The 72089-nt window shown below is 36.3% G+C and overlaps 5 non-coding genes across 5 annotated transcripts; 4 read left to right on the forward strand and 1 right to left on the reverse strand.

Annotated features, from left to right (window-relative positions):
• Positions 1-30397: 30397 nt before the first annotated feature.
• Positions 30398-30469, forward strand: Trnam-cau (transfer RNA methionine (anticodon CAU)). The gene has a single exon. It is a non-coding gene; the product is annotated as a tRNA-Met (tRNA).
• Positions 30470-31127: 658 nt separating this feature from the next.
• Positions 31128-31199, forward strand: Trnam-cau (transfer RNA methionine (anticodon CAU)). The gene has a single exon. It is a non-coding gene; the product is annotated as a tRNA-Met (tRNA).
• A 638-nt stretch (positions 31200-31837) lies between these two features.
• On the forward strand, positions 31838-31909 carry Trnam-cau (transfer RNA methionine (anticodon CAU)). Its single transcript has one exon. It is a non-coding gene; the product is annotated as a tRNA-Met (tRNA).
• A 917-nt stretch (positions 31910-32826) lies between these two features.
• Positions 32827-32898, forward strand: Trnam-cau (transfer RNA methionine (anticodon CAU)). The gene has a single exon. It is a non-coding gene; the product is annotated as a tRNA-Met (tRNA).
• Positions 32899-37193: 4295 nt separating this feature from the next.
• On the reverse strand, positions 37194-37267 carry Trnai-aau (transfer RNA isoleucine (anticodon AAU)). The gene has a single exon. It is a non-coding gene; the product is annotated as a tRNA-Ile (tRNA).
• Positions 37268-72089: the final 34822 nt, after the last annotated feature.

Genomic DNA, 72089 nt, shown 5'->3' on the forward strand with positions numbered 1-72089 from the left:
CTGCAATTCAATGTAGATTTTAAATATTACATTATAGCGCATCATACCACATTATATTACATTGTCTATTATATTAGTTTATACTATATTGTTTTGTATTGCATTGCATTGCTGCATTATTGTATTGTATTACACTGTATTGTATTGTACTGTATTGATATAGTGTTGAGTTCTTGAATCAAGTTGCTGAATGTCTGTCTACTCTGAATTGTATTGTACGTATTGTATTGTATTGTATTGTATTGTATTGTATTGATATAATGTTAAGTTCTTGAATCAAGTTGTTGAATGTCTGTCTACTGTGAATTGTATTGTACGTATTGTATTGTACGTATTGTATTGTATTGTATTGTATTGTATTGTATTGTACGGTATTGTATTGTGTTGTGTTGTATTGTATTGTATTGTATTGTATTGTTTTGTATTGTATTGTATTGTACGGTATTGTATTGTGTTGTATTGTATTGTATTGTATTGTATTGTATTGTATTGCATTGCATTGTATTGTATTGTATTGTATTGTATTGTATTGTATTGTATTGTATTGTATTGTACTGTATTGATATAGTGTTGAGTTCTTGAATCAAGTTGCTGAATGTCTGTCTACTCAGTACAAAGTACAAAACAAATGTTATCATTTTTATTGTCAACAGTCACATAATGGTGTACAAGAAAGTTTCTATGAGCTCGCAACACGAACCTTAGCTGTGCCTGTGTTTGGCAGATATATACGTCTATATATACTTGATTATATCAATAGACCTTGTGCACGATGGGAAATTCACGGATATCGGATACAAGGTAAGAATACATGACGGGAAATTCACGGATATCGAATACTAGTAAAAGGTAGGAATGCAGATAGAACGTAACTATGGGAATGTGTATTATTACATGTATAAGTTGATATTAAGTAAACCCCCAAAGTATACCCCCTAGTGGTTTACCACAAATTATTCTCAGCGCATTGGGGTTGAAAACCTTGAATTAGTTCGAAAAGGGTCAATTTTTTGAAATGTTTACTATTTCCTACGTGTGAAAATTTGTTAATATAGAAACGTCACGCGTTTCGTCGTGGTCGGTCTCTCGGTTATACAAAGCCAAGGTCCCGTATATAGACGGTATAGTTAGGATTTGTAGGCTATGAAACTGCAGTCAGTAAATTATGACAATATTCAAGCGGATATTCCGATATATGCCACTCAGACAGACAGACATACAGACAGACAAAAAGTAAACACTTCCCAGAAAGATACTTTGTCTTGCAATGGTAGAAAATTAGTTTCATTACAAGTATGACATCCTCCCCCACCCCTCCCCACCCCAAAAAATAACGATTTTGAAATATAACAAAGGTTGGTTTATATATGATCGTAAAAGTCTTATCAGCAGTCTCATTAACCTTATCTTTCACCCTTGTTGTAAATATTCCCGTCCAGAGAGACGGCAGATAACATCTCACCATAAATTCGATAGAGATTTATAAGTAAACATATTGTAAATTAAATAATTCATACAACGAAGATTATTTCATATAGTGATTAACATGTATTTACATAGTGCTCTGATCCTAATGTCTCTATTTGTAATCCTATATATGGTGCAACAGTCGCTAACTGAGGCCATGGATTGGGGGGGGGGTTAGTGTATTAAATAAACATACATAACACATACTCAACTTGGTTAGAAAGCAAATGAACTGACGAACCGTGGTAGGGCTATTTTTGCAACAAAGAGTCTCACAAGCCACCGGTACTAATATTTTCAACCAGAAAAAAACGATTGTGGCAAATCTCTTTCATTTCCAAAAGGAATAAATGAACAGTATAGATGCAGCTATGATTTCGAAAGTGTTTTCATTCGAGGGGAAAATGGGTTGGTCGAGCGGATTTGAACTGATGTCGACAATGCGTTGGTGAAACAGTCATGCTGTGTTGAAAGTGAATACATAAATATAGAAGAATTGTCTTATAGATGGTATATATGGGATACATGTACGAAAATCGTCACTTGTTTTAACTGATTATTGATGACGTTATTTATTTATTGCTGCATTAACTACATTTAACACGTGGCTGTACAACAGCACCTCATAAGGTGTAAATAGTCATGAGTTCACTCGTTCACACTATCGACTACCGAAAATCGTCACTTGTTTCAACTGATCGTTGACGTTCAATTTATAGCTTACACGTTGACGTCTACTTTAGAGTTCCGTCGTTGGCGTTCAATTTACGGGTATTTTTATATTGCTGCTTTAACTACATTTAAACACGTGGCTGTACAACAGCACCTCTTAAGGTGCTATCGTTCGCACTATCGACTACCGTATTTTAAATAGATTCTCTTGATTTCTCACAACGAAAGAAACGAGTTGGCAATATTTGAGGTTGTATAATGAACAGAAAATCATGTTGTAGTGCATTTACACTTTGATTGCTGTACTGGCGCCTTCGACAAACAACGGGTGCTCTCCAGAGACAAACGAGACCACACTAGAATTTCACCAGGGCGCCTCTATTCAGTCGAAATACAACAATGGCAGCACGTTCCCATTGAAATCCTGTATGATGTATCCAAACTTGATTTGTGTATTTATTTATTTATTTATTTATTTATTTATTTATTTATTTATTTATTTATTCATTTACTTATTTATTTATTTATGTATTTATGTATTTATTTACTTATTTATTTATTTATGTATTTATTTATTTATTTATTTATTTATTTATTTATTATAAATAAAAAATAAAGCAAATAATTGAAGATCACCATTTTAATACCTCAAGGAACCTGCGACTATAACATTAATATTAAATTCAGTACTGTGCTAACATACTCCATGCTTTCTTAAATTTAATATTAGCAACAAGCAAGGGATTTGATTTACCTGGTGGTGGAAAACAATATATTATTGATCATTTGTTTAATTTTGTACTTTAAAACACGAAGTCAATCACATCGGACAACACTTTCACGTGAAATAATGAATGCCTAAATTGCCAAAGTTTTACTTTTACTTCGACAGTATTTCCTACCCACAGTTCATTAGGAAAGCAGTTTATATATTTTATACACGTACTATTCATACCTATCTAATTTAATACAGGCCAATCGTTAGCTTTAATATCTGTGAACATCTCTCAAATATCTACTGTATCAAATGAAGCTTTGAAACGTGACCTTTATTCTGTGAGTAAAGGTCAAAGTAAAGCAATTTTCTATTTTCAAGATTTGGTCAACTCATCGGCGTCCTTTTATTGTATTGCAGTAACAGCAACGGAAAGATAATTGCAAATGCAGCGACCATTAAAACGATCTTGTGAAATAACAAACACAGTCATCCCAACTCTTATTATATGATTCCCTCTGTATTCATCACCAACCCCTTTAAAGAACAAATCAAGATACATTCTTTCATATTCAAAGGGATTTTTTTTAGATATTGCATAATTGATTAGACAGCACCATTCAATCAAACCAATATGTCTCATAATTCATACCTGTACGGAAAATAATTGAATGTAAAATAGATATGTGAGATCTTCTATAAAATGTGATTTTGTAGAGCATATCATTTTTGATCATTAGTGATACTACAAACTCTTTGACATACTGTATTACAGGCGTTAACGCTATAAATGATAGCGGTAATACTATAAGTCTCCCATGTATCAAACTTCTCTTTGTTAGAGAAAATATGGAAAGTCTTCAAGGATCTACGCCTGCCTAATACAAGAGGGGATTAGAAACAGCTTAACAGAATTAACATACACTTTAAGTATGTATTTGATACGCCTACGGGGTCATATATCCAGAACATTGAATAGAATCCCTTAGTATTCATTCCTACTTTTAGAAAATGGTACATTTGTAAAGATTGTTCACTTTAAAGTTTTGGATCGGTTGTAGTGTCATGTTGCACTCAATTTTGCTGAGATTGACACAAACAGATATCATATATAGAGAGAGAGGATTATATAACGGTGTTATGACACACTTGACAGAGATAAAACTGTTTTGTTTTATGAGGTGTCATGAACAAGAAGAAAATTTGATTCATGGCAGGATTCTGTGGATTCGTCACTAAGTTTATTGTCTTCTTTGGAGGATAAATCATTTTAAGATGATAATTAAGAGATCTTAGTCGTTTTCCTTTTCCATATCCCCCCCCCCCCCATGTCCGGTATGCATTCATTGAAATCTATTTCTTACCTCAAATGTATATATTTATATATATATATATATATATATATGGTGGCAGAGCGCAATAGTTTTGTATATATATATATATATATATATATATATATATATATATATATATATATATATATATATATATATATATATATATATATATATATATATATATATATATATATATATATATATATATAACTCGGTGAGTATCAATCTGCTAAGACAGTGCTCTATACCACAGTGGCAGAGCGTAATAGTTTTGGTTGTACTGGAACTCTTTCTTGGTTGTAACTCGGAGTTTCACGCATGGCGCGATCATCAGACAACTCAAATGTATATATCTATTGCGCTCTGCCACCATATATATATATCACGTAACGGTTTTTTATTCTTTTGTCGTAATCAATTTCAAAAAATCCTGAATAAATATCCGTCCCTTCTGTAGTTTTTCATGGTGTATTAAAAAAATACCAAAAAACAAGAGTGAAATCTATTAAAACCCGTCTGATCTCTGCTAACATTATTATTTTTAAGATATTGGAAATCCTCTTGGAGTGGAGGATAATAGCATAACAGATACCCAACTAACATCATCCAGTAGTCTGGTGACCCGTGGTCCCGAGCGAGCTCGGCTAAACTACGCCAATGTTGACGGAGTGTCAGGATGGTGTGCTGATGTGAATGATGACAACCAATGGCTTCAGATTGACCTGCTTCAACCAACAAGAGTGACAGGAATTAGTGTTCAGGGTCGAGGTGATGCTGGTGTTGACGAGTTTGTGACAAGCTTCACTGTATCTTACAGCCACAACGATTATAGTTGGTTTGACTACAAAGATGACAGTGGTACTACACTGGTAAATATTCATGTCATTCATATTAATGGTCTCCCGTTTTATTTCGTCGGCGATGAATAATGAACGTTACTGTACTTCAGTTGAGGAACAATTGATACAATTATATTGAAATCTGTAACGTTTATATAAACATGTATAATAAACTTGAAGTCAACTTAGAAAATGATATGAAGCCCCTCCAATTTAAGTTGGAAAGTGTACGTGACACATAATAGGATTTATTGGCTAAATGCTGATACCAACTAAGTTACCCTCAGGTTGGTTTATGGGATGGGATGTAAGGAGTTATTGTTATACATTAACATCAACTTTTAATTTCAATATTCAATAACAAACGTCAAAGTTACTTCCCTTTTACAAGTTTACTACCTATTAATAACACTTACGGGAGAGTCATTACTTGGTTTTGCATGTCCTCATATCATGGACTTACATGTACATCTACACCCCAGGACAAAACTCATTCATTAAGCATACAGTTTAATAAAGTATAAACGTTTAAGGAATATTGTCGGTAAATTATTTTGTCTCAAGGGTCATTTAACACCAAATTTTGATAAGAAATGATGTTATTAAAACTACTCATAAAAGTTTATTCGCCTACAGCTGAAAAAATAATATAAATGAACGAGAAGAAATTTATTTAAAACGCCTACCGACAGGATAGATTCTATAGCATTTTATCATGATTGCTCCTATTTATATTTTACGTGTCAGTCATATCGTATAATTCTACACTTTTACGAGAATAATATCACCTTGGGTTCTGTTCAGGATTTGAGGGCTGACATCAATGGACAATACATTTTGTATCTTCAAGGGTTGAAAGTAACCTGGAACTATTCTGTTAATTAACAATCGCGTGAATTAATCCATTACTTATATTGGCAATAGGCGTTAAAATGAAGATCATTAGGTCGATTTATACACCTATAAACGACTGTTTTATATTTCAAGTAGTTTCTTAAGTAAGAATTTAATATTACTTTGTGAGACATATTTGATTGAAATGAACCACAATACAGGAAGATGTTATTTTTAAGACCAATATCAAGTCTTTATTTACTACTGTTAAACTTTTTTGTCATATCGTCGGCATATTTGCTGAAAGAAACATCCAAGAATACCGTCTGACATTTTGCTATTTCCCCAAGCTTACTTAAACTCTTGTCCTTTTCTAAAAAGTTCTTCCAGGGTAGTTACGATGGAGCTAATCCAGTTACGAGCCCATTTCTATTCTCGTCATTGGCTGCTCGCTACATACGCCTTCATCCCGTTGCCTGGGTAACAGCAATCTGTATGAGAATCGAAATACTGGGACACCTGAACCAGGGTTAGTATGTTGATGGATGGCGTCACCCTGTCTTGTCATTACATCCTAAATCCTCTAAAAGTATGGCAGCGAACATGTCCTTCAGTTAAGAGATTACTAATTGTATGAAAGCAAATACAATCAGCATCTTACGTCTTTCTGTGTAGAAGCGTCTTAACACCATTTCAGGTAGAATTTTCATTTCTGAAATGTGAACACCCCATTGTCTTACAAATCATATAGCTTTAGGTTTTTCATTTTTGAAAGCTTACATGAACACATTTGGTTTGGGATTAAAGAAATAACATGTTTCCTCGTCTTTACGTTTTAAAGTGGTACATGAATTATGCAGTTAAGCTGAGGTGATTGTCAAAGAATACTCTTTTGGTGTTTTCAATGTGCAGTAGAAATAGGAGATGACGTACTTTCCGACCATTGAGCATTTCAAACATGTTGCTGATTAAGAATTACTTTAAATTCAATTAGTGATTTTATTTGTATAATAACAGTTGTCAAATGTATATAGTTTTGTAATCTAAACCTCTGGCAAATTGTAAATGGAAGTCTCGGAATCAGTGACTGTATAAAATGTTTGGGTCACCTGTCTCGTTTACAAGTGGTGCAAACATTTCATTTGACTCTGGTTGAATAATTAGAATAACAATTAAATGAAATATGTATTTATCAAAAGATATACAATATTTAGTGTAAAATCCCGTTTTAACAGTATTCGTTTAATGACCAATGTAACTGTCACGTGACTTATGTTTTGTTTCATAGCAGAGGGGAATATAGAGTTCATATGGAAGGGAGGAAGAGAAGCAACACAAATACATGCATGACAGGTTGTTTAAGAACACAACATCAAGAAATAATCAAATTTATATTAAGTTGTTTTTTCACAAAGGCATCATAATTCTTCTAGTATTTCAAAAGAGTTTTACTGAAATTAATATTCTGTCTTTGATTATACAATCACATATCATCTAGGTCTCACCGTGGCCAATTACGATGACGTGGGGGTCAAATTTGATGGCGATCCGTCTTTTAGTTCGGCCCTCCAATCGTCAAGTGACTTGGACGTTTCCCACACTGCTGACCAGGGACGGCTTTCAAATCCAACAAATGGGTGGAGACCAGCAGATACTGATTTGTTACCATGGTTACAGGTTGATTTGGGAGAAGTAACTATGGTGACGGGAATCGTAACCCAGGGGCATCCAGTACAAGCCGAGTGGATGACGGGATATAATGTCAAATACAGTGAAGATGACGTCACGTGGATTATCTACAATACACCAATGGTAAGATATAAAATCAAATTCAAATATTGACTGAATTGTGATCGTTTTGTAGCTAGGGTAATCAGTTTATAATATAAACCTTTCGTTCGTGAGCAGGAAACTAATTTGAAAAAATGTCTTTATTTCGTTTGAAATAATTGTGTATTTCCCTGCAAAAAAAATAATATTGTGTTGAGTGCAAATTTAGCATTCTTTTTTTCTTCGTCAAGTAAGGGAAACTGCGTTGCTGCTCTTTAGCAGATGTAGACACGTTATGACATAAACCTTGTACCACAGACATTCTTTAGCAAAAAACTAAGAATTTAGGAATCAAAGACAAATGGGGAATGTGTCATTCATGTTTAATCGAACAAAACAGACATAATTGCTACTTAATGCGATTTAATCCAAGGGATAAATATTAAGTCTCATTAAAGAGGGGTTTGATAGTACCTAGATGAATCCATTTATATAGAAATATAACTTACAAAGGAATCTACGAATGTGTTAACTTATAACCTAATTATTAATAGCACCAAATATGATATTAGGCAGACATTTTACAAAATTGTTTGAAGGAAAAAATCCCTTTATGTTAAGTTGTATGCTATTTTGTTGAATTGCCATAAAACACCATAAAACTAATAAAAAAAGAAAAAGAAATTCGTACGAATTGAAATGGCATAGTGAGTTCTATTGTACTAGATTCTCAAACCCACATGCAAGAGATGACCTATGACATGACCTATGTTGTGACCTATGACATGACCTATGTTGTGACCTATGACATGACCATGACAATATTACATTCTAACCCTTGGACGGATTACAATATGACAGTCTTTCATTAGTGTCATAGCATTCACCTGAAAGAGGATAAAGACTTTGGAATACCAATTGTTTGAGATTTTCAACAGACCACTTCATTTATCCAGAGACTGCAATATCTAAAACCTTTCTCCATCACTTCGGTCTTAATAATACATTACTGATATAATTCATATTTTATCCAATTCTGAAGATGAGCTCATAACAACTTTGTTGAAACCCAGTCATGCGTGAAATCAGTTTGCCGGCGATGGCGTCACAACCGTTTATTGTAATTCAGTTTTGATGTGTGCCATAGATCTCAACTAACTGTGCATAATATCTAATTTACGTAATGTAATTGGTATTCCATACTCTTTAAAAAAATAACATTATTACTAAGATTGAATTGTGAACCACTAGAACACCTGACACTCTGGGAAGTTGTCTCTTTCTATAGTTTACGTTTAATATGTTTCTTGACTTGATAGTGGAAATAGAGTTGAGTATGTTGAAGTCATTTTGAGAGCTATATTGCACTTGTCTGCATCCTCCATATATCAAAAGTCATTATTCTACATGACTTTTCACTACGGTACTTTGGCCACTCGACGTATTCATTACGATGTTAGCGAGAAATGACTTTACGTTCTTTTTATGAACACTGTGCTTTGGTTATCCAAATAGTATCAAAAAATATTACAACAACTGTTTGTACAAGCTCACACAACCAAGGCGAGATACAACCAAATATTACAAGAAATCCCTATTAACGACGCCTTTTTCATAAGCATCATCATCATCATCACCACTACATCACCACCACCAGCATCATCATCACCACCAGCATCAACACCACCGCCACCACCACCTCCACCACCTCCACCACCACCACCGCCACCATCATCATCATCATCATCATCATCATCATCATCATCATCATCATCATGAAGTAAACAATCACGATCATCGTCATACCCTTTACCGTCGCCATACTAAAACTTTCAGTTGTCACATTTGAGTTTTTGCATGCATTATTCCTTTCAGAATTTGACAGCGAATTATGACCAAGACACGCAGATTTCAGTTATATTCGCTCAACCAATTAGATCACGGTACTTGAAGATTCGTCCAATCAGTGATAAGGGTGCCACGTCACTCCGAATGGAAATTGTCGGCTATCCAGGTGAAATGATTTTTTTTTCATTAAAATAGCAGTAAAAAGAAAATCGAGTTCAGAAAGAAGAAGAATTTTCAAAAGACAGCTGTCGCTATTACATTGAATTCTTCATTGTCATATTTGTATGCGCACGCATTGTCATAAAATGGAGATTGTAGATGCATGTTTCGTTCCTTGCCGAATACTTCGAACCACATCTGGGTCACTCTATCCCTCCATTACATCTTTTTATTTCATAGAATTTTAATAAAATGGTAGTTGAATTGATTTAATTTCTTTTCCATTAGAAATTTGACAAAAGATACACGATCACCATTTTAAACTCGACTAAGCAGACTTAAATTCTAATAACGTCTCATTTAGAGCTGTGACATTAACAATGAAATACTAATACTATATTTATCACATTTTGTCCTTTACTAGAGAATATACTAGGTATAATCCAACTCAGCTCTGCTTCGTGCTTGTACAGATTTATGGTTTTAGGCAAAAGACCAAGTCATTAAGTCGTTCTTGTTATTATTATTATTGAATTCGCTCTAACTACAGCATACAGTCGGCGGTTTGGATAAACAAATCAATGTCCCATCGTGTTTTTACAATGAAATGTACATGACTAGCGTAGACACAACTGTGATTTTCAAGATAAACTTTCCAAAGAGCGTAATTTGTTTATGTACAGGGGTCTTAGCTAAGACCCCTGTATATAAACAATTGCTCTCTTTGGAAAGCTCAATTCAATCAATCATTCAATCAATCAATCAATCAATCAATCAATCAATCAATCAATCAAGCGCCGATTTCCAGAGTAATGTTCTGTTCAGTAGTGCTGAAAGGTTAAATCACACCATGCTTTGGTGAACAAATATTAGTCTTCGGTTTTGTTTTGAAACAATCCAGGCTTGGTGAATGTCAAATGGCAAAGAATTCCATAGTTTTGGGGGCGACATATGAGAATGAACGACCTCCATAGTTGACTTGTCTGTAATTTGTTGTTGCAAGCAGATTCTTGTTTGCAGAACGTATAGCACGACTCGGTGTGTATGGCAGGAGAAGATGAATTCAAACAACCAACGCCAAGTGTTGTATCTGAGGTTGTAAAGTACAAAACGCCAATATCTAGACTGACTGTTACTAAGCACACTATTTTTATAGACAATGTTAAAATACAATGGATTGAACCGTAGACTGAGATTGAACACAAGACATCTATTTTACAACCTCCAGTTATCAGATACTACACTTGGCATTGATTGTTTGAATTGGACTTTCCAAATGGTGTAATTGTTTATATACAGTGGTCTTAGCAATTGAGTTTATCTTGAAAATCACCGCTGTGTCTATCAATGCCTTTCACGCTGTCATGTGTATTTCATTGTAAGATTTTAGAAAACATTGTTTACTAAGAATTGAGTAGATTTGTCACTGTGCTCACTACACAATCCGATTGGGTTCCCCTCAAAGGTCCATGATTTGACCAACATTGCTAAGACTGGTCGATAGTGCACGTGATGACAGTTCTCGCCCCACATCCGTTGATGCGAATATGTAGTGGGATGGTATACCAAGAGGTTTTGACCAGTGAACGAAATATATAAACGAGCGATGGCGAGTGCATATATTGAGTTCAATGGTCAAAACCGAGTGGCATACCATTCCCAGGGGTGGTTTATCGCTATTATATTATACCAGTATATTGAAAATGTCGGAAACAAGATAAGACGCAACATTTTCTGGTTTCATTTGCGCCCCATCCCTGCACGGACTACAACGTTCGTACACGAACAGTCAACATCAAAATTTGGACGCGTGCCAACTGTGCATTATCGCTAATTTTAGACGCGCTAGTTCGATGTCTAGACCTATCAGATCTCTCGATTTGCGCCATCAATATACTGGTATAATATAATACATGGTTTAGTCGATGAGTCCGACCATCTGTGTCCTTCTCTGATACTCTAGGCGAGAATCATATCCACATGCTGTGTTCTTGTTCAATCTTCGAGTCTTTACTGAATTTCAATCACCTCAGCATCACGTCTTAACAAACCCTGAGATAGAATCGGTGCAAGAAATTCCTTCAAATCGTATCTAAAAGAGTAAATTCGTTCCTCATTAAGAAAATTGGAAATTGGAAGAAAAGAAATGATCATTCGAGGAGATATTGGAACTTTCCTTCGTCACCCAATCTCTTGTTGCCAGGCAACGCTGGAACTTATTCCAACGAGCACCGTCATCGTAATCCTGAATACAATTGTGTAATTTGGCATCAAATCAAATCAAACCCATTTCAATTCCAATAAGTTAAACTGTTTCCTTTCTATACACTGTCATCACCTTCTCACAGGGATGTCATCTAACATACGGTTCAACCACCAGTGAACTAGAATAACGTGTTTCTATGTGATTATAAAACTCACTTGTAGTAACAATGTATAATGCTTTAAATTCCTTCGGGGAATATATCAAATATAAGTTGGTAAATAAATTTCAAATAAAGTGATGGTCGTTTATTGACGAAGAGTGATATCGTCTGCAAATTGATCTCATTAGCCTCGTAATGACTTCAATCTCCGAAGCTTTTCAGAACTAAATCGTAAAGGATATTGAAAATCTCTACCATTACTTCTTTTCATATCTCACCCTTAAGTATTACATTAAATGTATCTAACATAGAACGCTCCAAAGGTTGACAGGGAGGTGAGTTTTTGTTGCAATTATACTGTAGTACTTTAACTTTCTTTACCGTTGGTTATATTCTACAAAGTTACTCCATTAAACTTAGCGAGTGGTCGGACTCTAGATGTTTTAGAACGGACAATATCCTCAATGTTCTATTTCACTCTAAACACAAATTTGACCAATTTTATGTAAACATTTGTTCCTGTAAAGTACGACGGAAACGCAACATATCCCGCTGAATGGTCATAATAACTTTCCACTTCTTTCTCATTTCAGCTGGTCCTTTGGTATCGACTACACCATCTACATTAACGACACCGATGTCAGAATTTGACAGAATTCAAACAATACAGAACGCAATAACTGTGAGTGTAAATAATATACTCTGTACTATTGTCTCCAACCGCTGTTATACTAATAGTTGTAACTGTACTTTGTGGGTACTTCCTCTACCTGTCGTCTGCGAAGTGTGAGTCCTCGGTTTGTTTGCTTATATTATGTGTCGTCATCCAGTCAATACAGGCCTATCCCGGAAAATATTGTTGTTAGTTCTTTCTGAAAAAAAAAACCTTTCAGCCTCAAGAATATTTGAGCTGAAAAAAAGTTTGCAATTTACAGCATGACCTGAGGACTCAGCCAAGGGAAGTCGGTCTACGGTTACATAGCGTTATATCCAGTCACAAAACTAATACAGAACACAGCTTTGAACATTATTCATGAATTGGGTTGTAGGTGAGATGACACGATTTTTATCTGTATGTTCAATGCACAGCATTAAACTTGCGTTTGTAATAAGCCTTTCCAAAATTTGCCGTGGTGGCGCTCTACTTCCTGTCTGTGTGTACCTTGGGGGTATACATGGTATATGTTACTTGGTTAATCACACAGCACTGCTGCTTTCCTCTGTGTCTGAACAATACGAAAAACAACCCAGATTACACTTCTACAGAATACTAAGGGACAAAGCTCTTAAGAAACAGTACTACGAGGTAATGATACCCCCAATTTGAGTGAGGGCGCTATATTCTCAATTTCCTGTTTACAGTCTGCAACTAAGTTGCATTTTAAAGTACAATATTATCGTGAGGAATTAAAGATCAAAAATATGTTGTTGCCAAATAATCTGAAACGCTGATGACTTTCACAACTGTTCTCTACCAATCCTATCTACAGAGATAAAGGACGACACAAATCACGTGACAATCTTGAAATCTGTGCTGTAATCTAGGCAATTTTAATTTTGCAGACGTGCTTACCTATTTCATTCAATCGAGTATATGATCTTGAACTTGTCATTGACATTTAATTGCCATCAATTTATTCGTAGCGCTGTCGGGTTTTTTTTTATTTCTGGTATTTAATAACTTATGAGAGGAAGTGAATTTTTCATCATACTGGCAGTATGTCAGATGAGAGTTTGATCAGTAAACCAATAATATGTAAGTGGTCAAAGATATAGTATTGATTCATTTAACATTTCATTTGAATACCTTCAATTCGGTTATTTTAAAATTCAATTGCACCACTTGTGAGTCAACTAAGGTATTGTGGTTGAAGAGTTTGTACGAAGAAGTCATTTACGTCATACAAAAGTCATACAAATTGCCACCAGATCTTAAATAATTTACACAAAAATGCTACAGATTTACACCTTTTACATCGTTCCGAATAAATACGTATGAGAGATACACAAACACAGACAAACAGACAGGCATTTTAATGATGGAAGAGTTTTAGTTTACAATTATAATCAGTTAGTCAGTTCATAGTGACATTATACAAGTTAGCGGGAATGAGATGATCCAATAATACCAAAAATAGAGCCATACTATTGCTATATTCTCATCTCTAGGTAACAACGGGTTCAATGAAATTAGTACATGCGAGATGTTTACTACCCTCAGTTTGAGACCTAACACTAGGTATATGTCGTGAACGATATTTTATAACACTTCTATCGTACCACATGTTATTGTAGTTCACTATTTCAATCACCTTCCCTTCCTGAGTACCATTTTATCATTTTCTTTGCCACTCAGAACACCCACTACTCTTTCTTTTCTTTGAGATATGTTATCAACTAAAGTCGTGTACATTGTACTAGATTGCACAAGTGAAATAAGACTTATGACGTCACTTTGATCTTAAGAGGCCATTTAATTATCTCGGCTTTCGAAAGTTATAAATATACCCGTCAATCATTCTTGAAATGACTGTGTATTAGTATTAGTAGGAACATAGAGTTTATGTAGGAAATCACTTACGGTGGAAGAAATACTGACACGGTAGATTTTTATGAGAAAACGTGTCTGTGTTCCATGTAATGAAGTACCGTGCACGCCGCCTAGAGATAGAACTCAGGTGCTTTCAGGTGATAAGTTCAGGGTCAAAATACCACAAACTAACCACTAACATATATGACATATCGGGTTCATATTGTTGTTCGTTTTATCATGCAACGAACTCATCGAGAAGTATGTGCATGTACTGACTGCACTAAGGCCAAACAAAATATTGTGTGGTTCTGATTACGCTGTAGTTTAGAATAGGTGGGTAGGTAGATTATTTTTTCATATGTGAGTGCCTAGTTCAGGTTTATGTTTGCCGTTGTTTTCCATATGGTCTCTATGTCATTGATTTCTTCTCATCAGATGTACAGCCATTACAGAATAGTTTTATATTGTCTTTTTAAGTTGATATCAGTTTCCGCATCCACTATTTCTTGCGAGACTTCACAATTTTCGCGATTTTATTATTTTTTTTCGAATACGTAAAAGTTTAGGATCGGCGAAAACTCACAAGCAGTAGCTTAAATACATTGATATTCTTAAAACCCTGAAGCCAGAAACCACTAACTTATAAGTAATTGATATACAAAAAACTCTGAAGTTTAAATTACTTGTTTAATAAGTTTGAAATGCATGAGAACAATCCTATCAAAATTGTAATATTGCCATTGACATTTATTTTCCACGTCGCCCTTTCTCTTATCAAAAAATGTCCAAAGCGCTAAATAATGACAGTCAAAATTTAAGACATCGGGATGTATACAGTTACTTGAAAAGAAAGTTAATAATGTACTCTTACGATTAAACTTTTGTGTTAGTTTTATAAAGTATAAAAACTATCCTTTCTCCATATGTGTAAAAACTGGGTTTTTTTCTCCATATGTGCAAATCCATGCTGCCTGCATGACTGAATAGTGCATGTCAAACCACATCAATTGTAGGAGTCATTCAAATGATATCAAACATAATAATCTTCATTGAGTCATTTCCCTTTCCTTAGCCTAGGTGTCAGAATGATTTTTATGATCAAATTAGTCTGTGGACCTAATCGTCGTATCCCAAGTGGGTGGTCTATCTAGTCACAATAGTATAACCATTTCAAAATCATGGATGTATTCACACCCAGCCTACTTTGAAAGGGAATAGGTAATCGCTGCTTGAATCTGACAAAAAGACCTGTAATTGCTTACGGCTCCGCCAGTCGAAAATCTAACAAATATAAAGTCTAGACTACAAAACTGCGGCAATTTAGGGCACTTTACTATTGACGAGAAAAGTTGGCGCCATCCGATAACAACCGAAATTTCCAGCACCAATTACCAGTACTGATGAACTTAATTTACACTCTTAGTCTTAATAAGATATGTCGTGTTTGTCATTTCCGTTCCTTTTTATTAGATATTGGTTGTTTATGAAGCAGTGGTGTACAAAGATATAATTTTGGACGCTGTCAACCAAGCCGCCCTTGGCAAATTACCGGAAATATTGGACAGGAAAGAATATTGGTCTTTGAACGAGGTGACGAATGTCATCCTGACCTTGAAGACGACTATCGCTAGTGGAACGATAAACATCGGATATGAAAAGGTTTTGAAAATTATAGTTCTATATTTTCAATCAGTACTATTTTTAGAGTAATAATTTTATTCTTCATTTCTCAGTAAATGGATTTTGACATAAAGATGTACCGTTCTGCCTTAATAGTAATTAAAAATAAGCTTATGATTATGTTCTCTGTAAACATGAAGTAGATCACGTGATTAAAGTTACCTCAACAGAAACGCGCGATATTAGAATCACTGATCAAACAGAATCCTGTCTATTCTTTTCTCACATTACAGTCTTTCTTTGAAATTATGGATATTGTGTTGGGTGTAGATGTAAGGAAGATGACAGAAGACCACGTCAAGGTAAAAATAAAATATTACATTTCTGATCTATCAAATATTGCACATATATACGTAAAAGGCTTTACCTACAAAACTTGATAATAAATTGATAATTTATGTAACGTGGATATTATCAAACGAAGGTCAACGTGATATAAAGTTAGAGTAAATATGACCTAGTTCTGGAAAAGGTCATGACCTCTTCATATGACATTGAGAAGTAGGCCAATGACAGCGTATTTCTGACACTTGTAATTTTTCATGCGACATATCTGTCGTTCAAAAAAAAGTGTCAATGTTTCTTCTCTAGCTAGAAAGTTTGACAAGATACAATGAAGTGTTTCGTTTTATCTCTAGCTAAATAGTTTAATGAGATACAATGAAGTGTTTCGTTTCTTCTCTAGCTAAATAGTTTGATGAGTGACGTCATGGGAAGTATGGAGCGGTATTCACAGGGTGTCGCTGCTAATATGGCATTGGATAAAACATCGGTAAACATCACAGGTGAAAACATGGGTAAGCTGAGAAATCGAAAAAGGATAAATAAACAGCTGCGGGTTTCAATTTATCTCATTGCCGTAAAAGGGTGACGATTAATAGCGATAAGTTTATCATTCATGTTTCACTACTTGTTATGGTATTCACGTTACTGTTACAGAAAATACTCCATATTGGATTAATCGTCAGGGTATCATGTCTAAATGTGATAGTCTCAATGCACGAAGCAAGATAGCAATGGTGTAATCTCTGCTGCATATAAATAGATGACACATCTTAATGCAGTTTACACTTGAGAGAAAATGAAGCTTTAGAAAGATGATCCTGTCTACCATGGTATAGTCGAGTGTACATTGAAAAGATTCAAGCAATCTCAGACTGTAACAGTAGAGATTGAAATGTATCTCCACAAGTATTTGTACGTTTTCACAGCTGAAATTTAATCATCTAAAATTCTGTGTTTATGCTTTGAAGTAACAGAAGAACTAAGTATGGTAAGTTGATACGTGAGAGAGAGAGAGAGAGAGAGAGAGAGAGAGAGAGAGAGAGAGAGAGAGAGAGAGAGAGAGAGAGAGAGAGAGAGAGAGAGAGAGAGAGAGAGAGAGAGAGAGGGGGGGGGGAAGGGAGAGAGACACACAGAGACAGACAGACAGACAGACAGACAGACAGACAGACAGTCAGACAGTCAGAGACAGACAGACAGAGACAGATAGGCGTATGGATGGATAGATGGATGACGCCAAACGACATTAGACGGAAAAATGTAATAGTATGAGACATAGCGATATATAGACAGACTGATGGAAAGGGTGAAGAGAGAATAAGGAAGATAAGGGTGGAGAGAAAGGAAAGGAAATATAGACGAACAGACGGACAGTATGAGATGTCAGCATAGTATTGAGAGATAAAGAAACACTGGCTATGTAATTTTTAAAGATTTGCCTCAATGAACAAATTGTCGTAGTAATGCAACATATCTGCCTAGTAGCTAGATAGCGGTATCCTTTATACAACGAATAATTGCATGATAGCAATGGATGATAACCATAGATCCATCACTCTCATACAAGCTTAAGAGACATTTTAAATATTAAATCCAGACAATGAGATGTAATCAAAATCAGAAAGTAACGAAGTCCACCCATAAAGCGAGTATTTTTACCACTTCAAAACTCGTGAGACTATCATAAAGATAATTCGTTAGATAGTCGTTTCTGAAAAGGATTTATTACCACTGGAAATGACGTGTATGTCTCCAATAACTTAATGGTGTATAAAGCCAACTACTGTTGTACTGTCTAACTAGTTACTATAAAGGGTTCCTGTAGGACTGTAACGAAATTGTTATACCGCCTGTTTCTTGTTAGTGTTCACTGGCTCTGTTTGATACAACCATTCAGAAAGAACATTCTACGCTTTATGATCAAGATTTCTTGCTACGTTTGGTCGAAATGATATAAACAATTTAAACGAACGCAATGTTTTGATGTCTGCGGTGCATGGTGGTACATTAGTTCATTTCAATAGGGAACTTGCAATCCAGACTGAGCATGCTCAGACGCAAATGACTATGGTATTATCTGTGGTTATCGTAATACCGAATCTGGAGCTACCGATAAAATGGACAGTAGCGTAGTGCTCTTTGTAGACGAGTACGTTACAGAAGAAAAACTGCCTTTACTCGGCATACTTTAAGGATACGCAACGGTGTCGTATGATATTAGAAACTAGAGTTTCAAGAAAACATAACTTCGTGTGGTATGATAGACATAGTAAGTAACTATGTAAAGCAACCTCGTGTGGTATGTTAGACATAGTAAGTATGTAAGGCAATCTCGTGTGGTATGTTAGACATACTAAGTATGTAAGGCAACCTCGTGCGACAAATCATATACAATCTCACACAATTCATCAACACAAATATAACGTAACCCAAAATCAGGCAATGGAGATGGAAAGACTGTGTGATACAACAAGTGCGTCTTGTTCATATAGCCGTCAACAAAACGCAACATGACAAACCATGAAGTGAATACACTACAGAAGGAAAGCAAACATCACGACACAAAACAGGCTTACAACTACATTTATATATTTTTTTCCACATGTGAGTGTCTAGGTCTGGTAATTATATTTTCCGTTGTTTTTCACACGGTCTCTGTGTTATTGGTTTCTGTCCATCAGATGTACAGCCATTACAAATTGGAAGAACAGTTTTATATTGTCTCTTTAAGTTGATATCAGTTTCCGCATCCACTATTTCTCGCGAAACTTCACAATTTTCGCGATTTTATTAGATTTTTCTCAAATATGTGAACAAATGTTTAGGGTCGGCATTGAAACACTAGGTGATGTCGATGAACTGGAACCAAACGGCCTTATCATCATTATTTTTCAGATATGTATATCAAAGTAATAACGGCAGAAGATATAGACACTGAATCGAATACGTACACTATCAGTGATAGTCCACATCATAATACTTTAACTATAACACTGTATAGAAAACAGTTGGCAGGGAATCAAGGTTAGTCTCGTTTTGGTTTATTTGTTTGTACTTTGTTTTCTTATTTCCTCGATTTTGCAATTCATGCATCATTACTCTGACGTCAGATAAAATTGAATGATATTTGTATCCATGAGACGCCAATATATTATATTATGATTGCAACAATGATGTTATTGCTCACAATTTTGCACGAGTGTTTTTTTCGTATTAATGTTTCATTGGTTTGAACGAACGATCTGAGTCACTATATTTCAAGGTAAAGAACACTACAGTGAAAACTGAATTCCGTTTTGCTTTCATAAAAATTGGTTATTTTATATATCAGATAGTTCTCGCAATTTTGACTATGTTTTCATCCTATCAAATCATGTGTGTATATTCCGCCAATTTTTGAAACCATTAAGCTTACACATTAAAACTTAAATAATAAAATAGCAGAAAATATTACACAAGTGTGGCAGACGATAAAAATACACTTTTATGTCTTTTTTGTAGTAAAACTCTCAACTATAAAGTATAGAAACCTGCATAACAACATTGGAACTGAGATTGAAGACACTCAAGTCGGGGATATAATCTCGAAAGACAGCTTCGTGTCAAGTCACGTGATCTCGTATCAGATTCTTGGCGATCTTCACACAACAGATTTAGTCAATGACGACACTCCAATGCATATGGTTTTTAAGAATACGAAGGTAGCAATCTTTTAACAGTTTTTACTTGTCGTAATCAGTAACAATTTGTAGTCCATATCCTGATAATATACCTTGATGAATATACACTCTACATCCATCTGTCCGTCCATCTATCTATCCGTTCGTTCGTCCCTCCGTCCGTCCGTCCATCCATCCATCCATCCTGCGCACGCACGCACGCACGCACGCACACACACACACACACACACACACATGTCTGAAAAGATGGTGGTATACGCTTTTATTGTGTGAGTATACATACATACATACATACATACATACATACATACATACATACATACATACATACATACATGCATGCACACATGCATGCCTGCATGCATACAGACAGACAGACACATAATACAGACAGACAGACATACATACATACACGTACACAAGAAAACGCACTTTCATTGAATAGAGACACGCATTATCAAACAAACTTATCCTGAAACACTAACAGAATCAGTACCAACTTGTTTCTTTTTTATATTGGCTTGGTTACATAACTGGAGTATTAGTACGTATATACTATGACAGTTTTGAAAAGTTTTACATTTTATATTCGGTTGGTCGTGTTCTTTGATACATAATAAACATTTTAAGATGGAGTCACTTTACAAAGATTAGACATCGCTAAAAATTGTACCAACTTGAGTCTTTTAACATGTATATGAACGGAATATCCATACATTGATTTGAATAGGGTAGTAACTAGTAATCGTAAGGTAAACTGATACTGCATCTTGATAGATTCTTCGTAAATACGTCTTAACTCTATTTCTAAGATGAAGATATCGTCTCTATTTACAGTGGATGAATAATATGGATCGTACTGTTTTCATGTCTTTGAAACCTTGGGGTTCTATTACACTTTTATATAGCCCCCTAAATTGGATACAAACCAAAATTGATTCTCTTTCAAAATTGAACTCTAGACATGAACAGAATTGGTGAATATGAGATTTGCATTCTCTCATTTATTCCCAGGAGCATGTGTATACCAGTGACATACCGTAACACAGTTAATGTAATCAAACTGTTATTGACCGTAAGAAGGTCTTTAAAGTTATCTGACGTCACATTGAAAATCTTGGATCAAATCTCGTTTCGGTATTGAGTTCATTTCTTTTACGTTTTTGTAAAATACCGACTTCAAATTAGATTTCCATCGATTTTGTTTTTCTTTTCAGGAATTCCAGAACGACAACGAAAACGTGTGTGTGTATTGGAAATTTGATGAAAGGTAGGTGATATTTATTGGATTGAAAAATGTGAATTGAATAAAACATGTGTAGCTTTGATCGTGACTTGAGAATTGATTATTTTATTACGAAGTAAGAATGTCTGTTTTCTTGATTAGAATATCCCCGGAATTTTTTATTAAATCCAATTGTAAAAGCCACCGTTTCGAAACTTATAGAAGTATGCAAACTGTCTCTTCCTCTACGTGCTCGTGTCATCAAAGTTAGAGGTACCCAAACTATCTCTTCCTCTACGTGCTCGTGTCATCAAAGTTAGAGGTACCCAAACTATCTCTTCCTGTAAAGCTGTACGTGCTCGTGTCATCAAAGTTAGAGGTACCTAAACTATCTCTCCCTCTACGTGCTGATGAGGCATAATCAAAGATGAGAGCAGATCCCAAGCAGTCTCCCTGCTTCCATATTAGGTGTAATAAAAATTGTGTGGTTCCGATTACATTCAATTTTAAAATAGGTGGGGTAGGTAGATTTGAGAGCAGATCCCAAGCAGTCTCCCTGCTTCCATATTAGGTGTAATAAAAATTGTGTGGTTCCGATTACATTCAATTTTAAAATAGGTGGGGTAGGTAGATTTTTTATTTTTTATTTTATTATATATTTTTTCATGTGTGAGTGTCTAGTTCAGGTTTTCCGTTGTTTTCCAAATGGTCTCTGTGTTATTTATTTCTTCCTATCAGATGTACAGCCATTACTGATTGGAAGAATAGTTTTATTTTGTCTTTTTAAGTTGATGTCAGTTTCCGCACCCACTATTTCTTGCGAGACTTCACGATTTTATTATTTTTCTCGAATACATAACAAAGGTTTAGGGTCGGCATGAAAATCTAGGTGGGGTAGGGTAACCGCTAAAATAGCAAGTGTCGTAAACCAATACCATACAGTTTATTTTTACGGCTTTGGCGTCGCAATAACTAACATACAAGGCCGTTGTAAATCTGTTATGCTTTCAGGCAGTCTGCACTTCATGGCAGCCATTACCTAGTGGTCGAGTCTGCACTTCATGGCAGCCATTACCTAGTGGTCGATTTTATATAATTGATTGACTTATAAAGGCTTAAGGACATCTTTCTTTTTAAAAATCATAAAAACTTGTTTATGAACCGTATACATATGTATTTGAAATTACTCTTTTATTTGTTAACGCCACAGTATATTCCATTGTAATTGTAATAAATGTGACCATCCGATGCCTTGCCAAACGTCACTCTGAGCTGAAAGCATATGAAATACCAAGGACTGGTCACTATTATCGTCTCTTGACAGCATAAATAAATCCCAACCTCGAAATAGTTTAGTTAAAAGTTCATGCTGCAATATCTTTTACCGTCAGTGGCTTGCCAGAGCAGGTACAGACAATGAATGTTGTCATTTAATTACTCCAGTTTATGCATTTCTGATTTGGCTGTCTTATTTGCTGTTGGCAGAATTGTGGAATAGTTTCTGGCAATGTGAATAATCCCTTGGCTCATGTGTACTTGTACTTATATATATATATATATATATATATATATATATATATATATATATATATATATATATATATATATATATATATATATATATATATATATATATATATATATATATATATATATATATATATATATATATATATATCACGTTTAATACTGTCTTTCTTTAATAACCAAGTACAAGTGTGAATATCCGTACCATGCTTCTTCTACTTTGAAATTAATTAGTTCTAGTGGTGGCATATGGTCTTCATCGGGGTGTACAGTTGACTGGAGTTCAGACACTGATACTGGTTGTAGATGTGAACATCTTACTAACTTTGCTGTTTTGATGCAAGTAACCTCAGATAAGGTATGTATGTGTACCGTCTATGAATTAGGTATGTTGTCTTCAGAAAATAAAGGTGGGATGATTGTAAGACATACAGGATTGATATTATTGTGATCACGTGGCATGCTTATCAAAGAATACAAATGTCAACAGACTAGTGCCTATATAATGAAATAGTATTTTGATAGCGACATATCAACACTTCTCTCCAAATTGCGAAGAAAATGGAAAAGTTGCCACAGTGGCGGTAGAGAAGAGGGGAACTGAAAAACTATACGGCGATGTTGTCTCATTTTAAAATCTAACAACTTTGGTCTCCCGTTGTCAATTACGATCTTATCATATGAAACGCATTTATTGTTGCAGATTATTCCTTCGTCCCATGCACTTGCCTTGGAACTATTAACATATATTGGTACAATATCATCTATAGTTTCCTTACTATTTGCTGTCCTGGCCTACGCCTATCTAAGGTATTATCATTATATTTTTATAAAGTTCCTGTATTAGCTGTAACTGTCCGTCACATTTTGCTACATTTTTGTCTTTGAAAATACACGAACAATCTTTTCTAGAAACGATTGAATCTTACCAATTAGTAAATAGTGTGTTTTTGATTGATTTGTTTATCTTTCTTGTTTCTTTGTGAGGTTTGACATCTATAGTAAAGTAGAAACACTAGTCACTGTGTACCCAGTCTTATCTCTGTGTGTACATTAACAAACTTTCCAGACACTCACGGTATTAGGGATACTGAGGTTTGGTCACATGACCAGTAAAACAATCAGGCATGCTTAATACACTTGTATAATGTACCTCGGCAATAAACTCTTTATATTTTTGTTACTTTGCTCAAGAAAACTCCAACCTATTCTCAGTTGAAATCAGTAACAGAATCTAGTGTCACTATACAATTTTTCTAAATAGAGGTCAGAATGATGTCAAAATGAAGCCATTTTAGAATCCAATATGGCCACCCAATCCAATATGGCGCCGAATACTGTATTAACTCTATTGAAAAATAAAAGTGATTTCCTTGAAAACAAGACAATGGACAATTTCTTTTATTAATTCAAAAGAACCAGACATTCACTTCCATATTAAAGTTTGGAGATTTTCAGGGTAATTTGTCCTCGATACGCACTCCCAACATTAATAAATCAAGCACAACATTCTTTATAAAGGAAATAATTAATTTCAATGACAGCTAGGGGAGCTGATAATGAAGCATCTGGTCATATTCATACAAGTGGAAATATCATTTAATAAAAATCGTAAAAAATGTCGCTATGTAATCCCTACTTATTCGATATGTGAAAATTGTAACCTCCCAATGTACAATACTATAAATAATCGTGTTTTGCTAATCCTACTTCGTCATTTATTCACCAAACAGCCTGAGGCTGAATTCATTGATTTGAATTATGTATGCCCCAGTGGAGGATATAAGAATGTTAAATTTTGCCACTATCGCTCAAATGGATTAAGATTATCATTTTAGTTGAACATAAGTCTATTTCAATCAATCAATCGATAATCCGTGCATGCATTATTATGATTTATGTCAATTTGAATTATGAATATTAATCTTTATTTGATTGAAATCATCCATGTATGTATCGTGACCTCCTCAAGTAATACTCGCTATAAATAATTGTTACTTTGTTCTTTCCGTTCCTTCTCGCTTCAAAAAGAGAAATAACTATTCTTTCTTTCTTTCTTTTTTTCTTTCTTTCTTTCTTTCTTTCTTTCTTTCTTTCTTTCTAGATTACTGAAAACACAGCGTATAATAATCCATGCTAACCTTGCAATATCCCTGGCTATAGCACAACTAATCTACATCAGTGGAATACAAGCTACTTTTAATGAGGTAATTAATCTATGTGGTCAATGCAGAGCGTAAAATGGATGACACATTGTTTTTTCCGCTCTAGTAAACCACCACACATTGTCACTGTTTACCAGTGTTCCATATTTACAGGCATTCTTGGTTGTCTTATTTAGTAACGTCACGAGTGTTTGACTTCGTTTACGCTATTGTAAATTTCACTCTTTGCCACATTTTCCTATGGACGTCATACCATGGCGGTAGAAGGATTTCCCAGCAGGCTCTATGGTCATACATGTGTACCTTATGAAGTTATCACAAACATGAACTTGAATACAAAACGTTTCATGTTAGTGTTTACTTGCTCTGTTTGATACAACCACACAGAAACCAATATGAAACTTAACATGGCACACTTTAAGCTAGCAAGATTAAATGAATAGTTTCTTTCGACATTTTGTCAACTCGAAAGGAACTAAATGTGCCACCATGTACACGTCAAAACACTGGCACCCTCGTGTCTGCGTCTAGTTGCAGTACCTTTATATGGTTTATTTCATTCAGACCAAATGTCACTATAAATTGTGATCTTGCTAATCTTAAAGTACAGAAAGTACCGTTTCTTATTGGTTTCTAGTTGGTTGTAGCAAACGGGTCTAGAGCCAGTGAACACTAACATAAAATGTATCCCTCATTCACGTCATTCCGAGAGAAAGATCCTGTCAACAGGTCAACAACCATCTTGATTGTGATGAAGTAAATCTGTTTTTATTAATTTTGATTTTACTCTACAGGTGTTATGTACAACGATAGCCGTCCTACTGCACTATTTCTTTCTGGTCTCATTTATGTGGATGTTGTTAGAGGGCATACAACTTTACACCAAGTCAGTTCGTGTGTTTGCAAGTGGAATAAGAACATCGGTTTTTATGGTGGCTGGTTGGGGTAAGTCACTAAATGAAACCCCCTATCTGGGCGTGTCCCTTTGTTGATCTAAAAATCAAAATGAATACCTCGCCTTTCTAACTTTAAAAGTAACCCCTGTAGACTTCTGTTAGTTTTTCATATTTTATTGACAATTTGTTGTTTCTCATTTCGTGATGTCTCGTTCACTTCTTTTCTTTCTGTCTGTCTGTCTGTCTGTCTGTCTGTCTGTCTGTCTGTCTGTCTGTCTGTCTGTCTGTCTGCGTGTTTTTATTTATACAAGTGTGTCCGTTTATATGTAAGTGTTTATGCAGTTGTTTCTGTGAATGAATTGTAAAAGTGTTCTTAACAACAGCAAAGACAACAACAACATTCACATACATGTACCCGCAATAGTAAATTTTCATTAATATTTGCACCATCGTGTGTAGTTTAGATTGGATCGCACTATCGTTTGTCATGAGTATAGAATTCTACAGGTATTTGTCTGACAGTTGTCTGTGAACTTTGTGTAGTGACGTCACGCTATCGTACTTCCACTGTAACGAGAATCGTTTTATGGCAAAAAATGAAACAACACTTTGATGTTAATAGAAATGATACAAGTAGATAGGGATGGTGAATTAGTTTAATAAGGAAAGCTGTCATAGAGCGAGTGGTTTGTAAGATATTATTTTCGGGCGTATTTCGTGTTTGTCTAAATATTTAAACCAGATCCATCATATTTGTTGTCACATTTAATTTACAATAATGCAAGCATTGGGTTGGAAATAAGAAAAATAGTCTCATACATTAACAGCAGCAGCGTGGCGCAGTGGAAGCGTGCTGGGCCCATAACCCAGAGGTCCCTGGATCGAAACCAGGCGCTGCTAGTAATTCTTTTTTGTTAGTGAATCGTGACGTACATGAACAGAGAAATAATGTTGCAAGCCTAACCATTCATATCAAGTAAACGCATCGTTTATGAATGTTGTGATAATATTCCACAGTATAGTCGAGAGATTTAAATCTAATTGCATTGCGCTGCAAACAGGTATATTACGTTGCGTGTTAAAGGGAGAAAAACAACACTAACCACAGACAAGTTTCTTATCTGTCTGTGCACTAACTCAGTTGAACCTTCGTTATTCTTGGCAATACCCAAACTCTCTGACTACAGTGACATGCACCACATAAAGTGAGCTACGGAGGCTTACTATAGTAAGGACACAGGAGTAGTTTTTTTAAACCATGTGAGTTGGGGGGGGGGGGTTCATCATAGGGGTACTTTTTTAGTAGTTTAGTAGGTTTTTTTTTTACCTCGTGTGTAGTTTTTTTTCCATGTGAGTAGTTTATTTACAATGGGAGTAATACAAGTTGTTGAAACGAGTTGAAACTCGGTGTTTGGCGAGATATAAATAGCGCCATCTTGTGACAAATAGTCACACAAATCGTTTCGCAAACATCACTGAGTATTTCATCACACAAAAATTATAACTTTCATTTGACGGTTTAAGTTTCAACATACCTGAGCATCACCAACAAGAGCAGCGTGGCGCAGTGGAAGCGTGCTGGGCCCATAACCCAGAGGTCCCTGGATCGAAACCAGGCGCTGCTAGTATCTTTTTCTATTTACCATCACGTGAACATTGATCCAGGCAAAATTGTGACGTCGTATACGATGGCTGGAAAGTGTTCAAGAATGAAAACCATGCAAGTATCCCTAGTAGACGTGAAGAGTTTCATTTTTAAATAGATTTTAGATTATTGAATGCGGAGGAATAAAGACTCAGACACTTCGTATCTGATTTTTTCATGTAAATTGACGATTCGAAAATTTCACTCTCATGATAATGACATATTTATCACCATAGCTAGTGTCCTTGTTCATATACTAGTAGCTAGTGTCTGAGTCAGACCAGGTCAGCTTCAAGGTGACTTTTCGTTCGAAAACATGTTATCATAGCGTAAACAACAGTAATTTTAACGATACCCATTCAAATTGACGAAGGTCTAGATCTTTTCGTAGTCCGAGACTTCATGGAATCTGTATTGATATAAACACGGGGATAAGACAGGTGTAAAACAACTGTAGCGTGGCGAAGGGGTAGTGAGATTGCTACTAGTACTATTAATGGACTTTTTGTGTTACATTTATATGAAATCTTCTAATTAACAAAATAAAACATAGTGCCGTAGACCCACGTATACCGAGTCGTCGAGCAACACGGTATTGACTCTTGTGATAATATTGCATTCTCACAAACCAGAGTTATTATTCATACCACTACATTTCGAAATAAGTGTGGGAGGCTCGACCGTTGCCCTAAAACAGGCCGTGGTTTGCGACGATGTAATATTGAACACATATTGCCTGGCCTATATTCGGGCTATAGCACCCGTTTATTACACCCGAGGGACTGTGAGTTACCAGAATCACATGCTATTTCCCGAGGCCAAAGGCCGAGGGAAATAGCATGTGATTCTGGTAACTCACAGTCACGAGGAAGGTAATGAACGGGTGCTATAGCCCGAATATAGGCCAGGCAATATGTGTTTTATAATATACCTCATGCTGTGAACTCCCGGTGGCAGACAACATCGTCAGAAGCTGCCATTTTGACCTGCTGTGAACGCGCGGTGGTCACGTGACCATGTAAAAGTTGATGGAACTATTTCAGGGAAATAGTCATTCTATGTTCCTATCACGTGACTGATTCTAGCGAATCATGGCACAGCATTATCACTAGGTATAATCCGGACTATCGAACGTTATTCGCTACTGTGTCAATTTACTTTTGTTTGAAAGTCAAGCTTTCCAAAGATATATGAATAGCGCCATCTAGTTACCAAAGTCGTGTCTATGGATTTTACAAATCGTTTCACAACACAATCAAGTATTTAATCAGAAAAAATTACTTGCTTTGCTTCAATTTCAACACATTCTCCACATGCTTCAAGAGCAGCGTGGCGCAGTGGAAGCGTGCTGGGCCCATAACCCAGAGGTCCCTGGATCGAAACCAGGCGCTGCTAGTAATTTTTTTTGTTAGTGAATCGTGACGTACATGAACAGAGAAATAATGTTGCAAGCCTAACCATTCATATCAAGTAAACGCACCGTTTATGAATGTGGTGATAATATTCCACAGTATAGTCCAAAAAGTCGAGAGAATTAAATCTAATTGCATTGCGCTGCAAACAAGTCTATTACGTTGCGTGTTAAAGGGAGAAAAACAACACTAACCACAGACAAATTTCTTATCTGTCTGTGCACTAACTCAGTTGAACCTTCGTTATTCTTGGCAATACCCAAACTCTCTGACTACAGTGACATGCACCACATGAAGTGAGCTACGGAGACTTACTATAGTAAGGACAAAGGAGTAGTTTTTTTAAACCATGTGAGTTGGGGGGTTTTCATCATAGGGGTACTTTTTTAGTAGTTTAGTAGGGTTTTTTTTTACCTCGTGTGTAGTTTTTTTTCCATGTGAGTAGTTTATTTACAATGGGAGTAATACAAGTTGTTGAAACGAGTTGAAACTCGGTGTTTGGCGAGATATAAATAGCGCCATCTTGTGACAAATAGTCACACAAATCGTTTCGCAAACATCACTGAGTATTTCATCACACAAAAATTATAACTTTCATTTGGTTTAAGTTTCAACATACCTGAGCATCACCAACTAGAGCAGCGTGGCGCAGTGGAAGCGTGCTGGGCCCATAACCCAGAGGTCCCTGGATCGAAACCAGGCGCTGCTAGTATCTTTTTCTATTTACCATCACGTGAACATTGATCCAGGCAAAATTGTGACGTCGTATACGATGGCTGGAAAGTGTTCTCGAATGAAAACCATGCATGTATCCCTAATAGACGTGAAGAGTTTCATTTTTAAATAGATTTTAGATTATTGAATGCGGAGGAATAAAGACTGACACTTCGTATCTGAATTTTTCAAGTAAATTGACGATTCGAAAATTTCACTCTCATGATAATGACATATTTATCACCATAGCTAGTGCCCTTGTTCATATAGCTAGTGTCTGAGTCAGACCAGGTCAGCTTCAAGATGACTTTTCGTTCGAAAACATGTTATTATAGCGTAAACAACAGTAATTTTAACGATACCCATTCAAATTGACGAAGGTCAAGATCTTTTCATAGTCCGAGACTTCATGGAATCTGTATTGATATAAACACGGGGATAAGACAGGCGTAAAACAACTGTAGCGTGGCGAAGGGGTAGTGAGCTTTCCAAAGATATATGAATAGCGCCCTCTAGTTACCCAAGTCGTGTCAATGGATTTTACGAATCGTTTCACAACACAATGTAGTATTTCATCAGAAAAAATTACTTGCTTTGCTTCAATTTCAACACATTTTCCACATGCTTCAAGAGCAGCGTGGCGCAGTGGAAGCGTGCTGGGCCCATAACCCAGAGGTCCCTGGATCGAAACCAGGCGCTGCTAGTAATTTTTTTTTGTTAGTGAATCGTGACGTACATGAACAGAGAAATAATGTTGCAAGCCTAACCATTCATATCAAGTAAACGCATCGTTTATGAACGTGGTGATAATATTATTCCACACAGTATAGTCCAAAAAGTCGAGAGAATTAAATCTAATTGCATTGAGCTGCAAACAGGTATATTACGTTGCGTGTTAAAGGGAGAAAAACAACACTAACCACAGACAAGTTTCTTATCTGTCTGTGCACTAACTCAGTTGAACCTTCGTTATTCTTGGCAATACCCAAACTCTCTGACTACAGTGACATGCACCACATGAAGTGAGCTACGGAGGCTTACTATAGTAAGGACACAGGAGTAGTTTTTTTAAACCATGTGAGTTGGGGGGGTTTCATCATAGGGGTACTTTTTTAGTAGTTTAGTAGGGTTTTTTTTACCTCGTGTGTAGTTTTTTTCCATGTGAGTAGTTTATTTACAATGGGAGTAATACAAGTTGTTGAAACGAGTTGAAACTCGGTGTTTGGCGAGATATAAATAGCGCCATCTTGTGACAAATAGTCACACAAATCGTTTCGCAAACATCACTGAGTATTTCATCACACAAAAATTCTGACTTTCATTTCGTTGAAGTTTCAACATACCTGAGCATCACCAACAAGAGCAGCGTGGCGCAGTGGAAGCGTGCTGGGCCCATAACCCAGAGGTCCCTGGATCGAAACCAGGCGCTGCTAGTATCTTTTTCTATTTACCATCACGTGAACATTGATCCAGGCAAAATTGTGACGTCGTATACGATGGCTGGAAAGTGTTCTAGAATGAAAACCATGCATGTATCCCTAGTAGACGTGAAGAGTTTCATTTTTAAATAGATTTTAGATTATTGAATGCGGAGGAATAAAGACTGACACTTCGTATCTGAATTTTTCAAGTAAATTGACGATTCGAAAATTTCACTCTCATGATAATGACATATTTATCACCATAGCTAGTGCCCTCGTTCATATAGCTGGTGTCTGAGTCAGACCAGGTCAGCTTCAAGATGACTTTTCGTTCGAAAACATGTTATTATAGCGTAAACAACAGTAATTTTAACGATACCCATTCAAATTGACGAAGGTCTAGATCTTTTCATAGTCCGAGGCTTCATGGAATCTGTATTGATATGAACACGGGGATAAGACAGGCGTAAAACAACTGTAGCGTGGCGAAGGGGTAGTGAGCTTTCCGAAGATATATGAATAGCGCCCTCTAGTTACCAAAGTCGTGCCTATGGATTTTACAAATCGTTTCACAACACAATAAAGTATTTCATCAGAAAAAAATTACTTGCTTTGCTTCAATTTCAACACATTTTCCACAATGCTTCAAGAGCAGCGTGGCGCAGTGGAAGCGTGCTGGGCCCATAACCCAGAGGTCCCTGGATCGAAACCAGGCGCTGCTATTTTCTGTTCACCCTTTTACCATAAAGTAGGTACTGGTTTGCAAATTGACAAAGTTGTAAGAACCGCATTTTCCCCCACAAGTTTTAGTTTGATCAAAACTGTGATAGTAGCATAGTGACGCTGCTGGGCCCATAACCCAGAGGTTCCTGCATCAAAACCAGGCACTGCTAGATAGAAGCACTTATTATTTTAAATTTTGTTGTTGGTTTTTCTTTTGACATTCTCTTTATAATTCGGCGATAGCTCACTTATTCGGTAAACATTTTCATATGATAACTTCTCCTGCTAAAACAAATATATGTTAATGACCAGAAAAGCTCATCTCTTGTAAATTTACTTTCCATTATATCTCAAATGATATCAGTTTCCTTCTCTTCAAACAGCTGGCATAGTGCAGCCCGGCCGTAATCAGACACCATGGCTTTAGACTTTGACTAAATATTAAAACTGAACCTCGCCTACATAAAATGACAAGTATGAAAAATAATTTATGCTGTATTTATTAATACATTGTTGGACACTGATATAACTCAATATAGAACTGTTAGTTGTAAGTTATACCGCCAACGACATTTACTACGTTTCCATATCGATCTCTGAATCTTGTCATCGATTTTATAGCGCCCTCAATCTACAGTGTACGTGATTCGTGTTTTAATAAGTTTACGTACTCAGTGTTCCATTCGTCCCTACTCTCCATTTCGTCATGATTTACCGTCCTCTCTCTGCAGATTAAAATCATTACAAATACATATAACAATAGTAATTATGTGCAAAGTTTCGTGGATTTGTTGATACTAAGGCCAAGACCTCTGACGTCATGTCAAGGGCGCGCCTCGTTGACCAGGTATTGCATCAGAAAGTAAAACAGCGATTCTGTGAATATATTGATTAACCAATGACGCAAGTACCCATAAGCAGCGTGGCGCAGTGGAAGCGTGCTGGGCCCATAACCCAGAGGTCCCTGGATCGAAACCAGGCGCTGCTAGCATTACTTTTTCTATCACTAATTATAATTCGAAAAAAAAATACTTCTTTTTATTTCGACATTGTATACAAAATATAATGAATATCTTTGAAGACTTAGTGTACGATAACACAATGATAACAGTTGCAAAGAAAGAGGTTAAACGTCAAGTTATTACGTGAAATTGTACAACTAGTTGTAATTACCATAAATAATGTTGTTGTTGTTGTTGTTGTTGTTGTTGTTGTTGTTGTTGAGGAGGAGAAGGATGATTAAAGATACATGTCACCATGGTTACCATACTCTTTTGGTTGATGGTGTCATTGTCATTTTCATCCCTATCGTTCCCAGAGACTAGTTTAGACATAGAATAATGTTTTTCACAACACCCGACTATTAAAATTAAATTTACAGGTGATCATTGTCATAATTTCATATTTATATTCTCTCTTATTTATTTCTATTTAGGTATCCCTGTGGTTATTGTTAGTATAAGTTTCCCGATACGGTTGGAAGGGTATGGTACTGTTGACAGGTACGTTATGGTCTTCTACAGTTGACAATTAGCAACTTGAATAGCTTCATATACTCCCCATGAAATTATTGCATATAAACAGAATATTGTCGAGGTAGCATAGTGTTTCTCTCCTGGTTTGAACCACATTTACGACTTGAAGTCAACCCCCGAAAGATTCTCAGGGATATTTTTAATTCTAGGCATCATCCAAAAAGAAAAGAAAATCTCACGGTCGAGATGTGACTTCAAGTGACTCGATTTTTCAGTCTAGATTTTACCCCAGACAAAATACTTTATATAATATTGTCCTGTTCCAATTTACGGAGTATCATTGATTTTGGTCCTAGCTATGGTACGACTTGGCAAACGTAAAATAAAATTCTTGGCAATTTTAATACTAAGGGCAGATAATGCGTTGGTTTCAGGACTGCAGGAAAATGAAATACATTTTTTTTCGATGCTTTGTACCTATTAAATGAAATTCAATCCACCCAATCATCTAATTAACTGTAAGTATGGAAATATCCAGTTGGCCCTACCGTGTGTTTAGAGTACCCTTCAATGGTCCCATGATCGATATCACATTTTTAGTGAATTGGTAACTTATCCAAAACTCATGCAGCTATTTTTGAAATAACAATCATCTAAATAATTAATATTTATTTATTTTACGGATAATTTGCAGATGTTGGTTATCAATGGAGTATGGTCTCATATGGGCTTTCATTGCACCAGTTTTAGTAGTCATTGCTGTAAGTATGGTTTCATATGGGCTTTCATTGCACCAGTTTTAGTGGTCATTGCGGTAAGTATGGTTTCATATGGGCTTTCATTGCACCAGTTTTAGTGGTCATTGCTGTAAGTATGGTTTCATATGGGCTTTCATTGCACCAGTTTTAGTGTTCATTGCATGCTGTAAGTATGGTTTCATATGGGCTTTCATTGCACCAGTTTTAGTGTTCATTGCTGTAAGTATGGTTTCATATGGGCTTTCATTGCACCAGTTTTAGTGGTCATCGCTGTAAGTATGGTTTCATATGGGCTTTCATTGCACCAGTTTTAGTGGTCATTGCTGTAAGTATGGTCTCATATGGGCTTTCATTGCACCAGTTTTAGTGGTCATTGCTGTAAGTATGGTTTCATATGGGCTTTCATTGCACCAGTTTTAGTGGTCATTGCTGTAAGTATGGTTTCATACGGGCTTTCATTGCACCAGTTTTAGTGGTCATTGCTGTAAGTATGGTTTCATATGGGCTTTCATTGCACCAGTTTTAGTGGTCATTGCTGTAAGTATGGTTTCATATGGGCTTTCATTGCACCAATTTTAGTGGTCATTGCTGTAAGTATGGTCTCATATGGGCTTTCATTGCACCAGTTTTAGTGGTCATTGCTGTAAGTATGGTCTCATATGGGCTTTCATTGCACCATTTTTAGTGGTCATTGCTGTAAGTATGGTCTCATATGGGCTTTCATTGCACCAGTTTTAGTGGTCATTGCTGTAAGTATGGTTTCATATGGGCTTTCATTGCACCATTTTTAGTGGTCATTGCTGTAAGTATGGTCTCATATGGGCTTTCATTGCACCAGTTTTAGTGGTCATTGCTGTAAGTATGGTTTCATATGGCCTTTCATTGCACCAGTTTTAGTAGTCATTGCTGTAAGTATGGTTTCATATGGGCTTTCATTGCACCAGTTTTAGTGGTCATTGCTGTAAGTATGGTTTCATATGGGCTTTCATTGCACCATTTTTAGTGGTCATTGCTGTAAGTATGGTCTCATATGGGCTTTCATTGCACAAGTTTTAGTGGTCATTGCTGTAAGTATGGTTTCATATGGCCTTTCATTGCACCAGTTTTAGTAGTCATTGCTGTAAGTATGGTTTCATATGGGCTTTCATTGCACCAGTTTTAGTGGTCATTGCTGTAAGTATGGTTTCATATGGGCTTTCATTGCACCAGTTTTAGTGGTCATTGCTGTAAGTATGGTCTCATATGGGCTTTCATTGCACCAGTTTTAGTGGTCATTGCTGTAAGTATGGTCTCATATGGGCTTTCATTGCACCATTTTTAGTGGTCATTGCTGTAAGTATGGTCTCATATGGGCTTTCATTGCACCAGTTTTAGTGGTCATTGCTGTAAGTATGGTTTCATATGGGCTTTCATTGCACCATTTTTAGTGGTCATTGCTGTAAGTATGGTCTCATATGGGCTTTCATTGCACCAGTTTTAGTGGTCATTGCTGTAAGTATGGTTTCATATGGCCTTTCATTGCACCAGTTTTAGTAGTCATTGCTGTAAGTATGGTTTCATATGGGCTTTCATTGCACCAGTTTTAGTGGTCATTGCTGTAAGTATGGTTTCATATGGGCTTTCATTGCACCATTTTTAGTGGTCATTGCTGTAAGTATGGTCTCATATGGGCTTTCATTGCACAAGTTTTAGTGGTCATTGCTGTAAGTATGGTTTCATATGGCCTTTCATTGCACCAGTTTTAGTAGTCATTGCTGTAAGTATGGTTTCATATGGGCTTTCATTGCACCAGTTTTAGTGGTCATTGCTGTAAGTATGGTTTCATATGGGCTTTCATTGCACCAGTTTTAGTGGTCATTGCTGTAAGTATGGTTTCATATGGGCTTTCATTGCACCAGTTTTAGTGGTCATTGCTGTAAGTATGGTCTCATATGGGCTTTCATTGCACCAATTTTAGTGGTCATTGCTGTAAGTATGGTTTCATATGGGCTTTCATTGCACCAGTTTTAGTGGTCATTGCTGTAAGTATGGTCTCATATGGGCTTTCATTGCACCAGTTTTAGTGGTCATTGCTGTAAGTATGGTTTCATATGGGCTTTCATTGCACCATTTTTAGTGGTCATTGCTGTAAGTATGGTTTCATATGGGCTTTCATTGCACCAGTTGTAGTGGTCATTGCTGTAAGTATGGTCTCATATGGGCTTTCATTGCACCAGTTTTAGTGGTCATTGCTGTAAGTATGGTCTCATATGGGCTTTCATTGCACCAGTTTTAGTGGTCATTGCTGTAAGTAATAGCTACTGTAACAGTGAATTTCACAATACCGTACCAGCTTTCTGTTTGATACAACCAAGCAGAAACCAACAAAAAACTACATATGCTATACTACACTTCAATAGCAAGGTCGTATTTTCTTGTTACAATTAGTCTAAATGAAATCAACCATTTAAATGTATCACAACTCCATGTAGACATTCGGGGCGCCAATGTTTTTCTTAGTATCAAACACCTCATGAAGGCTGTGCTTAAAATGTACTTTTCGGTGTTCATTTGGTATCTGTATGGTGGCATGTTTAGTTCATTTCACTTAGAAAAAATGTACAAAGAAACTGTATTCATTCTATCCTGCTCTATTAAAGTGTAGCATGTCCAGTTTCTTATTGATTTCTGCATGGTTGTATCAAACAGAAAAGCTGCATGGTATTAGTAACCTAGTTTATGATGTCAAATATTTTGCCTTCATTGCCTGTGAGACAACCCATACAGCAGGCTAATGATGTATATTGTGTGACTGGAATTATCTTTGATGGTTCTTTGATTATGGTAACACCAAGTTATCATTTAAATGTGTCAGGTTTTTTTAAAATGACAAGTGAAACTTGATATGAGGTGCGAACGACATTGTAATACCGGATACCAGTGAATAATGAATGGGAATAAACAAAAAATTAGTAAGAAAGTCGGAGAACCATATCGTTTTAGAATAAATAAAAAATATATACGAAAAATGGAAATTATCATTGAAAATGGAAAAAGAAAAGAAAAAAAAATGGCCAGTACGGGGCTCGAACCCGCGACATTCGCGTTATTAGCACGACGCTCTAACCAGCTGAGCTAACCGGCCAGTTATGGTTAGAGTGGAAATGTTATGCTATATATACTATGCAACTATACTATGCAACTAAGCCTTATTATGATGTTAATTTATTCGCATATTGTTTAGGTTAAAATGTTCTGTGTTTTAAAGATTGTAAAGTGTTTCTGTATGTTTTAGTCATTTACAGGTCGATAATCATTAATCAAGGTACCTGTATATTTATTTCAAACTGCCTGTGTCTTTGAAGTTTGTGTATATTGATCGACGACACCGCCACACTATTGCAGCGTGACACGTCTCGTGCGCATGATCGTACAGGGTTCCGTACTGTCCAAGTTTGTACTGTCCCGCACAAAGTACGCTGCGAAGCTGTCGGATACTATGGGGTTTGATGCATGGCCTAAATTCAATAAAAATGTTCATATTGGATTCTTGAAAATCCCGGAGAAAATCATTTAGTATTTTATTAAAGTTGAAACAAATGGTTACCCATGGCGATGGTCGTAGTTTCGCTCACCGTCGACATCGACAGGTGCCACCGCGGGACCGCGGGAGGGGGGTGCCATAAGATCGATCGTATATCTGTCCGTCATTATAACTAGCTGCAGTCATGTAACTTTACTGTACGATTTTGTGGTCCCTAGAACCACGCCACTGAGGAGTAACATGTATGTAGGCAAAGGTACGCTCTGCTTACACAAATCATGCTACTACAAATGTATCAATTTATGCTCAATATGATATAAGGCCTATATTTATATATAAATAAAAAAATGTGTGGTTCCGGTTACACTCAATTTGAGAATAGGTGGGATAGGTAGATTTTTTATTTTATATTTATATTTTTTTCATGTTTGAGTGTCTAGGTCAGGTTTTCCATAGTTTTCCAAATGGTCTCTGTTATTTATTTCTTCCTATCAGATGTACATCCTTTACAGCTTCTTAACTGTTATAGTCTTTTTTTTTAGTTGATGTCAGTTTCCGCATCCACTATTTTTGGCGACCCTTCACAATTTTCGCGATTTTGTTATTTATTTCTCGAATACGTAAAAAAAAAGTTCAGGATCGGCAGTGAGAATCTAGGTGGGGTCGGGTAACCTGAACCAACCCATTTTTTTCAAGGCCTTATAAAGTTATAGTAAGATCTATTTCCGTAGTGGTAGGGTAAATGTTTTGAAGTCAAAACGTTTGGTTCTCCTACCTAACCTAGGGCAACAGCGCACATGTGCAAGGTGTAGTCAATCTGGCCACTTCGGTAAAGATTGCAAGAACATGAAATGTTTTAAATGTCTAGCGTTGGGTCACACGGCCGAAGATTGTGAAAATGACGTTATTTAAATGTACAGTTTGTGATCAGATCAGAATGGTCTAGTTTACAGAAATTGCGCCCTTTCATTTGCAAATAGAGTAACACGTACGAAATGTGGATTGGGGCGTCGGAATAAGAAACAGCAGCAGTTCCCCATGACGGTGATCCCACAGAAGAAGAAAACACACCAGAAATGAAAATGCCCCCATGCAAAGTAAATTGTTCTGAGATTTGGGATATTTCGGATAACGAAAGTTCACCCGTAAATAATAAAGAAATTAATGTTATTTCTGAAACTGAACCACATTGTCATCAAATGTCTCAGTAAAGGGTAAATGCAGAGGACCAAGATTTTTTCTTCGAGCTCGTTAAATCCCAAACTAAGCTTATGTCAAGACGAGCAGAGTCTTTAAGAAGCCTCTATTTCTTTACAGGAACCATAGACCCTACACCAACGTTGGTGTAGGGTCTATGCAGGAACTTATTAGCAAGGCGTTAAATGAAATGAATAATAACAAATCATCACAGTGGAATTTTATAAGGCGTCGTGGCATTTTAGTGGACGTGTTCACCGACTCCTATCCAAATAAGAAACTAATTGTGTAAGGTCTGCTATGCCAGTTTTGGTCAGTCAGTATGAAAACAGATCAATCACAGATAACATTCAAATCATTCGTGCATGCCTCTAGCTCTGAAATGTAATTGTATTCATACAAATAACATAAGAATGCTACCGCACCAGTTACTTGCGTTTGTACTCAGTTGTGTTGCTATCATACAGTTCATGTATCATTTTTCGTGACAAGAATATTCGGTCAATTATATTTTTACAATGTCTCTCTACTTTTCTTTTCTCTCTTCTCTAGCTCTCCTCAGAGACCTCGATTCAGTATAATTCTGCGTAGAGACTCGTTTTTGGCCTTCTAACCAACACGAACATCTAGTTCATAGTAGTTGTCTCTATGCTATTTCATACAGCGTATTCATAACCGATGAAAAACTTTCTTATTTGAAAAACCCATATCACGTAATTTTTTTCTTTTTATTAGGTCAACATGTTTGTTCTGATAATGGTCATCAGAGTGTTCATGACACTTAAAGCTAATGCAGATAAATCAGACAAAGAACGTATGAAGTAAGTGTTGTCTGTAGGTACAGCGGATTTCACAATGCCGTTCAGTGGTTGATACAATCACACAGAAACTAATATAAGAAACTGTACATGCTACACTTTAACAAGATTGAATGAATACAGTTTCTTGCAACATTTTGTCTAAATCATGATGTGCCACCCACAGGGGCGTGTAATACCCCGGTTAAAGGACGCTCCAGATCCCGGTGATGTGCTTTTCAGTCTAGCTATATGATAGAATCACACTCACACCTTACTTCCCATGTCATTGTAATCATAAACATCACACCAATAATGATATGTTGATTTTCAAATAGAGCTGGACTTCGAGCCATATTGATGTTACAACCTTTATTGGGACTCACGTGGTTGTTTGGTTTATTGTCATCTTATGATCCCTCACTACTGTTTAATTATTTGTTTGTTATATTCAACTCTCTTCAGGTATGTACAACTCTCGATTTGCTTGTCTGCCTGTCTGTCCGTCCGTCCTTCCGTCCGTCCATCCCTGTGTGTGTGCATGTAATGTATGTTTGTTTGTTTGTTTGTTTGTTTGTGTGTCTGTGTGTGTATGTGTGTGTGTGTGTGTGTGTGTGTGTATGTGTGTGCATGCATGCATGTGTACTCAAACACAATAAAATAGTATACCTTCATCTTTTTTACAAAGATTCACCGATTTACTCTTCAACGTTCCCACAGGAACACCATTTCAGACATATTTCTCTTTACTAGTAAATTCTTTTATGTATCAACTTCATTATATCTACAATCATTGGTGGATTTGTCAGCCTCGAATTATTGCGTTGTAAATTTTAACTTCAATATTTTTTCTTTTCAGGGTGTTTTCATATTTGTGCTGCACTGCTTATTGAACGACGAGGTAGGTTATATTCTAAGACATTAAAATTACAAGAGGAACACGGTGTTGTTGCTATGTTGTAATCGGTATGAATGTGTCCCTGAGAACAGTGTATGTGTATCGTTGGTGGCGCCCCGACAGTGTACAAGGGTGGTATTTTACTGTCTACTTCAATTCAAGCAAGTTTGCTGTCAGTGGAGAAACATATATATACAACATTAATTTTAAGTTGTTTGTCATTCAGCATGTTAGCTAATACGACATAGTTTTAAAAGATAAAAAGTTAAAACCAGAAATGACATAATTTTACGAAAGAGGGAACATTTATTTCACATACTTCCGAATTCAAAATACCTGTAAACTAATTATAAATTTGGTGAACACCTTTACTAGTGTCTAAGGCTGTACAAATCTGTAAGATATGCCGTGACGGAGCGGTGCGACACGACAGTCTGAGGCTGTATACGCGTACGTACGTACATACATGTATAGGAACAAAAGTAGTGGCTGGGGTAACGTTACTCGTATTGCCTTTTTACGGAGAAGGACTTTTAACACAATCTTTCTCAATTTTGTTATTGTCTGTGTGCGTAGGTGAGGAAGACATTCCGTATACACCAGAAGAAGTTGAAGTCGTCCGTCATGTCATCTTCCGGTACAGAAAGCAGTGTACTGTCCAAGACAAAACTTAAATCAGACTTCAAATCGGTATATACCAAAATAACGAACGGCCATCATCTTCATTTCATTCACATGCTTTCTGTCTAGTATATATTATTTTGATACCTTTGTTACAAAATATTTCTTCAGATATATATGCTTTTCTTAATAATCAAATTATCGTTTGATTTCGTAAAATTCTTTAGTCTTTACGCGTAGTTACTTTAGTTAATGATCGTCTCCAATGACGTCAATTCTATTTTTTCTCTTTCCGTCGTCTCGCCCAAGACTAGAACTCGTAGAAGGACTATTGTTTCTGCTTTCATAGGCTGCAATTTCAGTTTCCACATGTACATATGTATATAGTTATATTCATTTTGTAATCATTTTCTTTTGAAATTTGAGCCGCAGATATAGTGTCATGTATATGACATATATATTACCTGGATTGTGTGTGACTGTCAATACATCAAATATTATTCTAGATCACTTGGCTCAACGATCCACGGATTTGTATTATAAATGTGACCACAACTATTTCCTTGTTTTGTTTGCCTTCTAAACAACTTTCTCTTTTTCTCTTTCTTATAACAATCACCAACACCTTCATAATCGTGTCCATCGTCACCACCAATACCACAACCATGACCACCACCACCACCATCATCACCATCATGGACACCATGATCTTCATTGTATTTTTCTTTCTCCCTTTCACCATATTTAACCACCACCACCACTCCTTGTTATCATATCCATCACCCATTACACTCATCTCTATCACCTATCAAACCACTGACACAACCAAATAGGATCTGTCAAAGATACGAGTCGAAGAGAAAAAGCGGGCAGGTAAATAATTAATTATGTATGTAAGACAAAACAAGGCAAAATACCGGGGAAGATATGACCATGTCAATTGACAGTATTAAAATTAACACGTGACTGAGATCAAATAGAAGCCCGTTGGAGTGAAAACTCTTGTCTGACAAACCAAACAATTGACTAACATTGCTACATTTTTCAACATTATTGCAACAATTGTAGTGAAAATGTAGCAACTTGGATATTTAGAAAGATTTTATCTAACCAGTTGGAGTAACTTAGTTCAGAAAGAGGAAGGTTTTTTTCCGAAACGTAAGCTTTCCATAGACACATGTAGTCTATCATCTGTCAGACTCTCTCTCCATGAAAAGCCAATATTTACTTAAATGTATACTGAATGCTTATTGCTTCAAATATTTATTCCAATACGTACATTTCCTAGTTATTTATCTCTTCCATTTTTGCAGCGACAGTGGGAAAGGAAGCTTGGTCGGAGAGTTCGGAGGTCCATTGATTTGGTGGACTCCTGTCTCTGACTGTCCTGCTACGAAGCAAACGGTGACACCAGACCAGACAACGATCGCTGCTAGTAGGACGACACCAGACCAGACAACGATCGCTGTTAGTAGGGCAAAGAAGAAGAAAAAATCGATACGAAGCTTGAAGTCGAAGAAGAGAAGTAGAAATATCGCATACCAATAAATCTTTATAGAGACATATCTGTCACGTGACATACACGCATCTGTCCTTTCTATATGACAATGAACCGCTCTACTCACCGTTTCATGTACGTCAGACTAGGTATGTGTATGAAAAAGGGTGACATTGTGTTCAGTTCTTATATTTGATCATGACAATGTGCAAGATGTGTACTGCTTCGTTTACTATAGCAATTCATAAAATCATAAATAATCATTCATTCACTAATTTATACTGAATCTGTGAAAATGATAGAATAGTCAATGATGTATATTATATGGTATGATTTGTTCTAGAGTCATTCCACATTCGTTTCATTCCACTCTAGAGGGCGCTATAGCATTGATACGTTTTCTGCATCTGACAGACAAATCTGAGTGGAATGAGTTCCATGTGACCGTCATATTGTACCAAGGTTCAGTTTCTGTGGTAACATGTCCATAGTATACATCTGTATCCCCTTTATAAATATTCGACATGTGAATTAGAGTTTTTGGACTTATTGTCTGATTTTGTCAGTCGATGTATTTTACATACACATATACGTTGTAGTAGCAGTTGGAAATATTGTTTTTTCAAGAACCAGATTTTCGGAATTTCACGAGGAAGTTCAATATATTTGACATCAAAATGTCGTACACAACATTATATAGTGCATGCGTGAGTTGGTGTATATATCTTGTTTCCAGTTATGACGTGTGACATCACTGATTTACCTTGAGCCTTTCAATGCCGTCCAAACCTAGTAATAGATTTACAGTTGCAAATTCGTCAGGGTGTATGTATTGGTTTTTTTTTAATATTATAGGGATATTTCATTATAATTAGCCAATATTCCGTCCTTTTCGCACGCCTTCGACACAGAACAGACGAGGCTTTCCTGAACGATTTTTATAGATATCTGTATAAAGTGAAATGTATTTCATATACACTGTATTACACTTATCAAGTGAACTGTGATCGCAAGTTTGTTTTGAAAGCACCCGCATCATTAGTTCTGGTTGATTGATCATTCACATTCTCTCTCTCCAACGTCTGTGACTAGTTTTGAAATACACACAAATACATAGTGAAGTTTATAATGATTTAATGCACCATACTTTATACATACGATATACATTGGTATACATTTTGTAAAATAGAAACATTTAAATCATCACATATAAATATTTTTCTGATCTACATTCAATTTAATTAAGTGGGCGTCACAAACTCTTATTTAAGTGTGACAATATAGGAATGTTTAATTGATGTGATGTATACAACTTCAATTTGAGTGTAATAATATACAGTCGTTGTTGAGTCGATGGATTATGTACCATTACCCAAAATGCACCTCTCTTTTCTTAGATTGCATTCAACTTTAAATGTGCCATGACTATTTTAAATTCCTAGTGTTTTGTTCATAACGTATCCTGGTCGTTAGAATGATGTCAAAAAGTAACAGGGCCAGTGTATTTGCCGTTTACCGCCCTCATGCGACGGATATATAACATGTTCAGAAACTTTTAAAATATGCTAGTACTTGCTGTGAACTATATATCAATTCCACTGATGCAGCTGACTTCTCTGAGACATTGTACATTGTTTTTAATGTTTTTAATGTAATCAATCATAATATATATATATATAATAAAGTAGACTTAAGATTGTATTTATGACATATGTGTAAACTTATTTCTCTTATCACGTGTATCTCAGACTAACTTACTATATATGGTTTGAGCCTATATATGTATGTATTGTAAATAAACGGATGATATTTCGGTTTCAAAAATTACATCGTCAAGTAAATTTATTTATATATATATTTTATATATCTGATGGTTTCGATTGAATGATATAAGCTTGTGATTGGATTGTATCGATTGAAAACTGGTCGGTTTTACCCTTTTCCGAAAGGGAGAACATTTTTACAAGGCAGTCAATTGTGGCTTTGGTGTGATGGGTGGTTAAGGAGAGATGACCAAATACACACACACACACACACACACACACACACACACACACACACACACACACACACACAAGACTAATATTCAATTTCAAAACTGTAGTCCTGAGGTAGAAGCTTGTCTGTGGTTCAAAACTGACAGACTCTCAGATGCAAAGACTGTAATATCTCATCCGTTGATTTGAATGATAACTTTATTGCAAGGTCATGGGTATTAAAACCAAGACTAGATTATATGTACCTACAAACAACGTGAGAGGTTGACTACGGGACTGATTTACTAATATTTGTCAATGGAATGATACCACATTTCCCATAATGCACCATTCATTCAAAATGGCTATTTTACTATACATAAGTATTTACATTTTTTTTCTTTTATCGATGGCTTTACTTGGTGGTGTTTATCAAAGCTGTTTTACTTAGAAATTAGGTAATTTTAATGATGACCAATTGTACTATGAGACACAGCAGAGAAGAGTTAGTGTATGGCCGTTTGGGAAAATAACACGTATTGTCTTATCTAGTCCACGTATTCCAAGTCGTTCTAGCTGGACTTGTACTGGGTTAGCTCTGGATGTATACGCTACGAGATTCGACACGTCTTCCCTCTCCGAGAAGGACTGTCCGAAACCACATAGCGTATATTTCCAGTGCTCGTAGTTGGGTATGATGTGATAATAGTGAAAAAACAGAGAAAACACATCGAGGAGAGGAGGATATTTGATTACTCTACACAGCGTGTGTACGTGCACGCGAGTACTAATAAGCTTAAGGTGTATGTTTGTATGTGCACGTACACGCGTTTGTTACATGTAATATGTACTTGCAGTGTAAGATCACACACAGTTCAATGTAACTTATAAGGGGCTGACAGAGAATTGTCACGCTTTTTGACTTTGTTCATTTTGCATGTAATGTTTTTTTTAAACCATGTCAATCGCTTTAAGAGAACGTGTCCCATGCAAATGCCTCTGTGACTTTGAGACGGTCGGTGATATGATCTTTCCTGGTACCTCCTTATGCTCCTAGAAGCAAAATCTAGCCAAATAAAGCAAATAACAACCCAACATGCATCTCTCAAGTTTAAATACGTTTGTCATATTTTTGTTAGGTCTGGCTTATGATGAAGGTTTACAAAAGAGAAATTAAAACTTTAAAAGGTTTGAAAAACAGACCACAAGTTCTTTTATTTCAACCGACCTGAAATAAACTCTGGCCACAGCAAATGACGGATGTGTTACCGGAGATGACATATTGATTATTAGTTTGTGTAAAGTCAGACAGATCTCACCTGTGACCTAAAAGAAGATAGATCATTAGGTCAGAGGTCACGTGTACTTGATCTGTTATAGTATTAATTTACATTTTACAGACTGACTTAGATACAACGTAAACTGCTAGAAAAATAAAACGACGAACGGAAACTTGAGAATGAAAATGAATGGATTTAATAGTCATCAAATATTGCTGATACACTAGTGTAATGTAGACTAAAAATAGGATGGCAGTCATCACAAGAGACATCGCTGATTAGGTTATTCTTTCTGATTGGTGGACAAAACTATACATCATAATCACTGAATATGGCATTAAATTATTACACTGTTCAGTTGGTGATAAACTCAATATCTCGATATTCCTACCTAAGTTTAGTGTGTGCATGTTTCGTTTGTTGCTTATTGTGCGGCTGTTGGAGTGATTAATTTTAAAAGACCGGTACCACAGTGACTGTAACACAATATACTTTTGTGTTAGATAACTGTCGTTATTTATTCAGTGTGGACAGTTTTATCAAGATACATATCGTTGTTAAATTCTACCGCATTATGTTTTATATATCAAGTACAAACATGTAATCTATAGCTATGTCAATGGCTTTGTTCATTCTACAAAGTCATACACAATCGTCGACGTCGCAAACCACGGCCTCTTTTACGGCACCGTCCAAAACGCGGTATGGCTGAAGAAATAACAGCTCTGGTTAGCGAGAATATCATACATCTACTACTATGTATAATTTGGTTTGTGTCTTTGTGGAAATATCGGTAACCCCCCCCCCCCCCAACCCCCCCATCACCCACCCACGCATCTAAAGCAATGATGGAGTATTAATCCCTTTTTATATTGATTTTTGTGAGTATTTTGTAAAAGATTTTGTTAATCTCTCTGTCTCGTTCGTAATCTACGTGTTGACTAAAACTAGAAACCGTCTAAGATCAAGAGATTAATCTGTCGGCTACATTGATTTAATCAGGTCAAAGTTCATCTAACCTTTCAGCAAGGTTAAACCACAAGAATGCAAAGTGGTGCCAAGAAAATAAGATATCAAGGTTTGAAGAAAACACATAACACTGAAGAGAAAATACATAACAAAGGAAGGCAAAACAACGATTTTTGTATCATCTTCAAACTATCATACTACATGAATATTTCTATAAAAACATAAAATACAGAAAAAAATAGCTTGTAAAAATACGCAAAGCAAGGCAAAACAAAATATATCAAATAAATAAAATACCGAATTATATACAATAGCTCAGAGTTGTCTTGATATTACTATCTTTAAGATGCTTTCTACACGATTAGGAAGTTTCAATTTGATGTTAATGTGTCTGTCTTTCCAATTGTATTCTTTTGAATTAATTTCGTAATTTTATATATGAAGTAAACTTTTATCTAAAGGACAATCGCCGTTTGGCTGTATAATCTGTAATGGCGTTAAATATTTCAAGTAAGTCACTCTTTCTAACAAAACTGTTTTTAATAAAGCGTTGTAGTTGCAGCTAGTGAAACTGATCTCAAACTGTTATTCTGGTCATGACATTCATGACATAATTTTCATATAGAATAAAGTAGAATAACGGGACACGTGACAAAATGACATTTATAGGAATCTTTCCACTGTAATCTGTTTAGTAGAACTATGTGACCTGGTAAGTAGCACAGATAGATAACTACCAGGGCACGTGATATGAAAGTCCGACCATCAAGTTGAACTGTCTGTCAGAACTTGAATGATAGACTTGAGATAACAGTATCTCCAAAACAGTGTCTTGCTATCAATGTTTACACGTCAGAACCTCTCAGATATGGTACCTATCACACCCACACAGTATAATTACTACAAGATAGTGAGTTCAAACCAAGTTAAGTACTAGTGGCAACGTTAATGAGTATACGATGGGTGTGCTAATACAGACAGTGGCCTTGTAAACCTGTATTCATATCTATAAGACATTTTATTCTATACAGTAATAGACATAGATTAATATCGGTATTACATTTGTAGATTACTAAAACATAGTTTTGGAGTTGCAGTTTTTCTTTTACAGCAAAAGAAAGGAAAATAAACGATACAGTGGTGAGGGGGGGGGGGTCGTCCTCCAATCATGAAGACACAGTCCGTCTATCTCTATGTTAAGGTTATGTCTGACTTGTTTCCGAACGTGATGTATATTCGTTTAACTTGCTGTTTGGAAACGGAAAAGAAAAGAAATTATTTTTTCAATCAAAACACAATGAAACCATCTAGAATTCCATGAATATTCGTCAGAGTGAACACGAATGAATTATGAATGAGTTGTTCTGGAGTCTGTGCTACATCATAAGACTTTGCTACGATTTGGAACTATTGCTTCCAATGGACAGTTGTTATCTACAGAGTTTAACACGCATATTACTGCCTGACATAGTCATTGTCCGCCATATGTTTCACATGTTTCCTTATATCTTGCCCTTCATACTTACCCTTGGTTTTACGCGAAAAGAAACTTGAAACAGGATTTAAAAAAACAGCCATGAGAAAGACATTGCGGTGTATTTTCTATACATTTTATTAGTAGTAAATATACTTGGTCTGAAGAGCACTTTCTCTTGTTTTGTGAGTTATGGGCGACTATATACAACGATTAATATGATGAACGAGCGTCTAGTGTTTAAAGTCCCTGTATATTTGTCATCTACCACGACCTTCCTCCGTTGAAACGAGCAATAAATCTATACAATGGTCGAGCATTGAAAACTTGGAAAGGGATTGTTGCATAATGTCTATTCTAAATGACAGTCCCTAAGCGAATACTAAAGTACGCGTACAGTCTCTCGGGATAACGTGTATAAAAGGTGGAATAGACGACAGACATATTATTCTAATAGTTCTGCCACAAGGTGTTTTTGTTTGGAGTATAGAAGATTTATGAATGCCCATTGTCTTTATTATATTGGATTACCAGATGATAATGGTGGCTGTCTCCTTTTATTGTATTGTCAAGGTAAATAGGTTTTATTTACAAACAATGTATCAGTTTGTTTAGTTTGTTTATCTACCTGGGTCTATGCCAACACATTGCTGTTTGTTCGCAAGTAATGGTGGGTGTAGTCAGGGGGTGTAGTGGGCCTGCAGCGGTTCATGTATACTTTACATCTCATACTTTAATGGGGGTATGCTATATCGAAGCACTAACCATAGACCCTCCACCAATTAACTGCACTAAACTAACAGAACAAATACACAAACAATGGTCAACTATATATCCATCTCTCGTTCTGTAGATGAATCTCTCGAGCTCTCCGTCCATCCACTCAACCATCCATCTGTCCGCTGTATCCATCCATCCATCCATCCATCCATCCATCCATACATCCGTCCATCCACCCACCCACCCATCCATCCATTCACTCACTCACCAAGCGATCCACACACACACACACACACACACACACACACACACACACACACACACACACATCCATCCATCCAAGCACCCATGGATGGATGCATCCATCCATCCATCCATCCATCCATACATACATACATACATACATACATACATACATACATACATACATACATACATACATACATACATACATACACACATATGTACACACACAAACAAACACACACAAATAAACAAACAAACAAACAAACACACATACACACACACGCACACACACACACACACACACACACACACACACCAAATGTACACCTGGTGAACGTTAATGATTTATATTACTAGTAAAACGTTGAAAGAACACGATACGTGAGTCCACATATCCCCACGGGCTGTCGGTTTCTGATTTCCTGTGACGTAAATGGGTGTATACAAATTGGTTATAAATCAACACACAAAAAACAAGAGCTTGTTATGCTTCTTAATTAATTTTCCTAAGCACGTATAATCACCATAATGGGAGATAGCATGATTTATCATATATAACCCCTACAACTCAAAATCGAACTTTCTCTCTTACATTGTAAAGTCACAACACGTTTCCAAGTTGGGACGAGGGCCAAGGTTTTCAGTGTCGTAATGATGGCAAATGTATGTTAAAACAAGGTATTAGCTTTAAATCTGTGAACTGTTTTTGGCATTCGGAAGAAAATAGGAATTTCAATCGACCGCTTTGTATTATTGGTCTATGGGACCTTGTCGGTCGACAGAAAACGACTTAACTCGACACATATATTACCATCAGTAACATGCTTGTATATAATGTGTTAGGGATGGTATGTTAGAGCCAATAGCAATATGGGACGATCGTTGTTACTCTTCTGATCATGTGATTTGATACAAGCTTCCCTAGACAAAGATGACACCTTGAGTAAAGCCGCATTGGTAACCGACACTGGATAACTACGTTGATGGAAGTACGTGCAAAATTCAGCAGACCTTTCTCTGAAATCTAAATCACTACTACAAATACGACGTAAACGAAGTAATTGTGAATAGGGAATGGAATCTTTACACTTATTAGGATGTGATGAACCATACTGCAAATATGAATGTGAATCAGTAGGTTTAGTATAAATAGATGTAGCTATATCATCACCATCAATCCTAAGGGAGATGTCAAGGAAATTGATAGTTAGTTCAGAAATATCATAAGTATACTGAATAGCAGGATTAAAGTTACATATGTAATCAATAAATTGCATAAGTTCCTCAAGTTTGAGTGAAGCTGCACCAACGCCATCATCAATAATACATACATACATACACACACACACACACACACATACATACATACATTAATACACACACATACATACATACATACATACATACATACATACATACATACATAAAACATACACACACATACATACATACATACATACATACATACATACATACATACATACATACATACATACATACATACATACATACATACATACATACATTGAAATATTTAGTATTCACACTATCTATAGCCTTGATTAAGCTACCTGGTGACGTGTTTGTAAACAGGCTTGGCCTCTGATACACTATCAAATATAAATTTGTCAGAAGGCTTGGCATAGTTGGGATTCAGGTGCTGATCCCCTTACATTGAAAGGCTAGGTGTCACACTAAGTAACAAAACAAACTGTACCACTAATAAATTAAGATATGATCGGAATTTCGGCCTGCTTTACCCACAGAAAGCAAGTTATAAACCGTGTCACTGCTTGTCACACTTCAGTTGTTGAGACAGATAACGGCGCGGTGTTTGTTTGAGGTGTATGCCTATTGTTCGTGTTAACCAATCGACATGCATCTTTCATTGAATTTTAAAAATACCCGCCATTCATTGTTTTGTGTATTTTGAAAAGAGCGTTTTTCCTAAACTTTTGAAAATGAAAACAGTGGAATTAAAATAGTCATATGTACACAACACGTGAAATAATATAATGCGTTTATGAAAAGAATTTTTGACCAAATCTGAAAAGCGGTGACAGTTTTCTTATCTGAAGTTATCAGACAGCCTCATTTACATATTTGATAGAAACAAACATGGCGGAAGTGTTGTCGGCTGGTAAGTACTTCTCAAGGCAATACTTCTGTTGTTTTCGTTGGGTTTTCGTGGTCCGGATGTGAAAACGTTAGCAAAGAAATTCTCCTTAGTATATTATCTTGCAATACGCGATAGTAAGGTGATTTTGACAGAGAATATTTTTATGTAGGCACAGAAATACCATCGTAAGTGAGTAAAATTAACGGCATATTTTAAAAATGAACTTTGGACTGTGCACACGTGTGCCACAGACAGCTATAATATTAGGTATCTTAACTTGATAAACTCTTTATTTTATGTAGACCACCCAGATGCCTCGATAACACGAATTCCAACGTCAAGATTGCAAAATTTATCATCGAAAAGGGGTTATTATGGTGTAAATCAGAATGGGGTTGCTGAGAACGGCCACTGTCCGAAGGCATCGTCAACTGCTCTGTCTGATAACAGCTGTAGCACCGACAAAAGACGTCTGACACCTCGCAACAAATATAAACAGACCAGTGAGAAGCCTGTCGAAACATCCTCGGCAAAAAGCTTTTTGCGGCGGTTTGTGTTCCGGCGAAGTACTAGAGAAAAGAAAAAAGGGAAGGTTGACACAGAAACCGAAAATTCACAGAGTAACGCTCGCAGTCTGCCGAACGGGGAACGGGTGACAACGAGTGGTTATGGGACAACGGGAAGCTTTGTTGACAAACGATATTTGCACGGTGCAACGTATCATAACCAGCATACAGATACAACTCGTACCGAACTGGAGCTGAGAAACCCGAGTGGATTATTGCGAAGTGCGTCGTTCAGTGACAATACTACGAAAAGTAACTACTTCCAGAGTTTTGCGTTAAAACGGAGTGCTTCTGTAAGTCTGACGAGTCGTCCAACTGGTTACAACACAAGATACAAACCAAAACAGAGTTCAATCACAGAGCTCGAAGAACTAACCAAAGTGGACGGAGATGATTATAGTGATAACCAGTATAGCAACGCAATGGCAGGATACAGTCCCAAATTGCTCGGCAATGGCAGTGTCAACACAGTCGGTAAGTCGTCCCACAAAAGAATGAATGAACAGATCTGCTTGAATGACATGAAGAAAAGTTCTTCAACGACAACATTGTGTAGTGATACCAAAGAAACAAAGTCGAGTCAAGTAAATGTAATCTCTCCAGAAGTGTCATGTTACAGTCCAAGTTCACAAGTCTATATACAAAGACATCTCAAGGAAGACACGTCTTTGGGAAGTGTGGTAAAACTTGCAAGCAAGACAAAAACTAAAAACAAGGGCAGTAAACCAATCTCGTCAACAAACAAAGCTAAACAAAGAAGTTTAAAGGGGGACTATTCATATTATAACCATGGTGTGGTCCCAGAAGAGTCTGGAGGTGATGAAATAAAAACACACAATAACTCAGACAGGAAAGACAGGAGAGTAAATAGGAATAAGAAAGGTGCAGTTGTATTACAAAGTGACTCAAGTAACTGTAATGTTCAAAATGCATTCAGTTGTCCAAGTGACATCACAAACACAATAGATGCTGGCAGGCCAAAGTCGGCTGTGTTTACTGCACGATACTCAAAATCTATGTCATCATCTGCGAAAAGTGGTACTAACCGACCGCATTCAATGCCACCATCTACCATGAGTAGGCCAATGAAACAAGATTTACCATCAAACATGCCAACAGTGCCAGACGAAAGAGAATTTGAATCGGCAATTATGTCGTATAGGGGTGAGCATTCTAGGACTTTACGATCACAACTAGCGAATCAGCAATCAGGTTCATTCAGCCCTGATACAGTAATTGTGATGTCTGGTAAGGAGGGAGGAGAATTAAGACAAGGCCACGATCTTGGAAAATTAACGTCCATACCTACAGGAGCCTACAAAGGTGAGCATTCTAGAACTTTACGCTCCACCATGGAAAGAAGGCGTGAACTATCAAATTTGAATTCTAAGGAGACACCAAGTGGATTAGGTCATTCTGTCATTAGGCAATCACAAAGTAATAGTTTGGCTGAAGAAGTATTCTCTACCAACAAACAAACATGTGACAACAATGTGAAAAGTACGTCTCGTGTGTCAGGAAGGGAGCAGCGAAAAGAGTCTCAAATTCCAACATCATCAGCTAATCCACAAACACTGAAAGCACCCACAACTAGTATACCTGTTAAAAGGGAGGCAAAGAAAAGTATGTCAGGCCACTTAAAAAAAAATGACTCAAGTCCCCAAAGGATGACTAACAAGGCATTGGATAGTAATGGTGGCTTGGGTTATAGTGGAGTGCAAGTGAATGTATTACCTGCCAATCAACAAAAGAATTCTCCATCCAGACAAACTGTTGACATCAGTAAATGTGACATAAAGAAAGCTAGTGTTCAAAAAGATGTACCCAATACGAAGACTTCAAGTTTAAGTAATCCTATGCAAGGAAACAGTGGTCCAGGAAAAGCAAACAGTGGTATACCAACTTTTCAGAGACAAAATAGTTTTAGAGAAAAAGAATCTGACAAGAAAAGAGAAAATGATATGACAAAGAAAAATGAAGAAGTTATGAAGAAAACAGGAAAGTTTGAAAAACAGAAAAGTATGAGACAACTTCAAAGTAAAATGCCAAGACCCAAAAGTGACAGCTTTGGAAAGGTAGACACTGTTGTAAAGAGGAGTAGTAGTGTAAGAAGGAGCCTTGGAGAAATGGATTACAAACAACTAAAAAAGTCATCATTTGAGGTTAAAGGTCAAGCCGTTCAAAGTTCAATGTCGAGAAGTGGGTCAAATAAGAGTCAAACTGAAACACAGGTGAATGACGAGGCAGCACAGAGTGTAAGTCATTCCAGGCTACCAAAGCCAAAGTTGAAGACGTCGCCTAAGAAAAGTTTGCCAATTGATGCCTCACCAGAAAAGTCAGCTGTTGAAAAAGACAGGCATTTAAACTTACAAGAAACTAAAACAACTTCAGATTTACACAGGATTGATAGTACACATGAAAGGTCTCCATCAACAAACAAGAAGAGTAGAAAAGGGAGACATATAAGTGACAACACTGAATGTAAAGTCACTGCCCTGCAGCAGGATGGAAAGGCAAACACTGCATTGCTGAAGGCTGAAATAAGTATCAATAGACTTGGGCAAGTTGAAAAGAAAGGAAATAATGAAGAAGGTGTAAGAAACATTGACAAGAGAGCTTCTGCAAACAGTGACAGGAGTGACCTAACATGTCCCAGTGGCCTGGAAAGCAGTGAATGGGTTATTAACACAGGAATGTCAGAGCTTTGGAACTGTAAAGCATCTGATGACAGAAAAGCAGACCAAATGGTGGATATCGTTTCCCAGGCTAGTTCAGTGGGTGTAACTTTGCAGAAAGGGTCAGGGCAAGAAATTGGCAGGCATGACAATCTTAATGATAAAGTATGTTCAACCTCGGTTAAGAAAGCAGTTCCAGAAAGAGAGGTGAATATACAAAGGAACAATACCAAACCAGCTGTACACTGCAGGTGTGATAATGACAGGATTACATATTCAAACAGTTCAACTAACTCTTTCTGCCAACAGCAAAATACAAATGCAAACAAAAAGACATCAGTGCCCAAAGCAGATAGTGCAGAACATTTACGTGCAAGACAAAGTGTCGACAGCCTGGGGAAGTCATTGAAGCTTACAGATAGTAACAAAGAAGGTACTCATTATGATTCTGATGATACAGGTAAAAGTACAGGGCTTCAAGGAATGGTGATGAATGAAAGCTCTGTAAATCAGGATTCTGATGGTTTTAAACCTTTGGAGCGTGCCAAGTCAATTAGTTTGAATGATATTTTAGATGATAGTGTACTATCTAGTAGTTATACTTCAGACGATTTCTGTTCTGCACTGGAAAGTATGGACAATATGAGTTTGGATTTTGATGCCATGGGTCCAAGAGGAGAAAAAACAACTGCTGAAATGACTACTACTGAGGCAGATGAACAATCTATTGAATCACAGAATAACATTCAACAAGCAAGGACTCTAGAAACTGAGAGCACACTTCAAAATTTGGAATCAGCCAGCAATGCGAAAAATAATGTCAAGACTCCAATGCTTTCAAATATGAAGGAGGAAAATTTGAAGAGTGAAATAGCTACTGCCACAGATTACACAAAAAGTGGGGCGGAGTTAACAGCCTCTGGAATGACACTGAGTAGTAATTCAAATACTGAATTCACTATTTGTCAAAAGGACAATATGAAGTCATCCAAAATAACAAAAGAAGAGTACAGCTCTAGGGAAGGAGCATATCCTGCTATTCATTCTGATTTGTGCTTGGCTGAATATGAAGAAAGAAAAGAACCTCTACAAAGAAAGTCAGTAACTGACAGCCCTAATAGCGACGATGCTTCTAATACGAGCAAAGTGGGTAATGGGAAAGAACTTAAAGAAAGGAGGGTGTTGTCACACGAAGTGGGAGATAAAGTCATTGTTAAGAACAACAGTCACAAGAAAAATGATGTCAAGAATGTGTCGGAGAGTATAAGTAGGCCTGACGAGGAACGTAAACTTAGTCCTGGAACTTTTAGAACTATTATCAGCATTTCTCCGAAATCAAAGTCTGAAATTCCAACACCTATACGCAAACATTCAAAAAGTATTAGTAGATCATGCATTAACTCAGTTTCACCAGATGTATGCCAAGTTGGTGTAGTGGATCAAAGTGACGCTCACCCTCCCACAAGTAGAAACAAATCACCTATAAGAAAGTCAAGTATCCCAAGACATGCCACCTCAAAACATGGATCACAAAATAGTCCTGATGATGGTTCAGTATGCATAACACATGTTAACCAATCAAAAGAACTTAATACTCACAAACCAAAAACTGACAGACAAGCCGTTGGTCTAGTAGTCGGGGCAAATATGCAAACAGTAATATCAATAAATAAGGATGACGGGAGTACTTTGTCACCTCAAAGTCAGACATCTGAAACCAAGCCAGAAGTCACAGCTGTAAAGCTTTCAGACCCATGTGATGATGAACAAAGTTCACTGAAGAGAAACGTTGATGAGAGCTTGAGACAAAATGTAGTGATCACTTCAGTATGTCAACTAGACAGTAAAGAAGGTGTAACAAGATCAGGACAGCAGTATAACCAAGCACAGGGATGTACCCAAGAATCACCAATTGGTGCCAAATCCACAAGTAAGCAGTCTTCAAATACACAACAACCTGAAACATGTACATCTCAGCAGGAAATAATCGAATTAACGTCACCAAGGAAACGACGAAGCAATTTTCCCCTCACAAGTGCTCCAGGTTAGTGCGTTTTTATGCTTTAATTTGCAGTTAAACTGTAGTATATGTTATGTTGTTCAGCCCTATCAGGCTTCTGAACTAGCTGATAGCATGGCACAGATACATCTGTATCTTACAGACTAGTTCGTGATGAACTTTCTTCCTTGACAGGCATTTGAATATATGTGGAGCCTGGTTTGTAGAGGGACACTTTTGGTAAAATTACAAAATCATAATATAGCACATTATGTATTGCATACTATAGTTGGGATGTTGAAATATGAAGAACATGTAAACTTTACTAAACATCTCTCTCACCTTGTATCTAGAGAAAGTGAAAATCTTTAAATCTAGTGAAAGAATATCTTGCTTTTGTAAAAGAGTTTAAATATGTGGTTTTTTTTAATTTATTGTTTTTCCTCTCTTTTTTTTTTGGGGGGGACCTAAGGGACTAAAGAAAAGACTAATAAAATCCTAAAGAAAATCTTGCATAGAGTTTAAAATCCACATTACAATTTTTTATTTATTGATTTTTTTGGGGGTGGGGGTGGGTGGTGGAATGGAGGTGGGGATAACTGATGATATTGATAAACATAATCTAATAATAACATAGGGTAACTCAGCTTTACCTACTTACCACCAAAGCTGTAGTGTAACGTGATATGTTTTGAAGTTTTTCTAGAATGTGATGAATCAATCATGGTAATAGCAAACATGTACATCGTACATCCTGGCACTATGTCGCTATTCTCACCAATTGTATACATGTAGGTTTTGTGTACCACTTTTCACCTTCAAATTTTCCCTTGGGGAAAAACGATTATATGCTTCAGCTTTGTGTTACATGCATTTGTATTGTGCATTTAGAATTAGTTTTGTTGGCTACGTCAACATTATCCGGATAGACGTTGTAAGTAATGTTTAAAATTTCAAACCTTTGGCTACCTTTTGTTTTTGCAGTGGGATATTTTTGAGTAATTCTAATATTGTAATCTTTTGGTTGGATGAGGGGATGGGTTGATGGATGGGTATAGGGTTGATGAGTAGGGAGGGGTGATGGGAATGGGTGTATAAGAGGTGGATGGGTGGGTAAAGGGTGATATGTGTACATGTACATGTACATGTAGATGGGTGGGTAAGGGGCGATGGATTGGTAAGGAATGGTGGATGGGTATATATTATATAGAATGATGTTTCACCAGGGTGGATGGATGGGTTTAGGGGCAGCGGTTAAGGGTATTGATATTTTATGGATGGGTGTGTAAGGGGTGGATGGATGGGTAAGGGGTATTGATATTTTATGGATGGGGTGGATGGGTGGGTTCGGGGTATCAACATTGTACATTTTGTATGGGTAGGTGTGTATGGGTGGGTTAGAGGTATTGACATTGTATGGGTGGCTGTGTAAGGGGTGGATGGGTGGGTTCGGGGTATCGATATTGTATTGGTGGGTGTGTATGGGTGGGTTAGGAGTATTGACATTGTATGGGTGGCTGTGGATGGGTGGGTTAGGGGTATCGATATTGTACATTTTGTATGGATGGGTGTGGATGGGTGGGTTAGAGGTATTGACATTGTATAGGTGGCTACATGTAAGGGGTGGATGGGTGGATAAGGGGGTGATGTGGTTGATGATCGATGTACAGATTTTTGTAGCAATAACATCTCTAGTCTAAGTAATGGTGGAGGGAGCTTGGTATTGGTGATATGATATGTGTGTTGTCATTTGTAGCCAGTGTTATGACATCTTTTGAGTGTAATCACATCCTGAAATTAACCTTTTAATGGAGTGGAGTGGGGTAGGATTGGTAGATAATGACGGATATATTTCTGTTGTAAATGTATCTCTAACATGATGGTCCAGGAATCAGATTGGTATTGTGATTTATAACTACATGTATGACACCTTTTAAATAATTGGCTCCCTGAAATTAACTTTTAGTAGCTGGGGGTGGGGTGGGGTGGGAGGGGTAATGGTGGTATGTATTTTTTGTAAATTAATATGTATATAGAGTTATTTACCTATTGATTCTCAAGGCTCCACAGTTTGTCATATAATAATAGTTATGTACATATTTAATGCAATCACAAAGACTACTTCTAATTTTATCTCTTCTATTGTATTCAAGTAAATTACTAGTATGTTCACAAACACAGCTCTATGACTAGGTTATAATGCACAAGCTGTGAACAGTTTTTTAGTGCTTAGTTTTCATTTCGATCTATCTTGCTGGACAATCCTCATTCTTTACTGTGTATTATAACCTGTACAAGTCATTTGATTTACCAAGCTGACATTTTGGTTCAACATACATGTACATGTACAGCTCCACTACATGTAGTTAACATTCCAATTAACCTCTGACTATCTGAGTAAATTGAATAACTGCACCTATTTAGTTTTAATACAAGGTCAAATGTGATAAAAATAACCCATTCTGCTATACATTGTCATACCTATACATACTACATAATTCTACGTACATGTATACTGTATTTGACTATTAGGTGCAGTGTGCATTTACATTTTATTCCAAATATTATTCTTCGTTCAGCCAAGGAAAATATGAGTGACCTAAATGCTCTACAAGTCGTTAGACAAGTAGTGACAAAACCTTACCGGTACTAGGTCATAACTATTTTCCAGTTGAAGTTGGTTGAATAATACAATTATACCTACTAAAGTAAAGCATAATTTATGAAAAATCGGGAAATAGTGATTTTGAATGATTTTGACTGATTTGGAACATTGCAATACCATGTATACTACTTTCATGATTACAATGGTTGTCTTTGATTTGAAACATGTACAGTTTTTAACTTAAGCAAACATTTGAAATTCATGTTTAAGTAAGATTAAATTACAGGTTTTTAGTATTTTCTTAAAAATCATCTCAGCCTTGTGTATTATTAATCAATGTTATGAAAGACATGAATTTTGATATTTCAGTTCTTGAAAATACTTGTATATTTCAGTGATGGGGAGGGGGAGGGGAAAGGTTAGATTTCAATTACATGTTTGCTCAGTAGGTAGGTAGGTAGTTTAAGGTTAGTAGGTATAGAGTACATGAAGGAGTGGAGAGAAAGAGTGAGGTAGGGAGGGAGTGAGGTAGGAAGGAAGGTAGGTACAAAATGTTGGTGGTAGGTACATGTAGGTACAATGTAACTGTATGTACACTATACATGTACACTATATGTTTGTGTATATAGAAACATAAATATGTGTTCTAGTTACTGTGTACGTGTTCTAGTTACTGTGTACATTTAATACTATAGTATGTGTTGATCAACATCTGGACTTAATATAAGTACACGGGTAACACAATTTGTGATGGCATACAACTTTATTGTTCATCAAAACTGACAACCATAAATTCCACTGGACTTATAAGATAAAGTGATATTATACAGTAAGTGTACAGGAATCTCTCGTTAGTATAATCACAGTGCACTTTTGTTTTGTTTTTTGAGAACAAGAAACCTTGTCATCTGTCTCCAGTCACCTTGTATTCAATTTGTTAAAATCTATTTATGTCATGAGAATATAGTAAGGATTTGCTGAAGCAACAAAAAATGTAAAAAAATATATAACAATTATTCTAATTATTCACATTATTAGTGTAACTACATTGTACAATGTTCAGCATGCATATTGTTGATGGATGACTGACGCTATTAATTGAACTATCTTACATGTAGCTGCCATATTATATGTACATTTAACATAATTCACATTATAAGGTTACCATGGAAAAGGATCATTTAGAGACACATTGTTGCACATAAACATGTATGTAGATTGATAGGTTAGAAACAACCATGAAAATATTATTTGTTGTACACAGTACAGGAACTTTAACACACACACACACACACACACACACACACACACACACACACACACACACACACACACACATACAATCTCAAACACATACACATATGCACACAAACACATGCATGCACACACACACAAACACACACTCACACACTCACACTAATACACTCCCAAACAAATGCAGAAATACACATGCAGACACACAGACTCACACACACTAATACTGGTCTATTGTACACAGTACAAGAACTTTAACATACATATACATGTATATTATTAATTGAGAAATCACCTAATAAAGTTTGAATATAACAAAACTGCACATGTTAGGCATCTTGAGTAAAATTTAATGTAGCAAAGGTAAGATTGAAGAATATAGGGTTCAGCTTTCTTTATGATATCAACTACCGATATATCAACTTTGCCCTATAACCCAACATCTCTATTAAGCTCAGATGTCACACAGTAGCCTTGATGGCAATTGGAAGGTACTACTACTAGGATTTGATAGTAGTGAGGAGTACACTACCCATTTGTTGCTAAATGTAAATTTGGTGACTTGTTGATTTATAAAGTAGCATCTTTAATTGATGTTGATGACTTAGCGTTCTGTGTTGGTGAGGATTTTAGGTGGATTTTTCAGTTGTGAAGAGTGTATACATTGTACAGTTACCGGAACTCGAACTTTGCTCGATGACTTAATTTGAAAGCTGAGTTTGAACATACATGTACATCTACATGGTTGAATTCAGATAGCATGTGATGTATCGATGTATAAATCACTGTTATTGCAATCAATTTTGTTTGGTTTCAAAAGAAGAATTAATGATCTGCACTCACCACGTGGACCATTTACTCTAATGTAAATGAAACCAAAGGAAAATTTGAACACAACATTTTCTCCAATGGTTTTCCTATTTTGAATGTGCATTGTGTTAGGGGTTGAAAAGGAAAGCATACATGGAGATAGGTGAGCCTGACTAGGCATAGGAATCATTATTTTAACAGAGGCAGTATTGTACATGGACTTTACACATTAAACCAAAGTTTATGCAGGTGTTGTACAAAATCCCTACACTTTGTTTTGCTGTATTAGTATTAGCTCAAAAACCTGATTGTTTAAAGCGCAGTGAAGTTCGTGCCGCAAAAAATAACGACAACTTCAGTGCTACTTAGCGCAATAAAACTTCAATCAAATCTCTTTAAAAAGTGAGAACGCTTTCATAAGATGTTTCGAAGTCCGTGTTGAATTCAAAATAACTGTGTGTGTGTATATATGTATATGTATGTATACATGTGTGTCTGTGTGTGAGTGTGTCTGTGTGTGTCCCTGTGTGTGTGTGAATGCATGCATGTGTGTGTGTGTGTGTTGTTGTTTTTTTTTTGTGTGTGTGTGTGTGTGTGTGTGTGTGTGTGTGTGTGTGTGTGTGTGTGTGTGTGTGTGTGTGTGTGAATGCGTGCATGTGTGCATGAGTGGGTGTCAATATGATTTGAATGTCATTCAAACCTTGCAGAGTACTGATGAATTGACCATTGTAAGGATTTCCTCTCAGTATATTTCAAAGGACTTGCCACACTCTTTCATACATAAATCTCTTGTTCTTGAACAGTTTAGCTTGGTATATTTCCTGAGTTCAGCAACAACAAAGCTATTTACCAGACTTAAAATTGAATTTTTGAGAATCACAGTCAAGAAGCAGACATAAATATGGAAACACTGTGACTGTAGTTTACAGCCCAATATACTGGTGTATAGACTAGTGGTACGCATCATATAAAGTAACAGGTTTGATAAAACGCTGTCTCATAGCAACTATCAAAACAAGGCCAAGGTTACAATACTGGAAGAATTTTATCAAAGAAAGTGCATGGTCAGATAAGAAGTGCTATGAAATGTTGTTAAAGAACACATGGTCAATGTCAAGACATGATAAATAGTGATATAGTGGATTGTTTTGGAATTTTATTCTGTTACTACACAGTACACTTAATACTTGTACAAATGTAATGATGGGGCAATAGGCCAGTCCAGACTGCAAACAGGAAATTGAGAATACAGCGCTCTCACTCAAATTGGGGGTATCATCACCTATAGTACCGTTTTTTAAGAGCTTTGTCCCTTGGTATTTTGTAGAAGTCTAAATCAGGGATATTTTTTGTAATGTTCAGACATCGAGGAAAGCAGCAGTGCTCTATGATTAACCGAGTAGCCGATACCATGTATACCTTGGCAAGGTACACACAGACAGGAAGTAAAGCACCACCATGGCAAATTTTAAAATGGCCTATTCAGGGCAAAAGTTAAGTTAGATCCTATACTGTACAGATAGAAAGGTTGGTGCAAACTATCAGTATGTGTACAATGTAAGTGATAATAGTAGACAAGAAATGATAAACATAAGAACTTTTACTATTATTTAAATTTCTCAGTGATTCTCTCCTTACTGGGAGGGGGGGGGGGGGGTGAAAGGGAATGTCACTAACTTGAAATCATTGTCATATAATGATACTATAGTTGGTGTAAAATATATCCAGAAAGTTGTTGCTCAAAACTGATAAATATCTGATGTAGGAATATGTTGTGATTTCTCTGTTTACCTCTGTCCCCTTCATTTATTGTTTCTACCCCTAAGACAAAAAAGGCTAGCATCCCGGAACAAAATAAATATCGAAAACAAACAACAATATATATATGTGTGTGTGAAGGAAATGGCAGTAAATAAAGAAATCAAATCAAGCCATATTCCTACATGTACATCAGATTTTAATCAGAATGGTTGCTGCCCCAAATTCGCACAAATTCCTTCACAACTTTTATGATTGTCAGAGAGTATAAGTTGATTTATTTGATAGCATATTCAACATACAAGTTGAAATAATAGTTGAAATAATGTAGTAGTGTGTACATCCTTCAAGACTACATGTACAGGCAATGACTAGAACACTAAAGAGAGTTGTGGAATGAATTTTAGACTCCTGTTGAACCTTTCTCATTCAAATTGTTCAACTTTCGTATAATCGTGTACATATTGATAAGAAAGTACTCCAGGCTTATTTTTTTATGGTTCTGACTAATTCTGTTATCAGGGCTTGCATTCCATACATGTATCAACTAATGATATGTTGTAAAAGGCAACAGTGCAACTTTGATAAATATACGACATACAGGAGAATGGCTGTTACATGTATTTGCTTCTCGGCATAATGTATGTGATGTAAAATTTGAACAACTATGAAATTACATGTACCTTTATTTCCTGCAGTAGTGTTCCACTTACATCCAGTGTTTTTTGGTAAGTAGGTAAAATCTACCAGAGTGCCCCAGTCATCTTTATGGGGTTCACCACCAAAATTATGGTATAATATATGTATATGGGGAGCTATGCCAGTTTTGTCAGAATCACATCTTTCTGTTACCGGTTCCGAGACCTTAGAAAAAACTCTGTACATGATACATAAACATGGCAAATCTATATACAAATGTACCTTATAATATCATATTTTGATTTCTAAGGTTTGCCAATTTTTTTTAAGTTCTGAAGTAAACTTTTTATTGATGCATTTTGAATAGATAAATTAAAATGATTGTTTTTACTTTCTAGTTGTAATGACGATAATCTTACAAAAAATGAAACTGATTTACAAATAATGTACAGTAACTGTAATTGTCTGAGTCACTCTCTGCTATGAACACTTTCAGTGTTAGGCTAGTATTTGCATTATGTTGTTTTGTACTACAGTAGCTGTTGGTGTAAAATTTAGAAGATGACTTAACTAGTTTGGTATTTTGACTACTCTATGGACAACAATGTATGAATAAAGGTACATGTAAAAAAAGTACACTTACATGTACCACTCTGAAGTACTTGTATTAAATCTCTAGAGGGAGACTGACAGATGGAGAAACAATAGCTGTGTTCAGACTAACGTCATCCTTCGTTCTCCAGTGTTTTTAACTCTTGCCTGGGATGCATTTAACAGGGAGACTGACTGATGATTGAGAAACGATAGCTGTGTTCAGACTAACGTCATCCTTCGTTCTCCAGTGTTTTTAACTCTTGCCTGGGATGCATTTAACAGGGAGACTGACTGATGATTGAGAAATGATAGCTGTGTTCAGACTAACACTATCGGCCTTCATCCAGTGTATTTGAATCTATCATGAAATGCATTAGCTACATTAAGCATACAGTGAGTCACTCCCATGGTATTAATTTGTATTACATTCAAAGCTAGCCTATAGACTTGTCTTAGTGTTACTACAAAGCTAGCCTACAAACCAATCATAATGTTACTTATATATAGATCTCAAAGCAGGACCAGAGATTTGTGTTGGTGTCACTCTAGTTCTCAAAGCTAGCCCAGAGATTTGCCCTGGTGTCAGTCTATTTCTCAAAGCTAGCCAATAGATTGTCTTGGTGTCACGCTAGTTCTCAAAGCTAGCCTATAGATTGTCTTGGTGTTACTCTAGTACTCAAAGCTAGCCTATAGATTGTCTTGGTGTCACTCTAGTACTCAAAGCTAGCCTATAGATTGTCTTGGTGTCACTCTAGTACTCAAAGCTAGCCTATAGATTGTCTTGGTGTCACGCTAGTTCTCAAAGCTAGCCCATTGATTGTCTTGGTGTCACGCTAGTTCTCAAAGCTAGCCTATAGATTGTCTTGGTGTCACTCTAGTACTCAAAGCTAGCCGATAGATTGTCTTGGTGTCACTCTAGTACTCAAAGCTAGCCAATAGATTGTCTTGGTGTCACTCTAGTTCTCAAAGCTAACCGATAGATTGTCTTGGTGTCACTCTAGTACTCAAAGCTAGCCGATAGATTGGTGTTACTTGGTGTCACTCTAGTACTCAAAGCTAGCCGATAGATTGGTGTTACTTGGTGTCACTCTAGTACTCAAAGCTAGCCGATAGATTGGTGTTACTTGGTGTCACTCTAGTACTCAAAGCTAGCCGATAGATTGTCTTGGTGTCACTCTAGTTTTCAAAGCTAGCCGATAGATTGTCTTGGTGTCACTCTAGATCTCAAAGCTAGCCCATTGATTGTCTTGGTGTTACTCTAGTTCTCAAAGCTAGCCCAGAGTGTAAGTACAGTGCTATACATGTATTTGTGGGAGTGTGATCACAGCTAGTAATGCACCTATTATCTTCAGCTGATACAAACCTAACTATGTAAATCATCAGTGTGATCAGGGCTAGTGATACTATAAGGACCTTCAGCGATACAAACTGTAACAATATAAATTGCCAGTGTGATTATTGCTTGTTATACTATAACCACCTTCAGTGATACAAACCGTAACTATGTAAATTGTCAGTTTGATAATGGCTAGTGATACTATCATCACTATCAGCAGATACAAACCGTAACTACATGTATGTAAATGATCAGTGTGGTCATGGCTAGTGATACTCTCATCACCTTCAGCAGATACAAACCGTAACTACATGTATGTAAATGATCAGTGTGGTCATGGCTAGTGATACTCTCATCACCTTCAGCAGATACAAACCGTAACTACATGTATGTAAATGATCAGTGTGGTCATGGCTAGTGATACTCTCATCACCTTCAGCAGATACAAACCGTAACTACATGTATGTAAATGATCAGTGTGGTCATGGCTAGTGATACTCTCATCACCTTCAGCCGATACAAACATTACCTGTAAATCGTCACTAGTACACCAACTCTTTTTAGGAGGTAGGTACTAAGTGACACACTTTTTGTAAAGTACAAACGATACACAGTGTGCGTGTTGCTTGTCACATTCCATAGAAGTAGTAACACGTTTTCATCAGCAAGCCTCATTTTACCTTGTCATGTTGTTAAATTCAACCAGACATCACAATGCTTGACTTGAAGGCACTAGATTCACAGATAACACTTTGGAACTTTTATAAGGTGTGAAGCCTAGAAAAGCCAGTAGTAACCTTTGAGCTCCTTCTAATTTATCAAGATGAACATTTGGTCATGGAATATGTAAAAGAAGTAAATAACATGGGAATACTTATTTGTTGCTTGGTGAACTAAAAGAGAAAATTGAAAATGTATTTGCGATAACATGTTTGATTTTCATAATTTTATAGATTCTTTTCAGATATATATAAAGGCATGTACTTTGTGAGTGGTCAAAAAGAAGCAGGTTACATCAGAATGACTTGTGACTAAGTTGATATTGTCACTGAAAAATGTCTAGATATCTGTTATCCTAGGAGTCATTCTGTAATGATAAGTGTACATTTTTTTTATTGATGTCATAATGTAAACCCACAAGTGAAAACACCACCTATCCAATGGTAGTAATAGTATGAGGAACTAGGAATCTCAGTGGTGCTAATAGCGTAAATGGAATAAAGTTGGTAAAGTTTGCACACATTTCCAGACATACTGTAATTTTGGTGGGAACCTTGGGAAAAATACCTGGAGATAGTACCTTTGGAAGTCAGGTTTAGATTTAATAATGACGATAATAATAATAATTTATTGTTTAAAGACCATTACACAACACGTCTCAATAACAAATCGCAAAGTTTAAAAAACATGATTCAGATAAAAAAAAAACATAAAAAAACTGCCAAGCACATCACATCATAAAATCACAACAGTTCGATTACAAACAACATTTACCTACATTTACTTACTGCCCTAAACAAAAGAAAACACTTTTGTGAAATACTACATTACAACCAAGCTGTTGTCAGCATCCAATTGAGGCTCATAATCTGAAAGTACAAGGAGGTATAGTTGAACTGTTAGACTCTTGACGAATGTTGCGACAAAGAACCGATTTGATTTGAATCATTTAGTGTTCAGTATTTCAGTTTAAATAGAGCATATCAGGACTTTGTTGTGTTATATACTGTCTACTTGTTTGGCAAGAAGTACTAGTGAGTTGTCTTAGGAATTCCTTTGACTAGGTTAAATAGTCAAAAATTTTCACTACTTGTACCCATTTAGGTTTGTATTATTTGCTTATTTTCTGGTGACTTATTTTATGATATGTGTGTACAGGTTCTTCATGCCAATTTGAATTTCTTTCAGACATAGTGTGTTCCCCTTACAACTGTTATGCAGGTCGTTTTAAGTTAAAGCTGCCAGGTTCTACTTAGGCAAAAACAAATTGTGTGGTTCCGATTACATTCAATTTTAGAAAAGGTGGGGTAGTTAGATTTTTTATTTTATTTTATTTTTATTTTTTTTCATATGTGGGTGTCTAGTTCTGTTGTTTTCCATTTAGTCTCTGTGTTTTGGCTTCTTCTCATCAGATGTACTGCCATTACAGATTGGAAGAACTGCCTTTTTCAGTTTATGTCAGTTTCCGCATCCAGTATTTCTTGCGAGACTTCACAATTTTTGCGATTTTCTTATTTTTTTCTTGAATATGCAGAGAAAAGTTTAGGTTGGGTCGGGTAACCGGAACCAAACAACTTTTTTTATTTGGCCTTATCATTATGACTGCACGGCATGGCTTTATGGTGTCACACGAAATTAACAGGTGGTTTTTGGAAATGTAACACTCTCAAAGATTGGTCAGAAATTGGCATATCTTACCACTATGCAAATGAGAATTTCACTTTGAGCAATAATTACAACGTTGAATTCAATGCAATATTACTAGGAGGGGGAGGGGGGAGGTGGTGGGGTGTTTAGGAATACAAACCAACTCCTTACAAAACCAGTCTTGTCAATTTCAGCATTTCTGGTATACAAAGTGATGTGAAACTGGTTCATTGGAATTGTAGAATGAACACATAAATATTTTGTTTGTTTTGTATGTTGCTATATATAACATACATTTGTAGAACAAGAAAATAGTGCAGAAGTTTGAACTTTTATTGACCTAATCCATTACATGTACATTTTAACTCAAAGGTGAAACTAGCCTACCTGTAGTCTAAAAGGTCTAACATTACTACTATTTCAGATATGGCTTCCCCCCCCAAAAAAAAACAAAACAACAACAAACAAACAAAAAAACAAAACAAAAAAACAAACAAAAAACAAACAAATTGTTTCTGGTCATTGCACACATCACTTAAATAACCTCGTGTCGGGACTGTTTGTCTTTTTTTGTCGTGTTTGTCCATCCCATGCAGTCTGCAGATCTGTGGGGAAACACAAAAATAACCCTCCTTACTTCAGTGAAGACAACTGCAGAGCCAATCGTGAACAAGCAAACAACATTTGCCCCCACATACACGCTTGTTCTAAAGTACTACGGCAAATAAAAAGAACAGTAACTACCATAAATAGTAGACTGAGTGACAGGTTTGTTGAGAATAAAAAAAAAATCACATCATCGCACCACTTTAGACAGAATGTCCTGGCCAGAAACAGTCTTTTGTTTTGCCCTATTCTGGCCTATTCTAACTGTAGCCTACACTCCTAAAACTGCTATTTCGATGTTTATGAATTTTCGTTTGTCAAAAGAAAATTTCAATCTGTTGTAAGTATTTACAAATCCCCTAGAAAAGTTGACAAATGTCAAATATTGCAATGAAAGACTTCTTAAATTACCCATTTACAGAGTTACTTCTGTTTTGCTAATTGACTGTATGAGACTTGGAATTGTTTATGAGGTAAAATGCTGTTCTTTGGGTCTATCATATTTCACAGTCATAATCCTTTGATCTTGACCTAGCTTTTGAACTCCCTCACCAAGTAAATTTTTTGGTGTACTGAAATTAAGTATCATGAAATTAAAACTTTTGAATCATATATGAAATGTTTATTATAATATACGTATATATTTATTCCAGAGATAAGCTATTGAATGGACATTGGTTTTATTATAGTCTCAGTGGGGAGGCATCTGTGAAAACTTGAATTTGCAGTTCTGTTTTGGGACTTCCAATGTTTACACTATCTTGATCACAGGGTGACTACAATTGCACAACAGAGGAACAGCTATCACCCACTTGACTTGTGTAATGTACCACATTAATCCTCTTTCTCCCTAGGGGTATTTGTTTGTACGCAATTAACTCCAAGTTGGGCAAATGAGGATTAAAGAACAAAAGATTTAGTTTGCGTCTATCACAGTGAAACTAAAAGCTGGATTACCAGTGTCTTATCATATAACGTGTACCTTGTACAGTAATAAATCACCTGTAGATAATCATATTTGTGTAGCAGCAGTTGTACATAAATATGGCACAAGAAATCCAATCAAATCAAATGTATTTTCAGGTCTGTATCAACACATCAGTGCCTCAGTGCGATAATCATTTCAACCAGTTACTGTAGTACTTCTGGATACAATCGACCCCCCCCCCCCCCCCCCCACACACACACCCACTTAACATCTACATTGTCTAATTAATTGTATTAGACCAAGAGCAGTTTTCAATGAATGTTTTGGTGGTTGTCAGATCGATAAAATACTACTAAGTACTGTACAGTTGCAGCTAGTACAGCTTTGATGTCTGTAAATAAGCCACCAAATTTAAGCAAACCAAATAAATGCTGTATACATTATACATGTATCCTTCCAAAATAAATATAATCAAAGTTCAGTGTTTCATAGTTTTACATTAACTTATTTATAGACTTAAACATACCATAGCCACTTAGTTTTGTAGTCATTCCATGAATGATGTTATGTGAAACAACCAAAATAGATATCAGTAAACTAGTTACAGCTAGTTGTATATACAGTATGCAAATAAGAAAGATGAATTGGGCATTTTTGAAAATGTAAACAGTGGAGAAGAGGGACAATACACAGAACAAATGTGACAACAAACAAGCACTGACAACTTAAGTTATTGACTCTCCACCAACATTGGTGAAGGGTTATACTTTAGTGTACATGTTTAGTTCATGGTTAGAACGGGAGGAGGGTTGATGGCGTAGGTGGGTTTGGAGGTGGGGGTGAGGGCTCACAATTTTTCCTGTACATTTCAGCAGTGTAGGGGTCAGAGCAGGAGCATGAACACACTATTTATAGCATCTTGAACATTTCACCATTGTTCATGTTGGTCACTATGGTAAAACAAAGATGTGTGAACTCAAAGTTTACTTATTTATTACTTGTTACAAAAAATACAGAACTTGAAAGAATTCCAACAGCCCACAGTTCACAGCAAACTATCTTTGTTACCTAGTGATTTCGTAGGACTATAAATCCATTTATCTCTTTGAGGGGAGAGAGGTTATGATAGAATATAGGTCATACACATACTACATGTATTGTAAGCAACATTTCATTATCTCTATAAACATTCATGTCAAACAAAGGCTAATTTTTACTAATTACCAGACTGCTACAAAGGGCATTTTAGTCACTAGTTATTTTTGCATTTTAGTTTTCTAGCGAAATAAACGAAAATCAATCAATCAAAGAGATTTATATAGCGCCAAACTCCACTACATAGCAATGTTCAATGGCGCTTTACAAAAGTGTGGGTATATAGAGATGTCAGTAGGCTCTGCTAAACAGATAAGTCTTGATGCGCTTCTTAAAAATATCAAGGCTGGGTGACTGGCGCACTTCTAAGAAAATAAGACTTTAGTGATAATGTCCAGGTTTACAGTACATATACCGTCCCCTTTGGCAGTCTTAAACACATAGAGTGATAAACTATAGGGAATATTAACAACCAGATTTTCACATCTCTTGGTACTTTTACTTTTAGATAAGTCAATAATCTGTAAGATCAACACTGATCATAGGCTTATAGTAAATCAGATTTTGATGTTTTCCTAAGACTTACGATAATGTAAGATGAGTATCTATGGACTCAACATTTGTACAAAAACCAGTACTTTTATATCAACAATGATTTTGCAAGAAATTTTACACTTATTTGCTTCAAAATCAAGACAAAATAGATTTTTTTTTTTGAATTATTGAAATCTGGAACAAAATTATGTAAACCTTGTTCATATTTTAAATGAATGTAGTGTCGAATCTTGCATGAAATCCTGAAGAAATGAAAAAAGTGTGTCTTTCCCATTGAGTGGCGACAGTGAACACCTGTTTGTACTTTACTTTGAGAAGAACTAAGAACAAGTTCTCATGTTACAACGTTACAAAAAAAACGTTGAAGTGTTTGTTATTTTATGAACGTTGGACTCAAGGTGCATTCTGCCCAGAATGTAGAGTTTTTATTTGCATTGACACTTTACTTTGAAAACTTGAAGCTCTCCGTGGACATCATCTGTCAAAACTTCATGGTTGGTAAGATCTGTAAACAAGAAAATGAAACAGCCTGGCCTGTAAGTGGGAAATTTTATACCTGTCCAACATGACCTTACAATTGAACTAAGTGCTCTGCTCCATTCCATCTCAAAGTTATTCAAAACCTCGGTCGTTGCTTGGTTGACTGTCTATACCCCTGACGTCGAAAATCTGTTATAACGGTATCTGTCATCTCCCAATACTTTTGGCAGTCTTTTGCGAGACTTGTACCAATGAAGAGGGATTGGGAGGTCTTCCGACATCATGCCAATTTTACAGGTGTGTACGTTGAAAGTCTTTTTTTGCCACCCAGGTTGAAGGAAATCACTTGAAAAGTAGCATA

The sequence above is a fragment of the Glandiceps talaboti genome, chromosome 11 (assembly GCF_964340395.1).
Source record: "Glandiceps talaboti chromosome 11, keGlaTala1.1, whole genome shotgun sequence".
In the NCBI taxonomy this organism is placed as follows: Eukaryota; Metazoa; Hemichordata; class Enteropneusta; family Spengelidae; genus Glandiceps; species Glandiceps talaboti.